Source organism: Nelumbo nucifera, chromosome 7 (assembly GCF_055504915.1).
Source record: "Nelumbo nucifera cultivar China Antique chromosome 7, China Antique-T2T, whole genome shotgun sequence".
In the NCBI taxonomy this organism is placed as follows: domain Eukaryota; kingdom Viridiplantae; phylum Streptophyta; class Magnoliopsida; order Proteales; family Nelumbonaceae; genus Nelumbo; species Nelumbo nucifera.
The window spans coordinates 51220105-51292193 of NC_142655.1; the positions used below are offsets into that span (position 1 = coordinate 51220105).

Genomic DNA, 72089 nt, shown 5'->3' on the forward strand with positions numbered 1-72089 from the left:
ATCCATCTGGGAAGCAGAGCAAGAAGGAGTCGACAACCATGAGCGGCTAAGCTTTTCTTTTTTGATTCAAGGGGGATTTTTTATTCAATTGTGTCATGGTGAGGTTCTATGTTTAATTTAAATTATTGCTTTTAATTCAAGTATTCGTTGATTCTTGTGCATGTTCTTATGGATGTTAATGTTAATTAGTTAGACAAATTAATTAATGTTGATCTTCCTACTGCAATCCATGGTTCGATGATCCGTAATTGTCACGAATAGTGGTACAAGTAGCAATTAGGTTATTATCTGTTTGGGTCAATTGTTCGTGACAGCCTTTGACCAATGTATTGACATGTTTTAATCTAAGGGGAATCAACGGAACAAGATTCGATAATTGCAACTATCTCAATTATTGTTATTTTGGTTTAATTGTTTTCACAAAGGTTATTGCTATCATTAATTGATATGGAACGCTATCGTACCCAGTTAGTTAATGATAAGTGTTGATCGAATGCTGGGTTTGGTAAGCTAATTCAGGAAAACACGAGGTTTATTATGGCTATCCTAATAAATCCTAAGGTTAAATGCTTGAATTGAAAGACTGTTGAAGTTTACCTATGATCGATGACCAATTGACTCAATCCGAACCCTTGGATCAGAATTCGGCAAGACTGAATTTTCCTTGTTAATTGTTATTTGTTATTTTGCGTTAATTGTTATTTTAGAAATTTAATCATTCGAATTTCCCACTCTTTAAAATTTCGCATTCGGCTGAGAAATTACTAGCTCCCTATGGGATTTGACCTGGTACCACTGTTACTACAAATTTATTGTAAGGTGGGACTAGAATTAATTTTGAGGGCTTCGAGAACCCGTCAAGGAGCGACTTATAATCCACTCTCTTGGAGTTCGCCCATGACGAGGAGGCGACTGGGTCTTATAGTCCTGAGGTCCTTTGTTAGATCGGCATTTTGGCCCTTAGGTTGGGGGAGTGATAGTCCACTCTCCTGGAGTTCGTCCATGCCAAAGAGGCAACTGTGTCTTATAGTGCCGAGGTCTTTTGTTAGCTCGGCGTTTTAGCCTTTAGGTTGGGGGAGTGACTTATAGTCCACTCAGCTCGGTAATTATAGGTAATATTGCCTTAGGTTGACAATATTCCATGCCTGAGGTATATGCTTCCCTTCTAGGGTCTCAAGCTCATACATTCCTTCCCCAAGCACCTGCTTAACTCGGTAGGGTCCATCCCAATTTGGCCCGAGTTTACCAACACCGGGCTCAGGTACCATGACTTTACGAAGAACCAGGTCTCCGATGCGGAGGTTCCACTTCTTGACCCTGGCGTTATAGTACTGAGCAACTCTCTGCCGGTAGGCCGTGGTCCTAATGTATGCGAGGTGCCGTACCTCGTCAAGTAGGTCGAGGTTGGTGCGTAGCTTGTCTTCGTTTGATTCATCAACGTACACTTCCAGACGTAGCGTGGGAACCTCGATCTCGGCTGGGATGACTGCCTTGGTGCTATAAGTGAGGTTGAAGGGGGTCTCGCCTGTTGCGGTCTTCACCATGGTTCGATAAGCCCATAGTACATTGGGCAGTTCATCTATCCACAGTCCCTTAGCTCGGTCTAGGAGTACCTTCAGTCTGTGGAGAATGGCTCTGTTTGTGACCTCCGCTTGGCCATTCGCTTGAGGGTGCGCCACTGAGGTAAAATTTTGTTGTATTCCCACATCTTTGCACCAGTTCTAGAATTTAATGTCCTCGAACTGTTTGCCATTGTCAGAGATGAGTATTCGGGGTAGTCCAAAACGACAAACTATATTCTTCCAGAAGAAGTTCTACACATTCCGCGTTGTGATCCTTGTGAGAGGTTCCACCTCCACCCACTTAGTGAAATAATCAACTGCTACCACTAAGAACCTCCTCTGTCCTGTCGCTGGTGGAAATGGTCCGAGTATATCGATCCTCCATTGTGCGAAGGGCCATGGGCCGGTGAGGTACTTTAGGTCGACAGTGGGTTGGTGGTGGATGTTGGCGTGCTTCTAACATTTGTCACACTTTCTGACGAAATCAATCGCATATGCCTTCAACGTTGGCCAATAATATCCCTATCGTAGCGCTTTCTGGGCGAGGTCCCTACCCCCCAAGTATCCGCCGCACAAGCCCTCATGAGTGTCGTGGAGCATGAGCTCAGCTTCAGAAGGTCGCAAGCAGCACAGATAAGGGAGTGTGTAGGATCTTCGGTACAGCCATTCGTTTATTATGACATATTTGGCTGCCTGACGCTCTACCCTTCTGGCAGAATTACGATCTGCAGGGAGGGTCTCGTGTAGCAGATAGCTCCCGAGCGGATCAATCCAGCTCTGCTCTGCTTGTACGACAGGAGCGACCTCCTTTGTCCCCCCCCCAAAGAATGCTAGGCCGAGGTAGGTTCTCTATATACACGGTTCTTATGGCGTTGCCGCTTGTGCTGGCCAATCGGGACAGGGCATCGGCCTCAGCGTTCTCGGATCTCGGGATGTGTTTGATAAAGTATGACTGGAAGTTGAGCAGAGCCTCTCTGACTTTGGCTAAATAGGCGACCATGGTTGGCTCGTGAGCATCGTATTCGCCGGTGACCTGGTTGACCACGAGCTGGGAGTCACTGTAGATAACGATGTGTTTGGCTTTAGCTTCATTTGTTAGGGCCAGCCTGGCTATCAATGCCTCGTACTCCGCTTCATTGTTGAACGCAGCGAACTCGAAGCGTAGCGCATACTCCAATTTCACACCGCTTGGTCCGTACATAACGATTTCGGCTCCGCTGCCCTGCTGATTTGACGAGCCATCCACATGGAGGATCCAGGGCCCCTCATCCCAGGTCGGGTTCTGTCTAACCAGGAGAGAGGCCGTGCTAGTTGGAGCCTCACTGTGCTCGGGCTCGGCCAACTCAGGGACCTCGGTGCTGAAAGTGCATTCTGCGACGAAATCGGCTAAGGCTTGGACCTTGATAGCAGTTCGCGGCTTATACTGGATGTCATACTCGCGGAGTTCGATGACCCACTTTGTCAATCTATCAGATACCTCGGGCTTGAGCAAGACATGCCTCAGAGGCTTATTGGTGAGGACGACGATCGTATGAGCTTGGAAATACGGTCGAAGTTTCCGAGCTGCAACAACTATCGCGTATGCCAACTTTTCAATCTCTGGATACCTCGTCTCTGCTTCTTGAAACACTTTGCTAAGATAGTAGATGGGTCGTTGGACTTGATCTACCTCTTTTATTAGTACCGAGCTGACTACCTCGTCACACGCGGAGAGGTACAGCTCCAAAATGTCTCCCTCCTCGGGTCGGGTCAACACCGGGACGCTAGCGAGGTACCTTTTGAGCTCGTCAAAGGTGAGTTGACACTCTTCGGTCCATTCGAAGCCCTTGCTTCTTTTAATTACCTTAAAGAAAGATAGACAACGATCTTTCGATTTGGACATGAAGTGGCTCAGAGCGGCTATGCGGCCGTTCAACCTCTGAACCTCCTTCAATTTCTGGGGTGGTCTAAATATCTAAGATGGCCTTAATTTTGTCAGGGTTGGCCTCAATGCCACGCCGGTTAATGATGTAACCTAAGAATTTACTCGATGTGACATCGAAAACGCACTTGTTCGGGTTTAATTTCATATTAAACTTGCGCAAAATTTCAAAAACTGAGTGCAAATCTTTTATTAAATCATTTGAAAATTGGGTTTTGACGACCATGTCGTCTACATAACACTCTACTTTTTTGCCGATCAACGGCTCAAACAGTCGATTTACAAGTCTCTGAAATGTTGCTCCGACATTTTTCAGTCCGAAGGGCAAGACCTTGTAGCAGTACAGGCCGAGATCGGTTATGAAGGCTGTTTTTTCTTCATTAGCAATGTCCATTCTGATCTGGTTGTAGCTCGAATAGGTGTCCAAGAAGCTCAACAACTCATGCCCTGAGGTCGCATCCACCAAACGGTCGATCTTGGGGAGTGGGAAACAGTCTTTTGGGCGAGCTCGGTTCAGGTTGGTATAACCGACGCACATGCGCCATTTACCGTTAGGCTTTTTTACCGGAACGGGGTTGGCTACCCAGCTCGGGTAATGGACTTCCCTGATAAAATTGGCTGCGAGGAGCTTCTCGACCTCCTCATCAACTGCTCTCCAACGCTCCAGGGCTAGGTTGCGTTTCTTCTGTCTAACGGGCCTAACTACAGGATTAATGTTCAATTTGTAAGTGATGATTTTAGGGTCTATGTCGGGCATCTCGGCCGCAGACCATGCAAAAATATCTAAATTTTGAAGTAAGAAACTTACCAGTTGAGATCGTAGAGTCTCCTCAACCAAAGCGCCGATCTGGAGAGTTCGAGCTGAATCCTCTGTCGAAGTGGAGAAGATCGGTTCCTCTGTCTTTGGCCACTTCGGGGGATTCCGCTCTTCTCTTTCGATCTCACGAGCCGAGGTCCTTGCCGCGGTCGAGGTGCAGCCAGCGACGATTGATCCACCGGTGATCATTTGGATCGTTCCCCGAACTAGCCTTTCTTCGGGTGGCTGCCTCTGCAGTTGGTCACCTTGCCTGTTGCTGGACTCAGGAGCATCTCTACCTTGCTCCCCCTGCCGCCCTGTTTTATTATCATTTTGTACAAAATTTCTTAAATATCTACGACGGGTGAGTTCTTCTATCTCATTGCGGAGGTTTTTACTACTTTCGATACTATGACCATGATCTCTATGGAAATGACAATACAAATTCTTTTTCTAGTGTTCGGGTCTCCTCTCATCAGAGGTGGCCACTTCACGTAGGTCATGTCCTTGATTGCCATGAGGATCTCAACTCGCTTCGCGTTCAATGGCGTGTAGTTCGGCCTTTCGGCTGGAGAAGCTCGGAAAGACTGATCTGGCCTTCCTCCCCGAGCTGGTTCTTTCTTCTTGTTGTCCCCGTGGGTCGAGGACTCACCTTCTCTTTTCCTGTTCTCAGGCGGGTTCTCGCTCTTCTGGTTCATCTCCTCCTCCGTTCCGATGAATTGGTCCGCAAGCTTGAGGAATTCAGTTACATCCTTAGGTCTATTGACAAGCACATGCCACTTGAACTCCTTGTGCGTTATGCCTCTCTTGGTTGTTGTGAGCCTCACCACGGGGTTCAGGTCAGGTATCTGTAGGCATGCATCATTGAATCTCTTGATGTAGCTGCGGATGGACTCCCCTTCCCTCTAGACTATGCCGAGGAGGCTTTCTTGGGTCCTCGGGCATCTCTTGTTGGAGACAAAGTGCGAAGTAAAGATATGTATGAACTGCACCCAGCTTTTGATTGACCTGGGCGTGAGGTTCCTATACCATGTGCGAGCTACTCCCTTAAACGTAGTAGAGAGAACTACGCACATGCAGGACTCACTTGCTCCGGCTAGGTGCATCTGTGATTGAAAAGCATCTACATGATCATTCAAGTCGAATGATCCATCGTACTTGTCTAGGGGAGGTACCTTGAAATCTTTCGGCATTAGGACGGCGAGGAGTTCGGGAGCCAGGGGAGATGGCACAGAGAGGAGCGGAGTGGCTTTTGCTGCTCCCGAGCTCGCTTCTTCTTTTAGTTTGGGCAGGATCTTGGCTGTAGCTCGGCGAATTCTGCAACGTCTCCGTTACTTTTTTGTTGGTTCTGCGTTGGTGTTGTTGGCCTTTGTGTTGTCAGGCACCGTTCTCGCGGGGAGTGGCTCGGACTGCTGGTAATGGCTACGGATGGAGGGACCTTGCTTGGAGTCTGCGGCCAAGACCTCGAACCGATTTTCCACAAGCGGGATTTCAAACTCCGAGAACCGAGGTGATGCGGGTCTAGCAGGCTGAAGGTGTCCCGACCTATTCACATGTTGTGAGGCGGGAGGAGTGGCATGTTTCGCCCTCCCGCGGGATGAGACCCGACTCCCAAGAGGGTTCTAGATTTGGGAGGTTTGTCCTCAACGAAGGGGGTGTTCATTCTAGCGGCAAGGCTTGGCTGGTTGTGCGACTGGATGCCGAGGTGAAACCGACTGCTAGTTTTGAGGTGCTGATAGACTTGGTGCAACACTTGCTGCTGATACAACTGAAACTGTTGATAGACTTGGTGCAACACTTGCTGCTGATACAACTGAAACCGACTGCTGTTGGTACTGGTGCTGATAGACTTGGTGCAACACTTGCTGCTGATACAACTGAAACTGTTGAAACTGATGCATTTGAGCCTGCATTGCTCGCATGCAGTGCACCAGGTCTTCAAGCTGGTTTTGGCCGGTCACCGGAGGAACAATGGAGGGTTCGGCGAAAGTTGCTCCTATCGTGGAGGGGAGTGGAGCGTTCACAGGTGCCATTATCTGAGGCACGTTCAGAGTAGGAACTCCATCCGTAAAGAGGGGGACGGGAGCTCTCCCGGCGGGAATACTTCGATGCTTAAGTTAGTAGAGGGAAGAGAGAGTTGCAGAGCAAAAATGAAAGGGCTAGAGTGTAGATCACGCAAGTTACCTTTGCTCTTGGGGATCGGAGCTCTTATATACTGATGTCCTGACAAATCAGGTATAACCGCCTTTGATTCTCTACCGCAACCGTTACTTGCCAGGGCTGAGCTGGTGGGCATAGGTAACCGTTGCAGAGTACAGCCCTGCCAGACAAGGGACACCTCTCAGGGTTGGCAGGCATGACGCCGCCTGGTGAGAGACGTGGGCGCAGTCTGCAGATTTGGCAGGTACGGTTGTTAGGCAGGAGATCTTCTTGTGATATGCCAAGCTGCTCTGCCCCGAGCTACCCTGTGCCGAGGTGCTTCTACCCGAGGTGGCCTACTTGAGTTTGGATAGGGGCGGGTTTATTCTTAGGAGGTTGCCGAGCTCTACCCGAAGTGCCTTCAGCTCGGGAGATTCCCGTCTTGGGAGAATCTTAGCTCGGGGCGCTTCCTACCTGGAAGAATCTTTGCTTGGGGTAATCGGAGTGTCATCTTGTAGCGACCTGCCACGTTGAATCTTGGCGGACTGGTCACGCTGAGTTGTCACTTATGTTGAGTCACGTCCACACGTCCTCTTATGATGAGGTCGGGCCAAATCACCCTCCATCAACTACGAACTTAATGAGCTAAAAGATAGAGTTGGAGGCTTACTTTTCATATGTGACATTGACAATGATTTTCCAGTAGTTGCAACAAGTTGAAATGGTGTTTAGACGAGCTCTCAAGCTATTGGAATGCTTCCATTCGATCTTTAATATCAAGGAGATTCTAAGTCTACCAAAGGGCTAAAGGGTTCTTGAAAATTTGAAATCTGAAACACATTGGGAAGATTTGAAGTTTAAGGCTCAAAGATTTAACAAAACCTCTATAGTAGCTAGAAATGCTTCTAGGCTCCCCCCCCCCCCCCCCTTTTTTTGGGCTCAATTTAGGTCTCTATTTATAAAGAAAGAGAAGGAAACCCAAGTCTGAAACTTGCCTAATCACAAGCCTTAGGCTTCAAGAAATCCTAAACATGCAAGAAGGCCTAAGAAACTAAATCTAATAGGGTTTTTGGAGGATTTTCGAGGGTCTAATCAATCAATACAAGATTTTTATGAATTTTCCTAGGGTTTCTCATACTTGGGCCATGTTTGGGAGTGCTTAAAAATAAGTGCTTATTTTGGCAAGGACCAAACCAATAAGCACTTATTGGTGTTTGGAAAATAAGCCCGAAATAAGTGGTTATTTTAAAAATATGGGCTTGTTAAGCCCAAATTTCTAGCTTTTTTTAAGTGCTCATTCAATAAGCACTTATTCAAATTTTTCTCCCAAAATTGTCCCCGATAAATTTTTAAAATACCAATTATATCCTTTTACAAAAGTAATTTTACAAGGGCACTTTTATAAAAGTAATTTTATAAAAAATACTTTTCGAAAGCACATTTATGAAAGTACTTTTATAAAAGTACTTTTAGAAATACTTTTACGAAAGCACTTTTATAAAGGTACTTTTACATGAAAGCACTTTTATAAAAGTACTTTTATGAAATTACTTTTACAAAATCACTTTTATGAAAGTACTTTTACGAAAGAACTTTTATGAAAGTACTTTTACAAAAGCACTTTTATGAAAGCACTTTTATGAAAGTACTCTTATAAAAGTACTTTTATAAAAACGCTTTTATGAGCGTACTTTTACAAAAGCACTTTTACATAAGTACTTTTATAAAAGCACTTTTACAAAAGCACATAAAAGTATTTTTACAGAAATACTTTATCAAAATACTTTTATGAAAGCACTTTTATAAAATCACTTCTATCAAAGTACTTTTATTCATTCACTTTGGATTGGATATTTTGAAAATCTGAAAGAAAATGAAGGACAAAAGAGTCACAATTGCTTGTTTAAGTGCTTATTAGAGAAAAAGGACCACCAAACCCCAATATAAAATAAGTGCTTATAAATGCAAATAAGTGCTTATTCAATTTAACATAAGCACTCCCAAACATGGCCTTAATGGTGTTACTTTTGAGCCTATGTCATGTTCAAATTTGACCTCTCAGTGGCAAAAACGTAAATTTGAAATGGCCATAATGGCCTTTATGTCACTTCTTATGCCCAAGAATGATTCCTTTGGGGTTTTTGAGTTCTTTTAGTCTATTTGGCTTATCCTAATTAGTCTAAACTGGCATTTGATATCGCTTTTAAGAGGTTTGAAGTCTGAAAACATTTCTTTTCAGACTCCAGAAGCGTTTGGGTATGCATCTTAAAATTGATCTGAAATTGAGTTTCAAATCTGAAATGTTTAAATCGTGGGCCATCACTGAACGCGCTCAAACACGTTTCAGATGTGTTTGAAAATCTTAAACACCCCTCATAATATTGAAATGGACATCCCTTTTTAAACCCAATTTTTTTTATTCTCCTAACCATCGGTGACGTAGGGACAAGACTCAAAGTGAGATGGCGATGGAGAACTCGAAGAAACACTATATTCATTGGCCACCACTGCCGTTATTCTCAATCGGCCAACGGCAATCCTGTTCAATTTCTCAGCAGTGGCGTTCTCAGTCATCAGTCCTGTTCGATTTCCCTCTCCCTCCATCCCGCTTTCTCGCGTTTTCTCTCCCCTGACTTCCCGTCGACCGCCACTGTCGTTGTTCTCAGTCAACTAGCAACGGTCCTGTTCTCTCTCTCTCTCTCTTCTAGCCAGCTGCCACTATCGTTGTTCTCAGTCGGCCGGAGGTGGTGCTGTTCGAGGTAGGCAGTAATGAAGATCTGAAACCCCCGATCCAGGATAAATCCATTGACAACGTTTGTTTAAAGGAAACCCTCGATCCAGGTAGTAATGAAGATCTGAAACCTAGCTCCAACAACAACTCCTATGCTCTTTTCCGGTGGGGAGTCAGATAACACCGGGGAGTTGACGGAGATTTGAACGGCTTGGGTTCTGAGTCTAGCTCGGTGGTTGTGTCTATGGAGTTCATGAGAGAGAGAAGAAAGTAGTAGGGAAGGTTTCAAGAGTGGTAGAGAGAAGTTGAATTTTAACTTATAAATTTATTTATAATAATTATCAAATTATAAATTTATTAAATATCAATGTTTTTATTTTTTTATAATTTTTATTTGTATTAATTATTAATTATTTTAATTTTACAAAATTTTAAATATTTAATAGTTTTAATTTAATAATTTAATAATTTGATAATTATTAAATATTTTTTTCATTGTTTCTTGGACTTTATTACTATTTTCATTATTATTTTAACTCTTAATAATTTATTTTTAATATAAATTTTTATAATTTTTCAATTTTATTCTAATTTTAATAAATTATTTTTTATTTTTTATAATTTACTTATATTTTTTATATTATTTTGAATTTAATAATTTATTTATATGAAATAATGAAAATTGAACTCAAAATTTCCACATAATCTGTTTTAGGGGTAAAATAGTAATTTAGAAATTTTTAGATGTTGAAAGGTTGATAAAACACAAACTACTTTATCTATTCAACCATCTAAAAAGTAGAAAAGCATTCATGCCTCTTTTCAGATTTCACACACTTTTAATATTTTTTCAACTTTTCAAACTTCAAATTTCAAATTTATCAAACACCACCTAAGTGTTTTAAAATGTCAAATATAGGGATGACATCAACCTCTACCTTCTTAAAAGTCTAAAGTTAAGACAGATGAAGGGGCGATTTAATATAGTGTGTCGAAACATAATACATATAGTTTAATGGTCAAATGGGTGAATTATGTCATGAAATTTCATGTACTAGGGTTTTTTCGGGTCTTTGATCATAGTGGTAAGGTTCTATTAGTAAAATGAGGTTTGGGTAATGGAAATCTATGGCCGATAATCTCTAATCAATAAAATTTGTTAAAATATATTCTTGGCTTGATGGTGGGTAAAATAAAGGAATCTTAGGATGAAATTTGGTGGATAAACATTTTTAAATGTTATGAATCCGATTAGAAAAATTGGATCTTTAATCATAAAAGTAAATTAAAATATTTTGTTTGAATCAAGGTTCTAACTTATGGATCATTAACCAAACAACCAATGAGAAAGTTTAAAATGGAATCTTACTTATTTTGGAAGGAAATGAAGGAATTTAAGGCTAAAACCGGATAATTATATTAAGGATTTTAGAGTTAATGAGAGGGGTATGGGTGCTTAGGTTATAATTTCTTGTGTGATTTAATTATAAGTACCAAATTAGAATCTTTATTAATTGGATGGTTAAACAAGAGAATATTGAATTGAAATTTAGCATGTGGACATGGATTAAGATGAGAAATCGAATTAAAGGTTTGGACCTAAGAAAATATTTGTTGAACTTAGTTGTCTTGTTTTATTCATCCAAGGCCATCGAAATGAAATCTTGACATTTTTTATAGTTGATCATCGTAGGTTTGCAATGGGATTTGGGGATTAATTGTATCTTAATATCCTTAAAGCAATGGATGTATCGGATTTGATTTCGTGTGGAGTCAAGGTTCTAATAATGCGTAGATCAAAACCATTGAAGAGAAAGTTGGTGTGATAAACAATAAATCTTTGGAATTTGGTCATGAAATACAATGTGTAATTAAGTTATAGTTTCCCAAGTTTAGTGATCGTATATGATTGGGGAACTAAAACCTATGTAATGTCTAATGTTGATCTTAATATTCTCATTAATTTTAAGTTTATTTGTGTAGTTTGGGAAGGTGTTTAATTCACAAAAGGGACTTTGGGCTTTAACAAGTTTCAAGTTGGTCTGGTTATGTTTTCAAGTTTTGGAGGTCTAAATGGAAGACATAAAGAAATAGGGTGAAGGGACCAAACAAAAATTAAGTGTTGATACTCATTATACTTAAATAATAAGCAAATGAATAACATAAATAGACATAAAAATTTCCAATTATTTAATTAAAACAAAATAAACAAACTATCAATTGTCCTTCACATAATACTCAAAACATTATTAAATTCAACACATAATAGATAAGTTCATATTGCCTTACAATAACAAAGACACCATCCAACACATAATGCTTAATGCCATACCCTACTTGTAAAATCCCAAAACCTGTCCCTAACCCAAAATCTATTTAAAAAAAAAAAAAACCATTCTAAAGTATACTTTTACCAAATGATTTGACCGAAACCTGCTTGTTAAAAGCACTTACACTGTTACACAGAAGGCATTAATTACCCCTAACCTTTGGTGAGAGAGATTTGAGAGAAACATGTGAGAGAGCTTTTGAAATGTAAAATGGTCTCAAAAAGTAACATGAAGTGATGAAGGCAATATGGGGTTTCAAAAATGTATAAACCCACAAATAACAACCACATGGAAATATCCCATGTAGTTCTGACAAAATGGTAATTGCAGGGGCAAAGGGAATCAAAAAGTGCATGGTGTCTTTGTCGCAAAACAGAATCCAGGGGTCAAAGTCTCACAACCTCCTAAATACAGGGCGTGTCCGTACTCTGTAATTTACCTAGAATAAAGTAAAGCAACGAGATTTTTCAACCTCTGATCAGTGAAGATGGCAAATATTAGCAGAGAGACCAGTTTTCTAATTCTGCAAAAAAGAACCCAACTCAAAGCTACTCCTAGGGCTCTACACTTCTACCAATAATAGAAGAGGAAAAAAAGGCATAGACAGTTTTAACTAAAAAAACAGCATCAGCATATGGAAGAGCATTAAATTTTGAAATTGGAACTCAAAACGGTGCCCGATCATAAAGATAATAGCATCCATTACACAGTTAATGGCTAAACAACCTACAATGCATACCAAAAATTACATTCAGACAATCAGACCCAAATCCTTGAATCAGGATCATGAAACTTCTTATCCAAATACAGTCAAGATCGGTCTGCAGTGCAGCATTACATCAACAAGGATGTCATTGTCATGTATGACAACACAAATTGTGTAATACAGATGAGTACAAGACAAATAGGAATAAAAAAGAAAAGATAAAATAATTGCTCAATTAATAGTTAATTCATTGAAAAATTTACTTATGATACAACAACGTTCCCCAGAGGAGCTGCTTCTGTTAATAATCTGGCTCAATAAATGCAGTTCACCAATAATCCCCACAAGAACATGACCCATCAACAAAGTGGTGGAATCTATTTCGATCCCTCACAACAATCTTACGACCTGTGATCTTTGAAATCAACTTGGTTGCAGTGTGGCAGTCTGTACAAACTCTGAGGTTCTTCACAATCTTAATCGCGGTACCTGGTTGGGTACTGATAAGCCCAAAAGCAATTGCAAGCTTCTCACTGTGAACTCCAAGTGCATGTTCTTTCTCCGAGTCTCCAATATTATGCAACACTGTATCTGTCTGTGGAGTATATCCATGGGCCTTGAGCCATCCATTCATCTCCTCCAACATTGCATAAATATCTTTGCATTTTGGGTGTTTCAAGTCACCTGAGAGAAATTCATGTACCTTGTTGTTCACTTCAATCGAGCTACACCCTGGCTCCTTCTGCACACCACTATCTTTCATCATGGTCCTCACCTTTGCCACTCCTTTCCAATTACCCACTGCAGCATAGATGTTAGAGAGTAGAACAAAAGTTCCTGAGTCTGCAAGACCACTAGAAACAAGGAATTCAGCTATATTCTCCCCTAATGTGACATTTCCATGGAGCCTACAAGCACTAAGCAATGAACTCCAAAGAACATGATCGGGCTCAATTGCCATGGTTTTAACAAGTTCAAATGCTTCAACCAATTGCCCAGCACGCCCTAGAAGATCAACCATGCACCCATAATGCTCAATTTTGGGTTCAATTCCATATTGCTCTTTCATGGAATGGAATAAAGTCCACCCCTCAGTAACCAAACCTGCACGACTACAAGCATTTAGAACGCCGATGAATGTAATATCTGTTGGGCTGAACCCCATCGCACACATTTTAGAAAACAATACCAATGCACTTTGGCTGAAACCATGCATCGCATACCCCATGATCATTGAATTCCAAGCCACAACATCCTTATTGATCATTCCGTCAAACACCACACGAGCATCATCTAGGCTCCCACATTTGCAATACATGTCAACCAGTGCAGTACCAATATGAACATTGACTTGAATCCCATTATTCTTGATGTAAGAATGCAACCACCTACCCAGTTCTAGTGCTCCAAGCTGTGCGCAAGCAGAGAGTACAGAGATCATTGTCACCTCATTAGGCCTCACTTTTACAGACAACATCTGTCTAAAGAGATCCAAAGACTCATTTGGTCGCCCATGCTGAGTATACCCATCGATCATCACGTTCCAGCAAACTACGTCCCTCTTCTCCATCCCGTCAAATAACACTCGAGCCTCACCAAGATCCCCATGCTTTGCGTAGCAAGTAATCATAGCAGTAATAGAAACCACACTCTTCTCCCGCATTGTATTGAATAGTTGGCATGCCGAAACAACATCCCCGCCCCGTGCATACACATCCAAGAGCGCCGTTCTGACATAGACATCAGAATCCAACCCAAATTTGAGGACTTGGGAGTGGAGAGCTTTTCCCAGTTCAGGAGGGCAGGCCTTCAGGATGGACGAGAAGGTGAAAGCATTGGGTTCAACCCCATTGGAAAGCATTTGAAAATAGAGAACCACGGCCTCTTGGTGGCGGCCATGGAGGGCATAACCATGGATGATTGCAGTCCATGAGAACACATTCGGATTGTGGGTGCGATCAAAGAGGGAGCGAGAGTAGTCGAGACGACCAAGAGAGGAAAAAGAGCGCTGGAGCTTGAAATTCAAAATGGGGTGCTGCTCCAATCCGTGTCGGAGAATGGCCGCGTGGATTTGGAGAAGCTGGTTTACGCTTTTGGCCTTGTCAATCAGAAGCGCAGCTCGATCGGCGGAGAGAAGATGGTGGGTGCCGTGGTGGGCAGTAGACGGAAGTGGGAGAGATGGATTGTGAATAGTGGTCGACGTGGTGAAATGGGTAGTTGAAGCCATGTCGCGTTAACTGTTTTTCAAAACTTTCGCGCCATTGCACGTTGAGAGTTGATGCAGCCAAGCAAAGATTCTCTGGCTCTGGCTCTCATCTGTTTTCTCCAGTTCTCCTTCAACAAGGGGAATCATGACAGCCACAGCCTACAGAATTTAACCAAAGTGGATTTGGTTGAATTCCAAATCTGCCCTTAAATCCAAGATCCCAATTCCCAAACAAACAACGAATTTCAAACTCTTTCCTTTTTCAATCGGTAACCATGAAATTCCAATTATACCCTTTAAACAGACTACTCTTCCCCACCCGCTAGGGTTTTGGAGGTTTTTTACGCCATTCCCTTGCCTCCATGAACACCTGCGAATCCTTCCTACCAGACGAAACCGCCATGAGTGGAAGCAGAGGGCAACCCGGAGATCCATCTCTCTTCTCCTTCGCCATCGCCAAGGTCGCGGTGGCTCAAATCTGCGTATCGATTGGGTTCACCGGCGCCCAACATTCGGCCCTCGAAGTCCTCTCCGACGTCGCAACCAGGTACCTCCGGGCCCTAGCGAAATCCGCCTCGTCGAACGCCAGCTCCTGCGGCAGAACCGAGTGCAACCTCTTCGATGCCATCCACGCGATCGAGTACATGAATTCGCCACAAGGCTTTCAGGGCGCTTCTGCAACCGATAGACCCCTGTTAAGTTCCAGAACCATGCGAGACATCATGAACTTCGTCGGCTCCGTCGATGAAATCCCCTTCGCCCAGCCGATCCCCCGTTCGAAAAGATTAGTTATTTCGCGATGTTCCGTCAAACCCAGACGGAATCTCGAGCGGGAGCTGCGGGACCAGCCCCCGTTGCCTCACATCCCGCCATGGCTGCCCCCGTTTCCTGATCCGAGCACGTATAAGGAAGGTGGAACCAGTGGGGTACGTAGAGGAGGGAGAAGCTGGGGAGATGAGGAAGAGGAGGATGGGAGCGTCCATGGCTCTGCTTCTGCTGCATGCGAGAAGGGGAATTGGGAGGAAGAGGAGGAGGAGGAGAAGAAGAGAGTGTTGCCGGTTGAGAGGGGAACTGTGGGATTCAAGCTGGGGCTAGGGTTTAGAGGTCTGGAAGTGGGATTGAGGAATGGAGTCTGCAGAGGAGGAAAAAGGGTTTCTTGGCATACCAGTCATAATAACAATAATAGCGATGACGAAAATGGCGATGAGAAAAGCTTCAACAGAAGAAGTAGAAGAAGATAGTCTCTGTTTTTGTTATACATTTGTTTCCATTTGTTAAGTGTTTCTGAGAATAAAAACTATAAATTTTTGATCGATCTTCGCGGTATGAAGAATGAATGTCGTCCTGTTTTTCTTCTAGTTTCTGGTTAAAAGGAGATGTAACTAAAAAACCAACTTAATTATCTTCCAGTAGAGATGGTAGCAACGTCGACCTCTGAAGGTAGGGGTTATGGGATCGATTCCCATACCTCATTCTCGGTTACTCGGAACTCGGTATCGCAATTTATCAAAGTCTGAACTCTGAAGTCAAACCGTGCGTGGCCCAGGCGGTTGCGCCCCACAACGTCCCACAGTACATCTCCGCCGTTTATTAGGAATATCTTTCGATTGGTCTTTGCCAAAGTTAATCTGGCTAGGGTGAAATCAAATCTTCTTTTTTTTTTTTTTTGATCAACTATTGAAGTGTTGAATGGGGTTTTCCTTTTTCGAGTTTGAATTCAGTCTTTTCACTCCTATCGACCTGCCCTCTTAACTCAGGTTGTCCCATCTCCTCTCCCGAAAAATCCGACGCCGATGATCATTCCGGCAGATACACCAGAACTCTCCATCCCTCTCATTTCATATATTCTCAAATATTTTTTTTCAGTTTTTTAACTTTTTTATACAATAGAAAAACGCAGAAGGGAAGAATCGCCGGAAGATATTCTCTAATATGTTCTCTCTTCCTCCTGCAATACTCCGCTCTAAATTCACTGATTTGAGTTTAACCATGGAATGCCTCCGGCTGGGCTGATACGCAGTGAAGGGATAAGAGCAAATTTCATGGTTATTTAAGGAATGAAGATGGCGTTAATTAAAACTATAACAATTGTGTGGGTTAGACGAGCACAATCGTTTTTGTGACCAGAGGGTTGATTCTCTCAAAAAAATAAAAAATAAAAAAGATTAGAGGGTTGAAGCTGAAGACCTCATAAACAAGTTCAGAACTTGATTTTGAGCCATGATGTGTTTTTGTACTTTAAAGGGAAATCAAGAGTAGTTGGAGGTTGAGTTGCGTAAATTAATTCAGTTTGGCTTCCATCAAGGAAAATGATGAATCCTTTTCCTATAGTCGTTAATTTAAAGATAGAAAGCAGTCGGTTTGTGCATAATCAAGACAAAGAGCCTTCTGGGAATAACATATAAAGACATTATTGACATTGTTTCAAGCCTTTATCTTAACCAGAGCCAGCACCTGTATCTTCGCGATTCTTTCCTTCTGCGTTTATTCAATTGCAAAAAAGAAGAAATTAAAAAGAAAAAACTGAAAAAAACATATTTGAGAATATCTGAGATGAGAGAGATGGGGAGTACGTACCTCCGACGTATCTACCGAAACGATCGTCAGTGTTGGATTTCTCGGAAAGATCCGACGAGGGAGGAGATAGGGTGGTCTGGGTTTCAGAGGGCAGGTCAATAGGAGTGAGAGACTGAGATTGAAACTTGAAAGAGAAAAACTCACTTTTTTGGGCGAAATGGGAGTTAACGGCCGTCTCATTTAACTCTGCACGAGACTGAAATGCATGCGTGTGAGAGGACACGCGGCCTCTTCTGATAGTGTGGGACGATTTTGGGGGCCAAATCGGTGGGGCGCAGATTCGAATCCAGTTGGGAGTTTCTGGTACCCCTCAAAGATGAGAATGCAACACTTAGGGCATCTTCGTTTGCACTAAAGCTTGACGTCTAAATGTCTGAAATCTGAAGGTTGAGTTATGAAATCTAAAACTTGAATGTTGTTCTGAAATAATGTTTAAAATATAAAGTTTGACATCTAAGGTTTGGCATCTTCTGCAATAAAGTTTAAAATATAAAGAATGTTGTTCAATGCTGAGTTCTGAAAAATGACAATTGATCATTTTAACTTTGGATATGACCAAATGTGTTTAATTATTTAACAAATTAATTGATGATTAATAAAACAAATATAAAATAATTTATTAATAATATTGATAAATAATTAAATATTTTTAAAGAATTGAATAATTATTAATTAATTAATAATTATTTAAAATAAATAATTACATAATTATTAATTATGTAACTAATTATTCATAATCTTTATTCATTATCTAATTCATAATAATAATAATAAATCATTAATTAATTACATAAATTAGTAATTTACAATTATGTATTTCATAATTCATTATAATTTAATTAAAATAATGAATAATAAAATAAATACTACTAGTTAATAAATATTAAATAGGTAAATAAATAATACATAGATAATTAATAAATAATTTTAATTTCTAAATTATAGGGTTTTCAAATTGTAATATACATAAATGGAGAACGATTTCAGGCATAATTTTTTGAAAACAAAAAATGGAATCATCAAAAAAGAAATGGTGGATTAGCCATTAAGGCTACAGTGAAAAAATGGAACCAAATGCTCTGGTTCCCTCTAAAAATGCATGAACGCTTTTCAGCATTCAACATTAAGAGGCAACAAACAAGCCCTTACACCACTGATTTGGAACATTTTGTGTAGGCCCCCTTATGGTTGATCTGCAAAAGCATGGTTTTCAAAACCGGACCAGACCGAACAGTCGGACTGGAAAATTAGGAACCAAATTGGTTCCATTATTCCCCAAAATCAGATTCTTGCCAAAAACCTTTGATGTCGGTCAGTAAACCACTGACCCGGGCAGTTAACCATTCGAACGGTTTTGACCGTTTTTTATTTTCCCGAGAACCGGACCCCTGACTGGTTCGTTCTCCAAGTCGGTTTTAAAAACCTTGTGCAAAAGGATATGAATTTGTATGATTATATATTTGGGAGTTTCTTTTTCACAGGTCACACAACAAGGAGAGCCTGGATCTCCTGCAAGCAAAAACTCTGCTTACATAACATTTCCGACCGCATATTGAGAATATCCCTATATATGTGTATTAAATTCATGGTGAAAAGTCCCAATGTAGCTGAATTTTCATGCTTTCAGAGTATGTTCAGAGTTTTTGTTTGCATCCATCACAACGGGGCAACCCATCCCTCATACCCTTGAGTCTTGACCCCCAACCCTGGTGGCAACAGGATCCCATATCCTTCAAGTTGGGATCTACCGACCATGTTTTTTTTTTTTGGATGGGTTATTGACCACTTGTTTTTTATTATCCTAAAAGTACATAGAGCCTTGGGAAATAATTACATTGACAGTTACAAGTGTGAACTACGTTGATAGTTTATAATATAAAGTGTACATTTTTAAAACAGGTCGAAAAATGAAAAAAGAATTAAAAATATGAATATGCAACTTAATTCTTTATAAACCAAAACAATTCTTGTTGATATTCATAAATATATAAATTATAAACATTAATAATACATATTTAGTGGAATTGTAGCACCCTTCTTTTATGAATTGTTGCCTTATAACCTTTAAGACTTGGGTTCAAATCTCATTTGTAATTTTTATACTATAAAAGATGGTTAGTCACATGTACAGAAGACCATTAATTTCACTCATAAAATCTTATTTGTTACAAATTGAGAGGTTAGAAGGGCTACAGGTAGACCATAAATAGCATGGGTAAAAATAGAAATAAATGATTTGTGTGTCAATAATTTAATAATGAATATGGCATTAATCATAAGAGAATGGATGGTGAAACAGGATTCATGTAGCTGAGCGGTAAAATTGGGATAAGACCTGATGATGAATCTTTTTTTTCTTTTTTCTGGTAAGCATACCGTAAGAATCGTGAGTTGCAGAATTAATGAGCTGGATAATGTATAAATTTGAATTTGAATGAAAAGAATTTAATAATTGTGAGTGAGAGGAAGAAATAAATTTTGGCCATTGTGCCCGCATGTCAATAACTTGAAAACCCTACTTTAAAAAAAAAATTAAAAAAATATAAAAAAAAAAGAAAACGATGCATATTGACCGGTAACTGATACTTCAAGCCTTGCACCATTGTCTCTTTTCCTCTTGGATTTTAATTTTGTCTCTCTTTTTTCTTAGGGAGGTTGATATTAAAGCTATGTTTGGTTTGAAAGAAAAGATAGAGAAAAGAGGAGAAATGTAAAAAAACCTTTATAAACCTTGTATAAATTTCCCTACCTTTCCCTATTTCTTCCTTCAAATCAAACACAGCCTAAAGGAAATTGGTTAGAAAGGTACAAAATTGAGTACAACTAAATAGCACCTCAATCGCATATTGAATAAATCCTAGTGAATTTATAACAATCATGTTCCACTGTTCAAATGTATTACCCAACATCATCAAGGACAGGCTTGGGTTGGGTGTGGTACTACAAGGGCTTATAAACCGATTAGGGCATCTGGCTTGCCATGTCACTGGATCCAAAATTCTGAACCAATAAGGAGCCTCGAAAGATTATTGGCTGGAACATGGTTGACCCGTTGAGGTTGTGTACTTGGTATTTCCACTTAACACATGGAATAGAAGTACTGTAGTAATAATACTTGTAAAAAAAAATAATTTCTGGGGTGGACTGAACAGTAAAAACCCCTAAAAATAAAGCAACTGCAAGAGATCCCTTCGACGAGGAGAAACCCAACGTGAATCTTCCTGCCTGAGCATTCTTGTTCCATTCAGAGGCTTGCATTGATAAAGTTACTAAGAGCATCTTTTCTATCCATCCAGAAGAAGATAATGGATAGATAGGTTCAAGAATTACTTATTATACATTATTCCCCCATGATGGCCACCACAAAAACAGAACCACCTGTAGCACAATTTCATTTCATTTTAATTAACATCTCAACAGTACTATCTCATATTGCATAGAGTCGCTCTAGTCTCAACAAATATATTTTCAATGTATTCAATTATCTGATACAACATATCTACTTCCTAGTTTTTTTTCTAAATACACAATCATGACTCACATCTTTTCTGTGCAGTATATGCACGCGGAGGCTTTGGTACTATGACGACCACAAACCATGCTTTCCATGTATTCAATGAAGAGATCACTTCCCACAGTTGAACCCATGACAGACAGACAAAACTATGATAAGAATCAAGGCAATCAAAATCCCCAACACAATCAGCTTGATCTTCATATTTTGCAGCCACATCTTCCTACGCATCTTAGTTCCTGTGTTACGGAAGTCCTGAGCCTGTAACATGGTTTTATTTCCACAACAAGATCAGGACATAATTGAAATATGAATTTTGTCGGACTCAACATCCCAGCTCTAACGATTAGTTCAAACCAAAACAAGAAAATAATATAAAAAAGAACATGTCTTGAGTACAAGTGCCAATGAGAAAAGCATCTACCTGGTTATGGAGATTCTCAGTCTTATCCACCAGAAGCTCTATCTTCTCCCCACGATCAAGAACCTGAATCATGAAATGAACACTTACGTATTAAGTCGCATGTATTTTGTAGAAATAAAATTAAGGAAAAAATAAAGAAAATAAAAATATTAATAATAAATAAAAAGAAAACAGAGGCTTATAATTTGGTTTGTCTTTAGAGAACCCAAATATAATATGGTAGCCTGTCATCTGTTAACATGTTATTCAGCACCAAAAGCTTTGATGTCTTGAAAACTTCTTACTGTATGAACTTGTAAACAACTTTAATGGTTGCTCATATGAGCATTGAAGTTGAGATCACTTTCTTAATAATCTTTCTATGTTTTATAAAGATAAGAATATTGAAACCACTCGTTGAATTCAATTTACTATTCTTCATTACCACATGCATTCTACTTGGCATCCATGGGAAACCCACAGACCACAGTAGCACTTAGGTAAGAAACAAGTTAAAGAAAGAACGACAAACTTGGTAAAGGCAGTAGCCATTGTAAAAGTAATAACCAATTAATAGACATACACATGGCAATCAAGGAGTGAGAACTGAATGAATGTTGGAAATGATGTTAGTGCTCCCTTTATTAAGATTATTAAATCTGACTTGCAAATTCCTCAGCTTAACTAAGAAAGTGAGTCTTCCGGTTAGTTCCTTGCATTCAAAAAAATTCATTCTTCCACAAAGTTGTGACTAGCCCTGATGTCTCATCCCCCCCTCCCCTCAAAGAAGGTGCCATAAACCAACTAATTCCTCAGTTTAACTAAGAAAGAATCTTTCAATTAGTTCCTTGCATTCAAAAAATTCATTCTTCCACAAGTTGTGACTAGCCCTGATGTCTCACCCCCCACAAAGAAAACCAACTAATACTCCTAGATGACCATATGCTCTTCTTACCTGACTATTATTGAGCTCTATTGAGACCTCCCAACTTAGACTTTGAATCAGTACAAACTCAGGTTTTGCAACTCTCAAAGTCTCCTTTACTTTCTTATCTTTCTTATCTTTACTTTCTTATCACGTCTATCTCCTGTTCCCCTCCTTCCATGAATTCCTCCATTGCAATCTGCATCACACTTTTGTAAATCCAGCTCACTTTTTTTCCTACTGCAGCTCACTCTCAAATAGGGGTGATCATGGGCTGGGCAGACAAATTAGAGTTTCTATTTTTGAGTTTAAAAATCTATGTAAACACACAAGAAATAATTACCTAAAGTCTTTTTTGGTACTTTCCACTGTTGTACAGACTCTGGTTGTACAAAGGCTTTTTTCATGGGTATATATAAAATATATGTTAAATTGTTAACGTGTTTAAAATATTATATAAATATATATTATATGCATCATATGTAATATTTATAAATAATTCAATATATAACATACATACACACATACATACATACATACTCCAGGCCCAGGACAGGCTTGAAGTGATCTGCTCCTGCATCATTTTTCCTAGCATGCACCTTAACCTCTGGCAATCTTTTTGACTCTTCTGTCTATCCCCTTTGTGATCTCTACCTAACTCCTTATTACCAGACTGACCGTTCAGGTTAGGGTTTAAAGTGTCACCCTCTCGGCCTCTCCTCCCTACTACCTTTTCTTCCTTCCTGTGTTCTCTCTTTTTCCCCTCTTTCATCACAACCTTTTCTAGTCAAAGTATGGGGTAGACCTGTGCCCCTAGAAATTAGTGCTTTTGCTAGGAGGTTGCTCTGAAAAAAAAAAAAACAACACTTGTGATACTCTTAAAGAGAGATCAAATTGGTACTTATCCTCTCATATATGCCTTCTTTGTATTGTAAGTGGAGAGACTACTTACCATTTACTAATCTCTTGATCATTTATTTCTTATATTTGGAGTGGTTTTTCTCTGTGGCTGCAGGTGGACACCTCCGACAGATGTTGCTAGTTTGTTTAACCAAGCAACATATTTTGCTTGATCATGTGGCAATGCACTAGGGCAGTGGTTTTCTGAACAATTTAAGAAGTAAAGGATCTTCAATGGGTAAAATTGCAGTATAGAAGCAGTTATTGAGAGCATCAATGGAAGCGGTGCATTGTTCAAAGACCACAGACATATTTTCCCTGTTTTACATGGATGGCATGACATTATTAAAGGATGGTTAAAGGTTGTTGATTTATCAACTAGCAGAGTTATGGCTCAAATGCAATGAGAACCAACTAGTAGAATTGATTTATAGTAAAATTTTATTTTACTATAAAAAATAGTTAATTTTGATGGAAGCTGCATTGGAAATCTGGGACCCTCTAGAATAGTGGAGTTTTGAAGATGAAAATGGCACTATATTATATTAACAACATATTTAGGCCCAATGCTTATGGGGACTCCCTAAGAGCCGAGTTTTGATAGTACTAATTCTGTTGAGGCTTATCAGCTCCTGAAACCATGCGATTGATTGCAAAAGTCAAAACAATCCACAACCCTGAAGTAGAATTGACATAAATAGTAACTCCAAATTCTTATACAAGAATCAGATCATAGTCAAGCTAAATATTTGATAATTAAAAAATGGAACCTAAAACAACAAGAATAGAGAAAGCTATATTAGACATTTAAATCCTTTTTTACCAAACCAGTACTCTTAAAGAAATAAGCACAACAAATAGAAGAAAGAAGAATAAAACAGGAGGGAGGGAGAGAGGGGGAGAGAGGAGAAGAAGAAGAAGAAGAAGAAGAAGAAGAAGAAGAAGAGATGAGAGGGTGCAGATGCAGATAGTACCACTTACCAAAGTGCTTCAAGCATTCAGCAATTAAAGCTTCTAAAACTCTCAGCATGATTATTTGTCTCTTAATTGCATACCTCACTTTAGGCATTCAAAATGTCTTTGTTTTTGTTACTTTTAGAAGTTAATAGACTATTACCAGGATACAAACAACAATAAGAGGCTACAATTAGACTAGGACAATGGTGTAATACACATAAGAATATATACAAATAAAAAAATGAAACTAAGAAAAAAGCACACCCTTATGTGGCCTTGCACCTCAAGCCAAGTGAGTGCATTCTAAAAGTGGCCTATCTTGGTTCAAGTGAGGTGCAAACCTCAAGATGCACCTTACTTGTGCATGTGTATGTACATTACATATTTATACTAACATCCTAAAGTATAATAAGTTATTTACAATATGTATATGATTAACATCAACTTACACTTATGCACAAACATGTAGAAATACACACATATTATGCATTTTATTTATATAAAGATGTCTTTTTCTGATTATAGATATGCATGCTTATGTGTAAAATCTGTGTATATGCATTTTTTATAGATAATGGTAATTTTGTTAATTAAAAACAAAAGAGAACACAATACATCATACAATTCCCCGCAAAGAAGCAAAAGGTGTGACCTCTAAACTACATCATAAAGCTTACAAGTGAGCCCAAAAGAGCTGATTTCAATGTACACATTGTTTGGCTAGAAAATCTGCCAGCCCATTTGCTGGTCTTCTTTCCCATTGAACTGTAACTGAGATATTTGATATTAGCCACTTAAATCTTCTCAAGGACCCCCCTTAAGGCCAGGCTGCCATCTCCAGCTATTTTAGCCATCCAATAACCAATTTGGAGTCACCTTCAATCAATAAATGCTCCACTGCCATCTCTTTTGAAATTTCTATTCCTTGTAGTACAGCTTGGACTTTTGCATTAACTGAATCTCCTCCAATTCCTGATGGTCCCGGGTTACCCAAGCAGCTGCCATCAAAAATTAATTTAATAACACCTGCATCAGGAGACTTCCATTCCACCAAAGGCTTGTTTCTGACTTCAGAACTTTTTGGCTACTTGCTCCCAATTCCTCCTTATATCGTCGAATGAATAGGGTGAGAACAGGTACATGTATTTTAGCCAACATATGGCCCTATTCTGGCATTTCGTTCCTCCCAAATAGTCTACCCCAAAGCAGCTCTAGCACACCTCCACAAGACTCTTCCTCTTCTCTTTGACCACCTAAAAGTTGTAGGGTCTAAGAGACTACAAATCTGCTCCGGTTCTGTCCACCTGCACCCAAAAAGATCAAAAAGACTAGGTCTTCCTTTTTGCAAAACATCCAAGGTGTTTATTTTCCAAGAGAGACTTCCCAACAGAGGGCTCCCACTTTTGGAGGGACAGGTTTGGACCAAACCTCCTTGTTATGAAAAGGCCGAGGCAAAGAAAAGGTACACAAGGAGGCAAAGAAGGAAGCACAAGAAAAGGAGCCCAGGGACAAAGGCTTCCAAATGCGAGCATCTAGGGAGGAAGGGTTCAAGCAAATAGGATCAAGAGTATTTAAGGAGCAAAGCAACCTGGTCAAGCTCAAAATCACTTAATCTCTTCTAAAATCCAAATTCCAATTGAGGCCAGAGGAATTGGAAAAGGACACAAACCTTTGAATTGACTCATTTTTAAAACATGAAAGGGAATACAAGAAGAGGAAAAGATCCTTGAGGGTGAAGTCACCAATCCAAACAACCTCCCAGAACAAAACCCTATCTCTAGTACAAGCATCATACCTGATCAGGTTCAAGAAAACAGGTTGAATACTATGAATAGCCTTCCATGGAGAATTCAGTGTAGCCTACCGAGATACACTAGCATCCCAACCATTATCTGCATCACCATGCACACTTCTTACAACTTTGTGCCAAAGTTTTTCCCTTTCTAGAGGTCATCTCCACAGCCATTTGCCTAGCAAAACTGTATTCTTCTTCCTTAAATTGCCTAAGCCCAAGCCCCCCTACCCCTTCCTCCTACACACTATTTCCCACCTAACCACATGACCCTTCCTCCCTTCCCCAACCTCCCACAAGAAATCCCTCATAATTTTCTCCACCTTCAAAATCACCCTAAAGACCGAGAGAAAGTAAGTTGGCAAGTTTGTTATAGTAGCTTTTATTAAGGTGATACGACCCCCGGGGGAGATGTAGTTTCTCTTCTAAACTGCTAACTTCTTTGTGCATTTTTCTATAATTGGACTCCAAAAGGCAAACCCAAGAACTTCAAAGGCCAGCTAGAGGTAAGGCAGACTAAGGACTTTGCCATCTCATTCATCTCCACCAACTCCAAATCCACCCCCACTACACAACTCTTTTCGAAATTAATCATCAACTTTGACACACATTCAAACAAGAATACTCATTTCAAATTCCTAGCCTTTAGTGGGTCTCTAGACTCAGAAAAAATGATTGTATCATCCGCAAATTGCAAATGTGTTGCCACAGTACCCTCTCTGCCTACCCTCCAGCCTCTAAACATATATAGACCATCAGCTCTCGAGATGAGTCTGCTAAACACATTAGCTATCAGAGTGAAAAGGAAGGGAGAAAGGGGGTCCCCCTGTCTCAAACCTCTAAAAGCTGGAAAGAAGTCCCAAACCACTCCATTAACTATAACTGAATAATGGGGAGTTTTTAAACACGCCTCGATCCAGCAACACCACTTCTCTCCAAAACCATAGTTTCTCAAGGACTCCAACAAAAAAAACACCTATCAACCATATCATATGTTTTCTCCAAATCCAATTTACAGATGAAACCTTTCTCTCCCCTTCTCTTGAGGTCCTCTACACATTCATTTGCTATCAAAATTTGATCTATAATCTGTCTTCCTTGAATGAAGGCCCCTTGAGATTGTCTTATCAAATTGGGTAGGGCTAGCTTTAACCTTAAGAGCAATACTTTGGCCATAATCTTATAAATGCTAGTCACTAGCCTAATGAATCTTAAGTCTTTCAATTAGACGGCATCTCCTTTTTTAGGTATCAAGGCCAAGAAAGTGGAGTTGATCTCTGGACTAAAACAATGGTCCTCCACAAACTCCACAAAGACTACCCACAAGTCTAACTTGATAATATCCCAAGAATCCTAATAGAAATCCATAGTGAAGTTGTTGGGTCCAAATGCTATAGATCTATCCATTGAGAACACAGCCCCCCTTATTTCTTCTAGGTTGAAATCCTTTTCCAACAAGCTTGCCAACTCAGGGTCCAATCTAGGCCACTCTAAGCCTCACATCCTCCCATCTTTTGTAGACTGCCCTGAAATGATTCATGAAAACTAACCATTGATCTCTAACTTTTCCACAAAGTTCTTTCTCCTCTTTTTGTTAGCCAATGCATGGAAGAATATAGGTGGTAACAATCCTCACCGTGAGCTCTACAGAGGACACACCAATTAGGAGAAATACAGAGGAAAGGTCTTCTCTTTTGTAGGTTATCTAAAATGTTTACTTTCCCATGGAATACTTCCCAACAAAACGCCATAATTTTTTGGGGAATTGGCTTGTACCAAATTTCTTTTGACGGAAAGTGTTGGTTGTGGCGATGGCCATTGGAAAGAGAGAGGTTGTGGCATGAAGTGGTGGGAAGCATTCATGGGAGGTCAGAGAATGGATGGGATGCTGGTGTATCAAGGAAAGCTAACCTAGCAGCACCTTGGAAGGCCATTCACAACACCCTTACTCAATTCCTCAATTTTATCAGGTTTGAAGTTTATTCTGGCAACACTGTTCATTTTTGGGAGGATATTTGGGTAGGAGACACACCTTTAAAGGATTTGTTCCCTTCGCTATTTTCTGTTTCTTTGTACAAAAAAGAGGTGGTTTCAAAATTTGTCGCACCTTTGGGAACACCCTTAGATCCTACTTGGGAATTTGGGTTTCGTAGAGGACTTAGGGATGATGAAATTGAATCTCTTTCTGTCTTGCTTGGTTGTCTTAATCAGGTTTGTTTGGATCCCTCCAAGCCAGATAAGAGGGCATGGACTCCTAGACCCATTGGAACCTTCACTTGTGCTTCTTTCTTCAAGTCCATCTCTCAACTTTCTTCATTGTTTTCAGCCCCTACCTCCTTCCTTATCAGCTCCTCAAAGGATTCACAAACCAAATCCCAGATTTTTTCACCTTGTTCCCTACATTCAGCCTCCTCACCCCTTTAGTCCCTTCCTCCACTCCCATAACTGTAACCTGCTGGGTTGAGGCAGACAATGGTTGAGGCTGGATAATATATGTTGTATTCACAGAAAGCTCATTAGTATTCTTAAATTCAAGGACTAACACACCTGGAGATGGGGGTTTTGCTGAAGGACTACCGCACAAGGTTTTTGTCTTGAAACTAGACCCGCAAATAACAATTTCCATAGGTTAGGTATTAAACTGAGGCTAAAGGAACATTTAAGTTTAAGCAGTAGACACTCCTCTACTGGTTACACCCCCACTTTGCACTGAAGGGCAGTTTGATACCATTATTGTAGCATCCCGCATCTATTGAGACCTCGAGATAACTTCATGTTCCCTCAGGCATCACCCAAGTTGAATGAGATCTCTTCTTCCTTACCCACCTCCAATGCCGCTTCAGAGGAAAGGAATACGGTGGGAAATGATATTGAAGTTTTCTACTTAAAATTCAACAGACAAACGCAGCCAGAAAACATAAGTATGCAGTGTAAATGTGGATCCAATACACTTTGGGCAATCCCCAAATCATAGTGTCAACTAACAAATAACTTCAATTGAGGTAGTTTTCACTCAAATTTACAGGAAATATCATACTGAAATTCAGAAGAAATATCCATATAAATAGTAGAACCACTAGCCAAGAAAATATAGCAGCACCACAGTATGAAGTTAAAGAATAGAATTACCTGGGCCATATTGAACACAGATCCCATACCAAATCCATTTCATCCATGCCAAAGCATTCATCCCAGAAATAACAAATAATAAGGAACCATACCTCTTTTTTTTTTTGAAAAAGGTAATGTAATGTATAATAAATCACAAGGATTAGAAACACGAACACCAGTGTACAATGAGATTCAGTACATCAAACTATAGGGTATAAAGGAGAACTGAAAAAAGTCTAAACAAAACAGAATGGTAAACTCTCCATGTAAATTCTGCTAGCATAGGGCCAATCCCTAATCAAGCCAAAAGAAGAGTAAATTACAGCCTCAAATGAAATCTTTCTAATGGTAAAAAATCAAAGCATTTCTTTCAAGCCATGCACCCCAAATGATGGCCAGAGGGATCAGAAGTCACGGCCCAAGCCAAACTGCCTCTCTTGCTCATGTTAACATGCCACCCACCTAATACCATACACCACCTATGGCCTACCCAAGCCCAAACCTCTGATATGGCAAGATATCAACTTAATGAAACTCAACTCATTATTTAGTCTTCTTACTAGAGTTTCTACACAACCACTGACCACACACTCCTCCCTCATTCAGTATGTGGACTAGTCACAGGAGGCCAAACTGCCTTTCTTGCTCATGCTGACATGCCACCCACCAAATACCACACACCACCTACCCAAGCCCAAACCTCTGGCATTGCAAGATCATTATTTAGTCTTCTTACTAGAGTTTCTACACAACCACTGACCGCACACTACTACTCCCTCATCCAGTATGTGGACTAGTGGCCAAACTGCCTCTCTTGCTCATGTTAACATGCCACCCACTTAATACCATACACCACCTACCCAAGCCCAAACCTCTGATATTGCAAGATATCAACTTAATGAAACTCAACTCATTATTTAGTATTCTTACTAGAGTTTCTATACAACCACTGACCGCACACTCCTTCATTCAGTATGTGGACTAGTTTCAGGAGGCCAAACTGCTTCTCTCGCTCATGTTAACATGCCACCCACCGAATACCATACACCACCTACCCAAGCCCAAACCTCTGATATTGCAAGATATCAATTTAATGAAACTCAACTCATTATTTAGTCTTCTTACTAGAGTTTCTACACAAACACTGAACGAACACTCCTCCCTCATTCAGTATGTGGACTAGTCTCAGGAGCCCCTTCTCCTGCCTCCCATTCTTCGTTTCCTCCTCAATTAAGACCCTATGTTCAATTGCCACCAGCAATGCTTTGGTCTCTTCCTCAAGACCCCTGAATGAGACCCTCTAAAATCTAGCCAAAAGTTTTTAGGGGACCCAGGAAGATACTTTATTGTCCTCAACATACCTCAGATTTACCATTCAATTCGCAGCACCCTAGTCAATACACTCCACGCACCAATGCTCAGAAATAATAACTGCTAATGGAGTTCTGTTCGCAATAGGGATCCCGTTCGCTTGCACTTCAGTGGTTGCCAATCAGCATTACTCTAACAAATGGGGATTATTGTTCATTTGGACCTCAATAGTCTCCTTCCTCCCAAAGACAAATAAGTGCTAGAATCTACTCCACTGACTGCAAGTCTGCAACGCAAGCACAACCTCAAATGTCGCAGAAGTGGCTTCCTTGCTTACGATTATGCTTCTATCACTTCTTCCATCCACCTTGTGACACTCAGTCCATCCTTCACTGCTATCAACCCCAACAATACTTAATCTACTCCACTGACTGCAAGTCTGCAACGCGAGCACAACCTCAAATGTCGCAGAAGTGGCTTCCTTGCCTACGATTATGCTTCTATCACTTCTTCCATCCACCTTGTGACACTCAGTCCATCCTTCACTGCTATCAACCCCAACAATACTTAACGCCTTAGAGCTTTCTCCTGCAAAGTGTTGTCTTCTTCATCCTATAGATCTAAGAAAGTACAAAGGAAGAGGATAAGTCATCTTCCCAAATGACCTCCTTGCCTTTGCCCTTGTAAACATAAGTGGGCTTTATGGGTCCCTAGTTTGAGTGCAATATTTGAATGGGCCCAAGTAAGCTGACCCAATGGGGAAACAAGGTTGGGTATTTGCCTGACTGACCTCACCCCGGGTCTGTTCACAACCCAGCCCACCTTCTTCTGGTCTTCAACCTCTATCCACCACCCAATCCACTAACATATCAATTAGTGACACATTATACTTTATCAAATTTAAATCTTAAAATGAACTCAGAACATCCAAGCATCTTGGAGCATCTTTGTCACTTCCAATAGCCATTAGATTGCCCCAAGATTGATGGCTCAGATCAGAGTTGCTGCTCCTACCTCTTCTTTATCCAGTTTCATCAAATCATCCCACAAGGCACGCTCTAGGAAGTTAATGCTAACTTCCACACCTTTACATTACAGAAAGATCAAAGATTTGTTTGCATTTACCTTGCAGTCTTCACTCACCAACTTCTGGACTGGTTTTTAACATAGGGGTTAGGAGACACTAACCTGGTTACAAGGAAACTCTTTCCTAAATCACCAACAAGCCTTGCCTCCTCCCTCCGTACTAGTCAGCACCTTGTCAATGTCTACCAAGGCTTTCACCTCTGGCCACTGAACATATGTTTGAACTTGTTTTGTTGACTTTCCCTTTTCTGAATAAATATGAGGATGATTACAAACTTTTCCTTTGATAATACAACTACAACCTTGACAAAATCGTATACAAATAAATATCAAGGACCCAACAAAGTGGATGTTCTCATATACATGAACAATTATTAATTCATGTCAAGGGGGAAAAAACTAGTTGACATGAGTGGCTCTCACAATCAATAGGGTAAACCACTCATGCAAAGAAGATTGCCTTTTTAACTATAGGCATTAATTATACAATCTCCAGCATCCAAAGTAATCTGAGAACATGTAAATATTTTACGCAGTTTAATCCACACGTACCTTTTCAATGTTCTCCATCATAACACCCTTTACTTCTGAAACCTGAGCCTTCACCTTTGCAAGTTTACTTATCTCTTCAGGATGATCAATACAGTACTGCATATGTTCCTTCAATTTTGACCTGTAGTATAGAAGGATCCATAGTCAGATGTCAAAACAAGTTAAGCATGTACCTAATCTTCTTCTAAGGTTGCATAGCCTGATGGGAATACCCAAACTCCTTGTTAAGGCTGTTAGCAGGAGCAGTGGCAGCCTTTCCACCACCATATCTTGATACAAAGTCATCCTTGATACGCTCCAGAAAAGCCATGGGGACCTGCCTACCAACCGTCTCATCCGCAACTACACAATATGCTGTGATACCCAGAAGATATCAGTTATCAGTACAAGGACTTCTGAAAAATAGTGCTATTGCCATATATGTAACCACCTCTAATTTGCAATGTCATGAGAAAAACTGAGTAAGAAAATTTTCAACACAAGAATATAAAAAGAACAATATATATAGTAAAAATAATATATACAATCACATGTACCCAAGAGGAAAAAACAGCTAAGCCACAAAGCCCACAATGTGGTGTATTTAACCATGTTGGCATCAACCAGACTAAATGAATCATATTTGCAAAAGGAAAATGTGATTTCCAAGAGTCTCAAGGGGACTCTCTTTGTCACTTGCTTTTCATTAAAGGAATACAAGAATTTTTTTTAAGACTAACAGAAGAGCAGAGAGGAATAATGCTGAGAACTAGGAAACACAATTCTGGATTGGATCTTGGTTCTACCTGATTTTATTAATATTCACAATGACCCATTAAGAACAGATTTTTGGGTTACATTGGAGTTGTATCCCCCATAGCCATAACCCCCCAACCCCGGTGACAGCAGAATTTGATCCCAGGCCTCTGCTACAACTAGTCAGCAAACATACCAACTGAGCTACCAGCCATTGTCAGTTGGTTGATTAAGGAAGAGCTTAGGAGTGTCTGGGGCTAAATTTAAAAAACGAGAATGAGGTTTATTTGGAAAGGCAGCTGAGGTGGAAAAAGAGAGTACAGAGGTAGATTTAGTTGGTACTGTTTTGTCGACAGCAAAGAAGAAGATGTTAGCAAACGATTCTTGCTCAGGTAAGATTGACATTGAACCTATGACATCAAAGTCACAAACTCGGTTCAGGAGAAATCTACTAAGGTCATTGAAGCTGAGGAAAATGAAAGTGAGGTTATGCAGAGGAGTCTTTTCTTCACAAGAGAAAGGGTTGTACCAGCCCTATAATGGCCCTTTTCTTTTTCTTCCAGTAATAAAGATTGGGAGACTTGAGAAGAATGGTTTGATCATTTCAGGCAAGAAAAAAGTTTAGAAATTGTTACAGGTTCGTAAGGGGTGGAACAAGATTACTCTCAGGTAGGTTGCAGTGGAGAGGCAGGATTTGCTTTTCCTGTCTCAGATTAAGATAGAGACAGTGTTGGATGACCAAGACACTAGAAGCAAAGTCAGAAGGAAGAAGACCAGTGGGATTTCTGAGTCCAGTGATGGTGAGTTAACGGCCTCTTTTTTGAGATCAGATAAATCATTGGAAGATTTTCGAAGTGTACAAAATGGCAAGGTTGATATAGAACAAGAGATAAGTTTTTTCAGAAGTTATAGTGGAGAAATCAGGATACAGATACAAATCGGTAGGAAGAAAAAGGATACAGAAAAGGAAGACTTGGTGAAACAGAATAAGCCCAGCTCAAAAGCCACAATGAAATTGAAAGGCACCATTGATGGGCAACTGGTTCACATACTAAAGCTTTTTCCAGGTTAAAAGATGGCATCATTGGTGCATATCCAAGTGGTAAATTCAGGATGGTTTATAAAAGGAAGATATTACAAAACCCGTCTGTATAAAGAAGAAGCTGGTGAGACTCTCTTGACCAATCTTCAGATTGTTGGGATAAGGGATCTAGCTATTCTTCTCTTGTTGAACGCTGTGGCTTTTGAAGGTGATCTTCTGGGGGAAGAGGATGATTCAGAAGAAGTTGATAAAGGAGAAGAGGACGGTGGAACTTGATACAGTCAGAAGAGTTAAAAAAAAGGTGGTTCTGGATAAGATAGTGGAAACTGGAGCTCAAGTTTGTAAAACACTGGGTTTATATGTTTTAGGAGGGGAAGATGCTACAAGAAAATTATTTTGGGATTTAGAACTGAAGTACCCAATGAGTAATGGAAGTCCTACTTCAGATTGGTAAATCGATGACAGTTTTGTGACTTTTGTCTTAGGGCTGTGTTTTTTGGGTGGGTTGGAAGCACTTTTGGTCTGTTGAGGGTCATGGGCTGTGGAAGCAAGTTTTTTTTTTATGAATGATAATAAATTTATTAATTCAGAAGCAGATTTAGAGTGAATTCATACAACATCCCAGGGAGAGGTGTGAGCTGCAGCCCCTCCTTGAATCTTACAAGTAAACTAGGAAAGAAAAGCAAAAATCACAACTGAGCCCAAAACAATTCTTCCCTATTTACCCCTTGCTTAGCTAACACATCTGACAAAGTATTTGTTGATCTCCCCACCCACTGTACAGTGACCAACATATTCCTTGTCAACCAACTAAATTTCTTCATTTCATTCTTGTAACGCCACAGCCTCTTCAAGATTTTTCAACCAACCCACCACCACTTTCGAATCCCCCTCGATTGTTAGGTGTTGTACTCCCAGCTGGTTTGCAAATTGCACCCCTTGTACAGCAACTAAAAGTTCTGCCCTGATGGAGTCCCCAATTCCCAAGGGACAGAGTAGAGCAACAAAATTTCTCCCTTCTCATTTCTAAAAGCACCCCCCATTCCGGATAATCCTGGATTACTCATGCTACTTCCATCAAAGTTCAACTTCAGTGAGCCTTCGGATGGAGGAGACCAGCTTGTAATTGATTTGTCCTTTAGGGATGAACACCTCGCTACTACTGACCATTAAAGGAGAATTGATGAAAGATTTCCAAGGTCTTCAGCCAAGGTGTTGCCCTATTTAACACGCAGTCTTTCAATTCCTGACTGCTCCTTTCTTCCCAGAGAGTCCAAATCGAGGCAGCACGAGCACATCTCCACATAATTCTCCCTATTTTTGTAGGCCAATAAAAGGTAGAATGGTTGAAGAGCATGTGAACTTCTGCTGGTAGACTCCAACTACTCCCAAACAACGAAAGTAGCCAAGCCCAAAGGTCAAGAGAAAAGGGACAAGATATTAATAGGTGGTAACAATCCTCACTGTGAACTCTACAAAGGATACACCAATTAGGAGAAATACAAAGGAAAGGTCTTCTCTTTTGTAGGTTATCTCGAGTGTTTACTTTCCCATGGAATAATTCCCAACAAAACGCCATAATTTTTTGGGGAACTGGCCTGCACAAAATTTCTTTTGACGGAAAGGGTTGGTGAGTAGAAAGTTGAGAGATGGACTTGAAGAAAGAAGCACAAGTGAAGGTTCCATTGGGTCTAGGAGTCCATACCCTCTTATCTGGCTTGGAGGAATCCAAACAAACCTGATTAAGACAACCAAGCAAGACAGAAAGAGATTCAATTTCATCATCCCTAAGTCCTCTACGAAACCTAAAATCCCAAGTAGGATCTAAGGGTGTTCCCAAAGGTGAGACAAATTTTGACACCACCTCTTTTTTGTACAAAGAAACAAAAAATAGCAAAGGGAACAGATCCTTTAAAAGTGTGTCTCCTACTCAAATATCCTCCCAAAAATGAACAGTGTTGCCAGAACAAACTTCATACTTGATAAAATTGAGGAATTGAGGAAGGGTGGTGTGAATGACCTTCCAAGGTGCTGCTAGGTTAGCTTGCATTGATACACCAGCATCCCATCAATTCTCTGAGCTCCCATGAATGCTTCCCACCACCTCATGCCACAATCTCCCTCTTTCCAATGGCCATCGCCACAACCATTTCCCTAACAGAGCTTGATTTTTTCTAGTTACCCTCCCAAGTCCCAAACCCCACACTTCTTTACTTCTGCACACAATTTCCCAATTAACCAAGTGATCATTTTTTTCTTGTCTCGGCTCCCATAAGAAATCTCTCATCAACATCTCCAGTTTCCTAGCTTCCCTAACCGGTATCCTAGATATAGACAAAAAATAGGTAGGTAAGTTAGCCAAGGTAGCTCTTATTAGGGTAATTCTCCCTCCTAAAGAGACATAATTCCTCTTCCATGAGGCTAATATCTTCTCAAACTTTTCTATCACTGGGGTCCAAAATCTACTCTCCCTAGGATTTGCCCCTAAAGGAAGCCCTAAGTATGACATAGGCCAAGTAGAGGTGGAACACTCAAGACACTCCGCAATACCCTCAACCTCCCCTACCTCCAAATTTATACCCGCTATGCAGCTCTTTTCCAAATTTATTCTCAAATTAGAAATACTTTCAAATCCTTTGATTAGCTCATTTAGGTTTGCTACCTTTTTCGCTAAAACCTCCTTCACAAAAGATCATTAGGTCATCTGCAAACTGAAGGTGGGTGGCGGGGACTTGGTGTCTCCCTATTCTCCAACCCCTAATGGCATCTTCACTGTCAGCCTTAGTAATGATCCTACTAATCACATCAGCTACTAAGGTAAAAAGGAAGGGTGAGAGTGGACCCCCTTGCCTGACACCCCTGCAAGCTGGAAAAAAGTCCCTCACCATACCATTTACCAGAATAGAGTAGTGACAAGTATTGATACACCCAAAAATCCAACTACACCACTTGTCCCCAAATCCACAGTTTTGCATAACCTCTAATAGAAACTCCCAATCCACCAAATCATAGTCCTTTTCAAGATCCAATTTACAAATGAAACCTCTCTTCCTAGAATAAAAGCCCCCTGGGTTTCACTAATGATAGAAGGGAGGACTGTTTTGATCCTCAACGAGAGCACTTTAGCCAGAATTTTATAGATGCTTGTCACCAGACTAATAGGCCTATAATCTTTTGGGTGGTTGGTATCATTCTTCTTAGGTATCAAGGCCAAAAAGGTGGCATTAATTCCAGGGCTTATAATGTGATTGTTTGCAAATTCCTTAAAGACTTCAACTAAATCCTCTTTCAACACCTCCCAACAGTCTTGATAAAAACCCATTGTAAAGCCATCTGGACATGGAGCCTTGGATCTATCCATTAGAAAGACAGCTTTCTTAATCTCTTCTTCCTCGAAATCCCTTTCCAGCCACCTTGCCACTCCGTCATCAATTCTTGGCCATTCCACTCCTTCCACAACTGCTCTCTCACTCAAAGGTCTTTTATAAATCGATTTGAAGTGGTCCACAAATTTTCTGGCTATGTCATCCTGGTTGGTAATCACCTCCTCTCCTATCTCTAGCTTGGTCACAAGATTCTTTCTTCGTCTCCCATTTGCCAAATCATGGAAAAATCTAGTGCTCCCATCGCCTTCCTTAATCCACTTGTGTCTAGATTTTTGTCTCCAACTGATTTCTTCCCTCAGTAACACCTCTTCCAAATCCTTTTTCAATTGTCTCCTTAACACTCTGTCCTCCTCGCTCAACCCATTTTGAGATTCCTTTACATCCAAGTTTTCTATTCGAGAGATTAGGCACAATTTTTGCTCCACAATTCTACCAAAATGATCTCTATTCCACTCTTTTATTTTGGCTCTCAACCTTTTTAAATTCTTATGAAACTTGATCCCCTTCCATCTTACCCCTCTCTCCTCCTCACCCCACCATTCCTTCACTTTTTTTCACAAAATCTAGATGGGTAAGCCACATATTTTTGAATCTAAAAGGTTTGGGTCCTATAGGAAAAAACTCGGTACCGATCTGGATAGGACAGTGATCGGAGGTGACCCCGGGTATAACGCTCTAGCAACCAAGTTTTCTAAACTATTCTCCCAGGCAAGGTCAAATAAGAACTGTCCAACTTCGAACACAAAGGGGTTTCCTGAAGGTTGGACCATGTGTAACTGGCTTACAACAGAGGTATTTCCTTCAATTCACATTCTTCAATAAAACCATTAAATTTCCTCATGCTTGTTGTAATTACCTGTTGGGGATTACTGATTTCATCAGAGAATCTAATGACATTAAAATCCCCACCCAGGCACTATCCCATAGCCCCTTGATTGCATATAGTTCCTCCCACATCTCATTCCTCTCTCTATAGGAATTAGGGCCATAAACATTGGTTAAGACCCATACACACCCATCCTCTACATTCTTACACTTGATGGAAAATGAGAATCTACCTATCAATTCTTCCACAACTTCCACCACATCCTCCCTCCATAGTGTTACAATCCCCCCTAAGGCTCCCCAAGAAGGAGACGAGCTCCAACCTAAACCTCTAGACCTCCAAAAACTCCTCACCCATCTCCCATCTAATTCCATCATTTTGGATTCTTGTAACAGCACAATATCGAGTTTTTCCCTTCGGAGTAGGTCTTTAATCACCCTTCTCTTTCTTTCACTCCCTAACCCTCTTACATTCCAGCTAATAATTTTCATCGAGACAAAATAGCAAAAAACACATGAAAAGGCCATAATCTCCTCATTTTAGGCCCTTCCTCCTATCCCCTCCACCACTAAATTCTAAATCTCCCTCAATGTCTGAGATTAGCCTTTCCACTTCAGATCTTTTTTTCTTCTTTGTTCCTTTTCACCCCCCCCCTTCCTAATACAACAATCATCCTCTTTCTTTTCTCCATCCTTTCCAACCAATGTCTGAGGAAGAATTTTACCCTACTCACACTTATTTTAGTTACAACATCTCTCTAAGAATCCTTCCTTTTTTTAGTTCCTCCATCATTGTATAGATCAACTCCCAAATTCTGTCTGCCTCCCCCTTACTACTTCCTTCCATCACCCTCTCTCCTCCTTCCACTGTCACCCTCTCTCTTTCATCAGAACCTCCAAGATGGGAAGTCGGAATATCTGTTACAGGCATAGAACACAAGTCAGTACCTAAAAAAGAATTGACACCCATACCTGGTAGAACAGGGGTAGGACTAGAATCACTGGAATAGAGTTGCTGACAGGCGACAAATGGTTTTAAGGCCTTTCCCCTTTTTGGACAAAGTTGTGAAGTAGACATAGTGAAAGAATCACTTCCTGACGACCTACCCACTCAGAAATCCTTTCTCTGTGTTTCCGACACTGGAATACCCACATCCATCCTCACGACCGATTTTTGTCCCTCTCCACCAATATCCTGTAATTCATTAGACTCAGGGTCAGCTCCCTCAACCAAGGGAAGAGGAGTTTTCATAGCTTTAAGACCATTTTCTTCGCCATTTCTAGTCTTCCCGCCACCTGCCTCTTCAATCTCTTCCTCTAAAAACAACAACTCTGTATGCGAACTTTCGATTTCAAGTAAATCGTTGTTGCTTTTCGAAGACAGACTTCCCAAACTTATAGTTTCGTCTCTATCAGAATCGTCACTGTTGTTTTGTTCACTCAACCAATCTTCAAACCCCGTTCTGTTCAAATCACTAGGCTTCAAGTATCTCAGGTTGCGCCTATCTAGTGAGAGACGGTTCACTAGGTTGAATGGGACCCACTGTAGAGAGCCTCGAGACTGAGAGTCTTGAGATTTTGCGCATGAACTGTTCGGCCGAAAGGAGGGATTCGGAGTAGAAGAAGATAGACGCTTAATCTCATCTATCAGCTCATCCCTCCTCCCAGTCACGTACTTACTTAAAGGGTCCCTTGGCCCATCTATCTTGTAATGGGTCTTGGGCTCAAAACTTGTAATATAAGAACCCAGCTTTAAAACCTTTACTTAAGTTGCCTTCTCCGGCCCACCAGAAAAGGGATCCCCTCGACTGGGCCCATTTTCTAAGTCTTTTCCTCCCACGTGACCTCTTAACAAATCACGCCCCCCTGTTTTAATGGTCGAACTAGCAACCCTCCCTGTCTAAGGTTGCTGGTTCAGCCCTCTCCCTTTAGACATTGTTATATTTTTGTCTATTTCCCCTGACACCACCTGCGCAAAAGATCTGCCATTTGTCATAGCCTTTTCTTGCTTTCTACAGGTTTGACCTTTCATCTGCCCCAAAGCTTTTTGGCTTCCCAAAATTTGTTGGCCCTTTTTAGTAAAACATTCCTTCCCATTTGAATTAACCAATCTCACAAGTCCACGTAATGCTTCTTCCTCCTCCCCTCCTACCATACGAGCCTCCTTCAACAGCCCTACTTCAATGGAGGATACTAGCCACACAGAGACAAAACTCCCATCTGTTTGTACCTCTACTTTCGTGGAATGTCTTCTGGCTTCACACCACTTAGCAGGATTGCTACTGAATAAAGATCACCCCAGAAAGCTCCTTTCAAGATTCCTCCACACAATACTGCAATAGACTCTGCTACTTCTTGTTTCCACAGATGAAATGGCAAGCCTATTACACGCACTACAAATAAATCCTTGGAGTTGGATGTTGGATTCCATTTAAAGACTGTGAATGATCCGAAATCAGCCTAAATATTAATAGTTGATATTTCCAATTCATTCTCCACTGGATCTAGGAGGGCTTTACAGTTATCGAAGGGGGTTACTATGAAGACACTCTTCAACTTCAACCTAATTGTAGTAAGTCAGCTACCCTCCTCCAATCATTAACCTTTCCTTGGCTTGTATCACAAACTTACTATCCCACTCTTCTCTCTCTAGACCTCCCACCATTTTGCATTGGCCTTTTGTTTTTGCCATGACCACTGGCCCTTGTTTATGGAGGCTTTTTTATCACAATCCTCCCACCAATCAGCTACCCTCCTTGGCTTGTATCACAATCCTCCCTTATGGAGGCTTTTTTATCATTTGCTACTCTTGGAGCTAAAAACTCTTTGAGCAACCAATCAGCTTCCCCCCATCCTTGGCTCCGTTTTCTTGCTGGTAGACACACCAATTGCCTTCGTCCCTTACCAAAAAATTCAGCCAAAGCTATGAAGAAGCCTTTTCTATTCCTCTTACATTCAACAACATATCTTCTCCCTTCTAATGTACTAAAATCCTGCCAGTTTATCTGCTTACCTTTTGAACAGGCTCCAGCTATGAACTCTCTTAGCCACTCGATCACTTCTAATCCTTCCAACAATATTGTACCCTTTTTCGCTTCCCTTACCTTCAGGCTTACCTACCCCTTGATTCTCATCTCTTTGAACAGGAAATTTTTTGCTTCTATCTTCAAGGATCTCCTCCACTGACCTGCCTGCACGAACTCCATTCCCTTTTTCCACAACATTACAAACCTGTGTCACTGTATCCTAAGCATACCTTCTCATGCAATGGAGAATTGCTTACTATCTCCCAACTCTCATTGGCCAAGTGCAACATTTCAATTTCCCCACTATTATAAGCAATCTTTCAATCACGTCAAAGTCCAACTGTGGAAGCAAGTCGTGGAGTTGGATTCTAAGCGCTAAAGGATTATGCTATTTTTGTTTTTTCTCTGGGGCTGGGAGTTGCTTGGTCTTTCAGTTTTGCTTGTCTTTTGTTTTGGGTGATATCTTGTCACCCCCTTTTGTACTTGTTTCTTCTTCAATAAATTTCCTTTTATTAAATATGGAATAGAGACCTACAGCAATCAACTTTGTCGAGCTCAACTTTGGTGTGAGTTACATTAGTAGTCAGGTTGTGGCGGGGTTGGGAGGGGTTTTCAGTGACTCGGAAGGAAAGATCTTAGCATTGTATTCAGGGCCATTAATAGATGGTAATGCATTGAAAGCAAAGATCAGTGGATTACTCCATGGGCTAAAATTTGCAAAGCAATTCAGCTTCCACAACTTGGAGGTGGAAGGGGACTCACAGGTGGTCATTTCATGAACAAGAGGTAGCTTCCAAGTCCCATCGGTCTACAGACATACATTTTGGGAAGTAGAAAGCATATCATGGGAGCTGAATGTTGTCTTTAAATGGGTGAGAAGATCAGAAAATGGGATGGCAGATGTATTAGCCAATCAAGGGACAGCGAGGCACCAAATGTTCTGGGAAAAATTATAAATTATAAATTATAAAAAGTGTCTCTAAGGTGGAAATTCCACCTATTGTAATACTTGAAATTGATATTAATAAAATCATTTCTTACTGATCAAAAAATATGCTTGTGAAATGGCAAGTGTGAAAACACAGGTTTGAGTCTGAGAGACACCACTTTGTGGTGTGCAAAAAATGCTAAAGGCTGGGACCCTATCCAGTCTTACCCCTCCCAAGACCACAGATAGTTGGGACCAACATTGGGTAGTGGCCTTGGCTGAATTTAATGATTGTTTATTAGAAGTACAGATGCAGGAACTAAAATGGACTAGTGAATCCATGATATGGTTCGATACACAAAACGGAGACAAGACGGTAAGTACCAAATCAGACAAAATTTTAGTTAAATCATTGTCTAACTTTTAAGTTGCAATAATCTGGTTACTGAGTGATTATCAAAAAAAAAAAAAGGATGCTGAATTCTTATGCCCAATATTTTAAAGGCGCAAGGCACGGGGCGAGACGCATGCCTTTTTTAGGCAAGGTGCACAATTTTTAAAAAAAAAGGCTAAAAATCAAAAAAATTTATAAAACATAATATTAATAAAAATATAAACTTAAGCTTTAAAATAAATGTTTTAAAAAAACCTATTATCTAAAATTAAAATACATAAACATAATATTTAAAGCATATTCAAATGAGAATTTAAAAATGAAATCAAACATATAAAACATTTTCAAGCATATATAACCCACAAACCACAACCTCTTTTTTTCTCAATTACATCAAGTAGCTAATGTGACATATTACATTCCTAATTCTACAAGCCGCCTTTGTGCCACGCCCCTCGAGGCAAGCCCAAACAAGTCCACGTTAGGGTCTTAAGTTCTTAGTTTTCACACAAAAAATAATACCAAAGCTTTGAGAACCCCCTATTTGGTAATGTTGTCCATTCATTTGTCCTAATAAAATATCTTCTTAAAAGCAATTAAAACTATAAAATCGTTATTTTTTGTGTGAAAACTAAGAATTTAAGACCCTAACATGGACTTGTTTAGGCTGACCTCAAGGGATGTGGCACGGGGATACATGGGCGAATCCCCCGGCCCAGCCACTAGACTCAAAAAAAAAAGGAAAAAGTGCCAAATTTTCAAAAGGCGCACGCCTGGGGGCTAAGGCGCAAGGCGCACCCGGCGTGCACCTTTTGAATGGGCTGCGCCTAGGACCTGGGCGAGGCGCCTACTCATGAGGTGGTTCAAATAGAAAATTCATCCTCCATCAACTCTTCCAAAGATTGATATGAAGTAAAGCTTTGACTTCATATAGTGGGGCTCCAATAAATTGATGTTTATCAAGATTGGATTCCCTTCATGATTTCTATAGTGGTTATGTGCGTTTTAACTACTTTTGTCCTAATAAGAAAGAAGTGTTGCACATACATGGACATGGGAACATATCAAAAAGTTTGATTTGACAAGATAAAAACAGGACTATCAGCATATCTATCAAAAGATATTGAAGTAATACACATTTTTTTGAATTTCAATATTATAAAATATACACCTATGGTAAAAAGTCCAGAAGTACATCTTTTTTTTATCAGCAGTCCAGAAGTACATCTGTTACTTAATAATGTTTTATAGGAAAATGGCACCCAACATCAGTTGTTCATTTATCTCAAATAACAAGGAGAAAAGAATATGTTTACCTAGAAGTGAGGAAATCCATGCACTATCAAATCCAAGACCTGTATGGCATGGACACTTCATCCATCCATTTTGGAAAGTCCTTGTAACAACTACTGGACTCTATTATAAGTAGGAGTGCAACTCATGTTTGCTCGAGTTACCATTTTACACTGCTTCTGGCTCGGGCCTTCAGGCTAGGTCCACTAAAATTTTGACAAAAGCCTAACCCAAGCCCACCCAAGTTGCACCCCTAATTACAAGATTTTTGGTTGTTACAACTGGTAACCTAGCTGGTTCCTTTCCAAGTTCTTGCGAAATCCATCAATTTCCTAATGGGCCAATCTCATCATATCATTCTTGCTAAAGAATGGAAGTTTTTACATGCATAATTAAAGAAAAGGGGGTGCAACTAGGGTGGGGTTGGGTTAGAGATTTGCTAAAATTTCAATAGGCACAGGCCCGATGTTGTTTAAATTCTTCAAATCGGGAACCAGTCTACCAGTCTTGCAACCTATTACAGTTCATGCATGGAACATTATTCTGATTCTCAAGTGCAAAAGAAATAACCACACCCACCTTGCCCTTGCAGATGATCTTCTGCCAAGAAAACCATCAGTTGTTCTTCTCATCCTTGTGTAGGGTACTTTTAATTGCTCTTTCCCTATTTCTATTTAAAGGCTGTTTTAAGGAAACACAGTGCAAATCGAACACTGAAATTCTAAGGGAAACTGATTGGATCTTAGGGAGTTAGGCAATAACTACACACCATAAATTGTTGCCTATGTTGGTTTTGGTGCTACTATATCAGACCAAAAACCTCTTAGAATATGCATCTGGATTCTTTCACTTGAGGTAATTATAAAAACAAAGGTGAAAAGCGCTTCTGAGGAAACAAATCAACTAGTAGACTTGGTTGCATCCCTCCGAGTCATAACCAAAATTACGGGATCTTGTTAATCAGCATGCCCAATACACCGTTTACCAGAGCATATACCATTTTCTCTTTGATCTACCTCAACTGAATACCAAAAACAATCCAAAACGATCAAATCCTAACAAATCATGCTAATACTCCTAAGAGTTCACTCAATCCAGAGAGATCAACCACAAGAACAAAAAGATTAACTAAACCACAAGAGAAACATCTAGAAAGTCCAGATCGGAGATCAAGAACACTCACTGTAACCGTCCTCGACGAGGTAATTGAAAGTATGACCATCACAGTTGTAAGTGAACTTGTTGTTGCTCGCCGGCAGCTTCTGAAGGCATTGCAAAGCGATGGAATTAAAATTCCCAGTGAATTCAGTAAATTCTGCAAGAACTACAGTGCCGCGGGCGACGAAGGCGTAGATCAGAGACTTCTGACCACCCATTTTCTAGTGTTCGAACAGATTCTATCCTTCTCCCACTCTCTCCTGTTCTCTCCCCCTCTCTGTAAATCTAATCGAAGAACAGAAAGGAGATGAGAGGTTTTTAGGGTTTAAAGATGGAGACAGGAAGCTTTATCACAACTTCACAGGAAATGATGGAAAGTGGTTTGCGTCTCGGCTCATGCGCGAGTTAAATTTGTTTCACTTTTTTAAAAAAATAAAATGACCACAATACCCAAGGTCGGTGCACTCAATTGCCAAAATTGCCACGGGATGACTCGAACACGCTTCGACGGTTTCGTGGTCTACCGGGCCATCGGCTCTGGTTGAACCGTTGGTCCTGAACGCGAAACTTCCGAGTTTGTCTGGATCGGCGAGAGTTGAGAAAGGCAACGGAGAACACCAAGGCCAGGGGAAAAGGACAAAATAGCAAAATCCTAAATTTTAATTACCAAAATTTCCCTGACTTATTGTCCTTTTGATAAGTTTATTGACGAAAATGGATTTCAGTGGGCGGTGACAGCTGCTCAAGATTCGTTTATGCTCCTCCGTCCAGATGGACGAAAACGAAGGGTTGATCAATGATCAATTTTCCCCGGGCCGACCGGGGCCCGCATCAAGCCCAAAGATGATGCGGGTTGGGCCCGAGCCCTAAAATTCTAGGCACAGCAGCCAAGCCAGCGCGGTTCCAGCTTGGAAGTTTAGGCCCCAATTGGTTCGCGGGAATAAGGGTGTGGAATCCGAATAGGAATGAACTATTTCAATTCCAACTGTTTGGTTGAGCGGAATCAGAATTCCATACCCATTTGGAATTGCATCCCCCATTTAAGAGAATGTTCATTCCTTGCCCCTCCCTTGGGAATGGAATCCTATTCCTGGTGATTCTAATTCACATTCCCATTCCTGTACCATACAGATTATGGGATGGACCATTCCGATTTCGATTCTAATTCCAATTCCAACTGTAAACCGAACAAATCTTAATACAAATTATAGTATATTTATTTTTTTGCTACATAAATTATAGCATATTTATAAATTATATTATATGTAAATTGATAATATAATATATATATATATATGTATGTATGTATGTATGTATGTATGTATGTATGTATGCAAGGACAGAGCTAGGATTTTTTATTGAAGGGGGCCAAAACCTAGAAAACATGGATAAGGGGGCCAAAAGTTAGGAAACATGAATAAATGGGCTAAAATACAAGTGAAACTTAAATAAATTTAAAGAAAATTTTGAAGGCATAGGGGGGGGCATGGCTCCCCTCCGCCACCCCTGACTCCACCCCTGTATGTATGTATGTATGTATGTATGTATGTATATGTATGTATGTGTGTATCTATACTACATATATATTATATATTAAAATAAGGTTGTTCACATCAGCAACCCTTTCCTTAGTTCATTACTTCAACAAAGCAATTCTAAAGGGGAACTTATTCCCTTTCAGAGTCTTAGAGATTGTCAATCAAGATGACAATCTCCTTTTTTTTTTTAATTAGAACCCCACCAATTTACAGTTTTACACTCCTGATTTATAAAGATTTCTATATTACCTCTAATTCCCCTTTTTTCTCTCCACTTTCCCATAAAAAATACTTTTAAAAACTTATCTAAACGCATTCAATGTCCTCCCATTCAAGAAAGGACACATGTCCACACACCCTATCAAATTATATTAACATGTAAATTTAAATTAATAGAGCTATTTATTTTAATTAATTAAAACCAACATAAGAATAAAAAATACTTTACAATTCTCCATTGACCTACCTTTTCCTTTATATAGCATGGTTTTTCCGTCTCTATTCTACTCATGGGTGGACCAAGTATTTTGGTGGGGGTCTTTGCCCCCTAAACCTTTTATTAAAACCATTATTTATATGTGGTTATTAAGTGGAAGTTGGATCAAAACCTAATAGAGTAGATCTTTGCCCCCCCACCCCACAACTAAAATGTAAAGTATTATTCTTTAACACTCCTCAAACTCTTAAAATTAAAATATATGTATGTTTTCTTTAAAAAGAATTATAATAGACCCAAACCTTCTCAGGCCATTTTCCCTCAAACCCTATCTCCCTATCTCATTTTCTTGTTTAACTTTACCCGCCCACCCTCCCCCCCCCCTCCCAAAAAGAAAACCCTTATTCTTCTCTCATTTTATCATGAGGAAGCAAATGTTAAACTTTGTATGGGTTTAGACTTTTTTCTTTCTTTTTTATTCTTTATGAGTTTAAACTTAAACATAAGGAGAATAATTCACAATAAAGATCAGGTGGAAAAAATAAAGATAGAAATAAGATGTTAACACTTAGGCCTAAAAATTACATCTCCTAGTTTTCTATTTTGATTTTTTGAATCATATACATTGATTATTATATAGTTTGTTTGGAATAGGTTACATAGTGATTTCTATTTATCTGAGAAATTAAAGGTTACCAACTTCGTCATTTTGTATAAATTAAAAGGCCACCAAGCACAACACCAAGGTATCTCCATCCTTAGTTACAGTATATCAACTTTGGAGCACAAATAACCAAAAAGAATTAATATATTAAAGATTAAAAATAAACCATCATTATGACGGGAGAAGATAACAATGTTGTGAGCGATTTAGGTCGAGGGGATAAAGAAGGGTTTTGACCTTCCAGTGATGAAAACAAAACAGATAATAAGGCTATGTTTGGTTTGAAGGAAAAAATAGGGAAAAGAAAGAAAAAGTAGTACAAAAATAATTGAAGCATCATTTATTTGGGTTTTTTTTCTTTTTCATATTTTGGTTCTAATTGTTTAAAGGAAACAACTCCATTAACTTTACATTAGACGAAAAATCAACATGACCTGTGGACAGGTGTCTTTCCTTGAATGGGAAGACACATTGGTACAAAATTGATGGAAAGAGGATCTGAATACGAATTTATTTTAATAAAATTAGATTAATAAGTAAATTACATAAATTAATCAATTACTTATCTATCTATATATATTAAAATTGGCCCTATCATGTCAACAGCCCTCTTCTTGCTTCAAACTCTCATCCCTAATTTTATGTTTTTTTGAATTTTTTATTTTTTAATTCCACATAGTTATCCATTAAACCAATAAGAAAACCATATATGCTTAATGATGGAGGTAGATTTGGCCTGACCCCTTGGCTGTGCGACACGTGGAAGAAATCGGGTGTGACCTGGCAGGAGCGCCAACTCGACACAGCGACATAGCAACAGCCACATCCCAAGAAGAGGCCCGAGCTTCCCGAGCTCCCGAAGGAAGCCCCGAGCTCCCCAAAAGGAACCCACACTTCCTGGGAGGTGAAACCCGGGCTCTCCCTATAAATCTCGAGGCTAGCAAGGAAACCCGCGAGGGGCAAAGCCCGGACTAGCCCACCTCGGGTCAGTCCGAGCCACACCCCGCCACCTCGAGACAGTCTGGGCCGTACTCTCATCCGAACTCAAGACCACCTCGGCTCCAGGTCGCACGACTGAATAACCGTACCTGACAGAGGTTCGTACTCTGAGGCAACGCACCTGATTGGTTAGAGTCTGACAGATGATAGTCACACTCCAACGACCACCTGCTACCGCCATCTCAGTTATTGCAGAGACGGCCCTGACAGAGAGGATAGTGGCGGTTATGTCTGCCCCCCACAGAGGCAGTTACACCTGATCTGGCAGAAGCTTGGGAGTGAGTGCACCAGGTGGTTATAAAAGGCCTTCTTCCTCCAAAGAAAAGGTAAGTAATTTTTTGTGCCTTCTGGTCTCAGAATCTCTCATTCTCCCTTGCCTTCTCAAGAGTACTAACTTGAGCATCGGAGCATTCCCACCGGGTTCCTCCCCGGGAATCTCTTATTTCCTCATTGTTTCAGGCATCTCTAGCTCCATCAGAGGCAAGGTTACCGATAGCTAAGACCGACCGGATCGTGCATCATCATTTGGCACCGTCTGTGGGAAACGCTTCAAAAAGCCTCCCCCAACCTTTAACTCTCTTCCAAAGACAGCATTCATGGCTTCCTCCGGCAGTGGTAGACGTAATGCCAACCTGAATGTTGTAGGGGAACACCCTCAACCCGCCACTGTATGCATCGAGCAGTTCACTGTCCCCCTCTCGGCGGACAGGATCCCTAGCCTAAATGTGCCACGAACAGTGGTGCCTGTGAGTGTTCCCCTTCCCCCCTCTATTGAGACAGCCTTCGCCGAACCAACCGTTGTCCCTCTGGCGACCAGCCAGAACCAACTTGATGACTTGATGCAATGCATGCGGGCCATGCAAGCCCAAATGCAACAATTTCAGCAACACCAACTCCACCAGCAGCAAGTATTTTTATGGTCACACCATCTGGCAGCGCACTGTGGCGCAGTCATAGGCAGCAGCGCGCACAGCAACAGGCACCGCCTGGCAGCACGCACCGCCCGGTAGCGCGCAGCACGCACCGCCTGGCAGCACGCACCGCACGGCAGCAGCACCGCGAGATGCGCGCACCGCCCGACAGTAGCCGTAGGGCAAGGCCCATATGACAACTCATCAGGCTGGGCCCACACTTATCTTACCACATCATCTCTACCGCCAACTCGCCGCCAGCTTACCGTATCCCTATCTTATTCCTTATCCCTTATCACTTATCTTATCTTATCCTTATCTTTATCTTATCTTAAGTAAGAGTTGTGTTACCATTAGGAGTAGGTAATTAGGAGTTTGAGTTCAAGTTGGAGTTTGAGTTTAATTAGGAAATTCCTTCTATAATCTCCTATTTAAGGAGCTACGAATTGAAATAAAGGCATTCAGTTTTCCAGTCAAAAAAAGAGTGAGGAGAGTTCAGGTGGTCTCTTGGACAAATCACCCCAAGGGAGAGCTCGGGTGGTCTCTTGGACAAATCACCCATTCAGTTTCCGCAATAGGGTCTGCATGCAAGGGAAGGCGCAAGGGAAAGCAGGGCTTCTCACCATGGACCAACCCGTGACAAGATCCTACGCGCGGGACCATAACATTTTGGTATCAAAGCCAAACGTCACGGGCGATATGGAGCAGCTATCATCCAAGGTCAACGAACTTGAACATAGGCTAGCAGAAACCAGCATGGAGGTTCGTGAAGTCAAGGAAGATGTCCGGGAGTTGCGACGCCACCTGGAAGCATTCCTCTCCAACAAAGAAAGGAGTCCTAAGGGAATCACCAACACAAACAGTCACCATCCAGACTGGGCAGAGGCATCCAGCGAACAGCAGATCGCTGCCCCTACAGCCGCAGTTATTACCAAGGATCAGCGCTCAGAGGTTGAAACTGTAAGGTCTCCTCCTTTGGCTGAGGACAATGTCACGAACATTATATTGGTACCTGCAGAATGCGCTCCTTTATCGAAGACAGGTGGGTTGGGTGATGTTGCTGGGGTTTTACCGAAGGCTTTGGCTTAGCGTGGACATAGAGTTACGGTTGTGGCACCACGATATGATAACTATGCAGAAGTCCAAGAAACAGGGGTGCGCAAGAGATATAAGGTGGATGGGCAGGATAGGGAGGTAACTTTCTTTCAAGCTTATATTAATGGCATGGATTTTGTGTTCAGGGACAACCCTATGTTTCGCAATATGGAGGAAAATATATATGGGGGAGGCCGAAGGGATATTTTAAAACGAATGGTTCTCTTCGGTAACACTGCTCTTGAGGTTCTCTTCTGTAAGTATACTCGGTGCGTTCCTGTGATCCACAACATAGCACACCGGGGCTGTGGTCTAGTATGCGATTTTTGTTGTGTGGATCTTCCACAAAACTACTTCAAACTATATGACCCAGGAGGTGGGGAACACTTCAATGTCCTTGCGGCTGGCCTGAGTGCAGCAGATCGTGTAGTCACTATAAGCCATGGTTACGCCTGGGAGCTGGAAACTAAAGAAGGGGGCTGGGGTCTGCATCAAATAATCTAGCTTTATGCACTGAGCTACGGGGCAACCCCTGTTGTTGGTGGACTGAGAGATAGTGTGCAGTCATTGATCCATTGGCAAAGTTCCAAGCCCCGTATCCGGAATTCGAGCTCGAGGACAAGCTCGTTGTCCAGGAGGGGTGTATTGTTATGGTCATACCATCCGGCAGTGCACTGCAGCGCAATCAAAGGCAGTAGCACACACAGCAGCAGGCACCGCCTGGCAGCATGCACCGCATGGCAACAGCACCGCGAGACGCGCGCACCGCCCGACAGTAGCAGTAGGGCAGGGCCCACATGACAGCTCATCAGGCTGGGCCCACACTTATCTTACCGCATCAGCTCTGCCGCCAACTCGCCGCCAGCTTACCTTATCCCTTATCCCTTATCTTATCCTATCCTTATCTTTATCTTATCTTAAGTAAGAGTTGTGTTACCGTTAGGAGTAGGTAATTAGGAGTTTGAGTTCAAGTTGGAGTTTGAGTTAATTAGGAAATTCCTTCTGTAATCTCCTATTTAAGGAGCTACGAATTGAATTAAAGGCATTCAGTTTTCCAATCAAGAAAATAGTGAAGAGAGTTCGGGTGGTCTCTTAGACAAATCACCCCAAGGGAGAGTTCGGGTGGTCTCTTGGACAAATCACCCATTCAGTTTCCGCAATAGGGTCTGCACACAAGGGAAGGCGCAAGGAAAAGCAGGGCTTCTCACCATGGACCAACCCGTGAGGAGATCCTACGCGCGGGACAATAACAGTATTACACCACATCTCTCAGTACCACTACCAACAGCAGTTCCCCCAACTGCCTCAGAACCAGCCACGGCTCCCACCTCGGCACCCTGTTGTCAAGCAAGTCAAGCCCTCTCCTTAGGGCGGGCACCTTCACCGAGGGGAAGCTTCTCAGGCTCAGAACCCCTCCAGAAGCCAAGCCTCATACCTTGGCAGGAGGGAAAGACTAACTACCCCCACTTCGCAGCTCGCCGGTGGATCGGGAGCCTCCCAGCCAATCAAGTCAGCACCACCTTGGCACTCCAAGTTCGGGCTCCCACTCACGGAAAACCGGTTCGGCGTCCTGGCCGCAGACTACCACCAGCAGTTCGGGCCCATTGAGCTCGGCAACACCAAAGCAAGCAGCGTCAATACCGGACCTTCCAAGCAGCAGCGGAGGCGCCGACAAAGTCACCAAACTACCACCCGCGTCTTGCCCGAGCTCCGAGGTAAAGAAGAAGCAAGCTCGGACGAGGTAAAAGTTGCTCCTATTCTTTCAGTCCCTTCCCCCCTGTCATCAGAACTCCTCGTTGTTCCCATGCCCAAAGATTTCAAGCTCCCCCCGCTAGACAAATATGACGGTTCCTTTGACCCAAGTGATCATGTTGATGCTTTCCAGTCCTAGATTTACCTGGCGAGGGCCAACGAGTCCTGCATGTGTATGGCCTTCACTACCACCTTCAGGGGAGTGGCCCGCACCTGGTATAGGAACCTGGCCCCCGGGTCGATAAGGAGCTGCACCCCGTTTGTGCAAGTCTTCACCGCACACTTTGTCACCAGCAAGCGGTGCCCCCAAACTGAGGAGAGCCTCCTCGGGATAGTCCAGAAGGAAGGGGAGTCCATTCGATGCTATATCAAGTGGTTCAATGACGCGTGCTTACAGATATCACGCCTAGACTCCGCAATACAGCTCGCGGCAGCCAAGAGGGGTGTGGCGCACAAGGAATTCAAATGGCACATGGTGGTCAACCAGCCCGCGACCATAGCTGAATTCCTCAAGCTCGCGGACAGGTTCATAAGAACGAAGGAAGAGATCTACCAAAGAACTAAGGGAGGGCGAAAAAAGGAAGAGGGAGGGCGAACCTCCCAACCAGGATGACAGAAGGAAGAAAGACTTAGCTTGGGGGGCGAAGCCAAGTCATCCGTTCCGAGCTTCCATGGCAGATCGGGCAGACTACGCGCCCTTGAACGCGAGGCGGGCTGAGATCCTGATGACAACCAAGGACACCCCGTACGTGAAGTGGCCACCTCGTCTGAAAGGGAACCCGAATAAAAGGAATAAAAATTTGTACTGTAACTTTCACAGAGACCGTGGTCATAACACCGAACATTGTAAGAATCTCCGCGATGAGATAGAGGAACTTATCCATCGTGGATACCTAAGAAATTTTGTACAGAATAATGGTAACAATAATAATAAGGCAGGTCGGCAGGGGGAGCACAGCAGGGATACCCCAGAGCCCAGCAACCGGCCAGCAAAACAATCACAGAAGCAGCCCCCGAAGGAAAGGCCAGTTCGGGGAACGATCCATGTGATCATTGGAGGATTGATTGTAGCAGGTTGCACCTCGGCAGTAGCTTGGGCATCAACTTGTGAGGCCGCTAGAGAAGAACAGAATCCCCCGAAGCGGCCGAGGACGGAAGACCCCATATTCTTCACCGAGGACGATGCACGCAGGATTCACTACCCCCACGATGACGCACTCGTCATGTAAAGATACTTCGAAGTTCGATGCGTACTCGTCGATTCCGGCAGTTCGGCAGACATCCTTTTTAAGGCGGCCTTCGACAAACTCCAGTTCCGAGAGAGTGACTTGAAGCCCGCGAATACCCCGCTGGTCGGCTTTAGCGGAGAGGAGGTCAGACCCCTGGGAAAGGTTACAGTACCTGTGGAAGTTGGCACGTGGCTTAGCACGGTAAGACTCAAGCACGACTTCTTGGTGGTTGCGACCCCTCCCCATACTATGCCATAGTAGGTCGGCCGATCACCCACGCTTTAAAGGTTGTGGTGTCCACTTACTATTTAGCCATGAAATACCCCACGGACTTTGGCATTGAGGTAGTGTAGGGCGATCAGCTTGAGTCCCGCAAGTGCTACGTCGCCGCCCTCAAGGGAAAGGCCAAGGTGACAAGCGACCTCGAGTTGGAGCGACCCATGGAATAGAACGAGGAGCGAGTTGCGCCCACGGAGGAGACTGTTCCCATCCCTGTCTCGGTAGAGGACCCAGCCAGATCACTTCAGGCTGGCGCATCCCTGGAGGAGCCCTTGCGATCCGAACTGGTACGCTTCTTACTCAATAACTTAGATGTTTTCGCTTGGTCCACGGTAGAAATGTCCGGCATAGACCCTAACCTTATAATTCACAAACTCAATATTGACCTTGTAGTTAGGCCCATTAGACAGAAGAAACACAACCTAGCCCCAGAACGATGGAGGGCGATCGATGAGGAGGTTGAGAATCTCTTCGCAGCAGACTTCATAAGGGAAGTTCTTTACCCGAGCTGGGTAGCCAACCCCGTTCTAGTAAAAAAGGCAAACGGCAAGTGGCACATGTGCGTCAACTACACCGACCTGAACCGAGCTTGCCCGAAAGATTACTTCCCCCTCCCCAGGATCGACCGCCTTGTAGACACGACCTCGGGGCACGAGTTGCTAAGCTTCCTGGATGCCTACTCGGGCTACAACCAAATCAGGATGGACCCAACCGACGAGGAAAAAACCGCCTTCATAACCGAGTTTGGCCTGTACTGCTACAAGGTTATGCCCTTCGGACTGAAAAACGCTAGGGCAACCTTCCAAAGGCTTGTAAATAAGCATTTTCAACCCTTAATTGACACTAAGATAGAATGTTATGTAGACGATATGCTCGTCAAGACACAATTTTCGCATGAATTAATACAAGATTTGCATTCTGTCTTTCAAATTTTGTGCCAATTTAGCATGAAACTAAACTCAAACAAGTGTGTCCTCGGTGTCACCTCGGGTAAATTCCTAGGATACGTCATCAACCAGCGCGGTATTGAGGCCAACCCAAACAAAATAAAGGCCATCTTAGATATGAGACCACCCCAAAAAGTAAAAGAGATTGGAGGTTGAACGGCAGGATAGCCGCTCTGAGTCGTTTTATGTCCAAATCGGCAGACCGCTGCCTGCCTTTCTTTAAGGCAATGAAAAGCAAAGGGTTCGAATGGAACCCAGGTTGCCAGCTCACGTTTGACGAGCTCAAAAGGTACCTCGTCGGTATCCCAGTTTTGACCCGGCCCGAAAAAGGCGATGTCCTAGAGCTATATCTCTCAGCAAGTGACGAAGTGATCAGCTCGGTACTAATAAAGGTAGTAGATCAGGTCTAGCAACCCATCTACTATGTTAGTAAAGTATTGCGGGGAGCAGAGACTAGATAACCGGAGATAGAAAAAGTAGCCTACGCATTGGTCATTGCAGCCCGCAAGCTCCGCCCATACTTCCAAGCCCATACCATTATCGTCCTCACCGACAAACCCCTGAGACAAGTATTACTCAGACCCGAGGTCTCTAGTCGATTGACGAAGTGGGCCATCGAGCTCAGTGAGTACGACCTCTAGTTCAAGCCGCAAACCGCTATCAAGTCCCAAGCCTTGGCGGATTTTGTTGCGGAATGCACATTCAGCTCCAAAGTCCCTAGCCGGGTTGAGCACGAAGCCCCTAGTCCGGGTGAGATCGGTGCTCCCAGGCCGGTTGAGTCCGAGTACCGTGAGGTCGCACCCAGTTCGGTATCTCTCTTGGTTAGGCCAAGCGCGAACTGGGATGAAGAGCCTTGGATCTTTCACGTAGATGGCTCCTCAAATCATCAGGGTAGTGGAGCCGGAGTAGTTCTTCACGGACCAAGTGGCACAAAACTGGAGTACGCACTACGCTTCAAGTTCGCGACATCCAACAATGAGCCAGAATACGAGGCATTGATAGCTGGGCTAGCCCTAGCTCAAGAGGTAAGAGCAAAACACATCGTCATCTGCAGCGATTCCCAGCTCGTGGTCAATCAGGTTACAAGCGAATACGAAGCCCGCGAACAAACTTTGATCGCCTATTTGGCCAAAGTAAAGGAGGCTCTGCTTAACTTCCAGTCACACTTCATCAGGTAAATCTCGAGGTCAGAGAATGTTGAGGCCAATGCCCTGTCCCGGTTAGCCAGCACCAGTGGCAACATAATGAGGACCATGTACATAGAGGACTTACCTCGGCCTACCATTTCGGGGGGGGGGGGGCAGAGGAGGTTGTTCCTGTCGCCCAAGCAGAGCTGAGCTGGATCAATCCGCTCGCGAGCTTCCTGCTACATGGAACCCTCCCCGTAGACCGCAATGCCACCAGAAGGGTAGAGCGCCAGGCAGTCTGTAAACTCCCCACGCCGGGTCAAGACCCCGGGCATGAGGAGTGGGGGGCAATTGATGGAGGTAGATTTGGCCCGACCCCTTGGCTGTGCGACACGTGGAAGAAACCGGGTGTGACCTGGTAGGAGCGCTAGCTCGACATAGCGACATAATAACAACCACATCCCAAGAAGAGGCCTGAGCTTCCCGAGCTCCCCAAGAAGAGGCCCGAGCTTCCCGAGCTCCCCAAAAGGAACCCACACTTCCTGGGAGGTGAAACCCGAGCTCTCCCTATAAATCCCGAGGATAGCAAGGAAACCCGTGAGCGGCAAAGCCCTAACTAGCCCACCTCAGGTCAGTCCAAGCCACACCCGCCACCTCGGGACGGTCTGGGCCGTACTCTCATCCGAACTCAACACCACCTCGTGCACCACTCCGGCACCTCGACTCCAGGTCGCATGACTGAAAAACCGTACCTGACAGAGGTCCGTACTATGAGGCAGCGTGCCTGACTGATTAGAATCTGACAGATGATAGTCACACTCCAACGACCACCTGCTACCGCCATCTCAGTTGTTGTAGAGACGACCCTGATAGAGAGGATAGTGGCGGTTATGTCTGTGCCCCACAGAGGCGGTTACACCTGATCTGGCAGAAGCTTGGGAGTGAGTGCACCAGGTGGTTTTAAAAGGCCTTCTTCCTCCAAAGAAAAGGTAAGTAATTTTTTGTGCCTTCTGGTCTCAGAATCTCTCATTCTCCCTTGCCTTCTCAAGAGTACTAACTTGAGCATCGGAGCATTCCCACCGGGTTCCTCCCCAGGAATCTCTTATTTCCCCCTTTTTTCAGGCATCTCCAGCTCCGTTCGAGGCAAGGTTACCGACCGGATCGTGCATCATCACTTAACTATTTATAACAACCATAAAGAAGAGGGATTTGCTTTTCTAATGTTTAGTTAAGTGACACCACTTTCCCCCACTTCCTCCTAAATTGTCTCTAATTCCTATTTATCTCCTAAATTATCCCTTTTTCTTATTTATCTCTTAAGTTATCTTTAATTTAGTAAATAGATTCTCTCCTAAACTGTCTTTAATTCCTATTTATCCTCTCCCCCACATTTTATCTATATCTATCTAAAGAATGTTTCAATTAAAAAAAAATCAGAACTATTTAAATGTTATAACGAAATTATATACTAAATTTAAAAAAAATTATTCAAAACACAAAAAAGTTAATAGATATAATAATATTCATATTATTAATAATTCAATATTTTTACAAAATCATCATGAAAGTATGTAGTAACAATATAAATTATAATTTTACGAATTATTCAATTTAAATGTTATTCAAATAATAAAAATTTAACATAAAAAATAAAACATTATTTAAATATTTCAATATCTAAAAATCTTAAATAAAAAACATTAAAAATAGCTAAATAATATAACAAAATATTTAATATTACGTAATAACTAATAACATTAAAATAAATAAAATTCAAATAATGAAAATTTTAAATATTTTACATATTATTTAAATATTTAACATGAAAAAAATTTAAATAGTTAAAATAACAAAATTATGTAATAAATTTAAAAAAATCTTAAAAGTAGAAAAATAAGTATAATAGAATTCATAATATTCATATTAATAATAATTTAATATTTTACAAAATTAATAACGAATTTTGTAATAATAGTACAATTATAATTTTATGGATTATTTAATTCAATAAATAATTAATATTTTAAGAATTTAAATAACAATATTGTTTTAATAAGTAAATAATATTGTAAATAACTAATTTCACTTCAATAAATTAATATTTATAGAAAATAACTATCAATAAAATTATATTTATTAGTAATAATTTTACAACAATAGTGTATATTCATTATATATTTATATTTTCTATAATTAATATTTATTTTATTTTCAGTAATTATTTATTGTTTTTCATAAATATGCTTTCAATAATTGTTTACAAATGTATTTTTTATTTTTTTTATTTAATATACAATTGTCAATAATTATTGGAGATTAAACTACTATTATTTAACTATTCAAATTTAATTTATTGTATTTTTTTATAAATTTTTTTTAGTAATTATATATTTTTTATAATTTATAGATTAATACTTATTAGAGATTTATTTAAGATTACACTATTTATTCACTTATTTAGTATATTTTCATTATTTATTATATTTTTATTATATATCTATTATATTTTCATTATAAACTTATTTTCAATGATTGTGTACATTTGCTATAAATTTTCAATAATTATTGGAGATTAAACTATTGTTATTTATTAGAGATTGGACTATAAATTAATTTAGTTGAAATTAGAAGTGTTCAATGATTGGTTCAGTTCAGTTGCATGTTGTTTCGCCAACGAAATCGCTCTGGTCAAGTCCACAGTTTGTCACTCGAAACCGATTGACCATTAGCGAAAACCCACCAACTCAGGTTGTATCGGTTTGGGTCTATTTTCGGTTTAGTTTGTTTGTTTAAAAGATTTAAACTTAAAAAATTAACTTTAAATTTCATAAATTACAATATTGGTATTATTAAAAAATAAATTACAAAAATTAAATCTATGATATAAAATATTTTAGACTAACAAATATGGGAATTTCCTACTTTCCCGTATTGAAAAATTAAATTTAAAATATAAAATATTAATATGTATTTATTAAACCAAAACTGATCCTGAAAGACTAGAAAACCGACCAACTCGGACTGAGTTTGATCGGATTGTTTATTAAAAAGTTCAAATATAAAACAATTATATACTCTTATGTATTTCTATTGTTTAACTTTCGCTTAACAAAGCACGGGTCCCTGTCACCATGCTTCTCCTTGCTCCATTATCCCAACCATGCATTCTCTTTGACTTTCTCTCCTCTCTCCTTCCCACGACTTCCATTAAGTCTTGTCACCCAACTACCTAAAAACATTCCTATAATCTCTCTCCTAAGGTATCTCATTTAAACCAATAGGAAAGTAATAAATGACTATGGGAAATGGAAAACTATAATTTGAACAAATAATTAAGATAAATTAGTATAATATTGGAAAAAAGGAAATTATTGGTTAGTTTATATTAGAAATTTACCATGTGATTAATACTCAATAAATCCTTTTGATCATTTCTATCATCAAGTTGAATATTGGGTTGATGGGGACAATGTTTTCAAAATTGGATCAAACTAAATGGTTAAACTGAAAAAATTGGGAACCGGACACTGTTTCACCTCAAAACCACTTTTGGTCCACAAACCATTTATTTGGTTAGCGAACCACTGACCTGGGCGGTCGAACCATCAACATGGACAACAGTTTTTTGCCTTTTTTTGTTTTTCTATTTTTTTTTATTTTTTATTGTTAGAGCGGGTCATCCATTCGACCCCAGAACGGGTCCCTATTGGTCCAAATTTAAAAACCTTGGACGAGGAGTGGGTACCTTGCCTTGAGCTTGGCTTGGTGTGTGGTATGGCCTGGCCCAAGGCCTGATCCACTGACCAACCTAACCCATGGCACGGCACGGGCCTGTGCAGGCTCGAGCCGTGGGCCATGCTGAACCAACCCCTCAAATTATCCTAGAAGAGGGAGGCACGGCCCAGGACACCTCGTGGGCCAGCACGACACGAGTCGCACTTTGTGCGGGCCACATGTGGGTCGTGTCGTGCCGACCTATCACGACCCAATTTACACTCTACTTGAACCCGCCCAATACTGGGGACGGGGTAGGGAACTTCGAGGATTCTCCATCCTTGATGAGGAGTAGGGTGCCTTGCCTCTGAGCTCGTCCGACATTGAGGAGTGGTTACCTTGCCTTCAACCCACGTGACACTGGGGACAGGGTAGGGATGGGGTAGAGTGTCTTGACAATGGGGCAGGGAAAGGGATGGGGTGCCCTGTCCTGAACCCACTCTGTTGTCATTCCTATATAATTGTTAAATACTAGTGGAATTAATAAAAATGTTAGCTTTTATAATTATTTGTATTTATTTTAAAATTAATCAAAATTTCATTTAAAAATAATAAAAGGAATAAAAATTATTAAAATTACTACAATTTATTAATAAAACTAAATTTATTAAAAAATATTTGTTCATATTCAATTAACAATAATATTTTTTATAAATCAACATTAAATAAAAAATAAATTATTAAATCCTTCAGATTTTCCTGTACATCGCATGGGTCCCTGCTAGTATATATATTAAAATTGGTCTGCCCATGTCAGCATCCTCTCCTTTGAGAGAAGATAATTATCTATTTTCTCTATTTTTTGCATTTTTTCTTATTTTCTTTCAAATTTTTTATTTTTTTAATTCTATGTCATTTTTGAAAAACCAATGAGATGCATGTGAGCGTTGAAAAACTGGCTCACTTGCCACTTGGGCTGAAATGGAGTCGCTGCCCATCAAATTGGAAAATGGAGGTGATGGGACCTCTAAGAATGATTTTTAAGACAATTTTGGCTCAATAGTGACTCCTGCAACCCAAGGCACCGGTTCAACCAATTTGGGTAGGTCTTGGAGGGGAGAGGGAAGGGATTAGGCATCCCTCTCCCAGGTCCAAAAGTGGGGCCCAACATGAGATTTCTAGAATAAGAAAGCAAAACGTAGGGATAGAAAACCTAACTAATCTGAATCAATCATAAGCAAACCATGTTAGAGGGAATAAACCAAAAGACCTGAAAAACATAGCTAAATCAATACTAGAGAAATCATAGATTAACTATTATTCTGTCTACTGAAATTAATTGGAAGCAAGTCCTTCATCCGAGTATGGAATAAAGTAAAAGACAACTAAAACAACGCTGTATCAAAATAGAAACCAGCAATACAAGAAGAATAAAATAGAAAAAATGGACTTGGAAAGGATAATCGACATGAAGGTGGGAAAAATAAAAATAGTCATGTGAATGACTTGCTACTTGATAATCTTCTTTGCATGATATGAAAGCTGCCGAAGAGAATGCACAACTAGAAGCTATCTAAATAAATGAAAAAATAAATAAATAACAGATCAATTAAACTTGCTATTAAGCAGTCGAGAAAATGCATCAGAAAGGAATTGGTTAAGCATGCAGCAAAATAATGGTGAAAATGTAACGATAAGCAGATAATAGAGATTTGGTAAATGCACCAGAAAAATAAAAGAAGATAAAAGAAAATAAAAGAAAACAAAGAAAAGGGAAAGACAAACACAGAAGCGGAGTAGCCATCTAACACTGAGATTTATACCTAATACAATATCAAAGAAGATCCGAAACAACAAGAAGACAGAATAACAAAATTAAAATTAATAGGGAATGAATAGCTAACAAAAACTATCGGAACAGATGAGATGAGAAATTATCAGAAATTTAAAAAAAAAAGACTATCAGGAACAAGGAATTAACAGAGGAATCTAACTAAATTAGAGCTAATAGAGAATCGACTTCTCTCTTCCCTCATTCTTCGATCATGCATAAATAAGAAGACAACATGAGAAAACAGAAGAGTTAGGGAACTGAGATGGGTTGGAGGAAGATTACCTACTCGCATTTGCTCCCAAAACGTGGTTGGTTAATGACATAGCTGAATGCCTTGGTAGGGATGGAGCGGGATCTACTTCTGGGCTTCAGCGAAGCCCAAGTTGTTTGACCAAGTTGGAGTCGTGCTGCACAAGTGCTCTGTTCGAACGACACTTGCTCTGTTGGGGTCTGATGGGTGATGCCAAAGAAGAGGAAAGAACGGAAGACCGAGAGCGGAGGGGGAAGAAGGGGGATGTCGAACAAAAAACGCAAGAGGAAGAGGGTTTTCTTCCTTACTCTGCCGCTGGTTCCAGTGGAGAAGACAACGAACAGTCCCTCCCTCCTTAGCTTATTCGATTAGGGCCAAAATGAGTGAATCGGCCCTAGAGATTGAACCAGATTCTTAGGTCAATGATGGGTGGTTCTGGGTCAAGAATGGAGGGTTGAGATGGGTCTGATTGTAAATGGGGGTTCTCTGTATGAGGGCTAGTGAGATTAGCTGAAACAAAACCTTTTTAGATGAAGAAGCAAACGGGGGTAGTTTTGAATGAAATTTCATGAGGTGGGGTTTTTGGACATCCTGAGTCGATTGGTGGGGTCAGATTGGCCTAACTGGGCTTGGATTAGACAAATCTGGAGAAGGTTTGATTACGTTAATCTAGGGCTTTGAAATTAAATCTTTGTGCGATGGAGGGGCGAACAAAGGCAGTTTTGGGTGAAATTTCATGGGGTAGGATTTTTGGGTAGTTTGAGGCGACTTGTGAGGTTAGATTAAGCCAACTGGTCCTGGATCGAGCAGGTTTGGAATCTGATCACTCTGGAGCCTCGAAATGGAATCTTTATGTGATCAAGGGTAAATGAAGGTGTTTTGGGATGGAATTTCATATGTAAGTTTTTTTTTTGGTATTCTAGGGTGATTGGAAATGTTTGATTTGTTTAGATGTGCTCAGATCAAGTGGATATGGGTTGTGGGTGTGAGAATGGTCGAAATGAAATCTTTGTTTGATGGACGGGTGAACGAAAGAATCTTGAGTTCAAATTTCATGGGTTGGTGTTTTAGGATGTTCCAGGTCTGATGATTGTGTCAGATCTAATGTTTGAGGTGTAAGTGAGTGTCAACTAGGGTCATCGGATAGGTATTGGGCTAGTTTTACGATGGATCTGAGGGCTTTCGGGGTGAAATTTGGGTTATCTAGGTTTTTGGGTGTTTCGGAGAGGTTGGAAGGGTCTGATTGGGAATTTATGGGGATTGGAGGCTCAGGCGGTGGACCAAGCAAAAACCGGAAGTTAACAGCTGCCCATCTTTGTTGTGAGGTAGGAGACTACGAAACAACAAAGACTAAAAAGAAGCACATATATATTTTTGTGAAGGGCAGAGTTGGAAGAGGGGGGAGACGAGGAAGGAGGGGTGAGACAAAAAGGAGTTCCCGTACAACATCATTTCATTATGTTCAAGCCATTTTATTCTTGGCAAAGTGACCACTCCTACGTATCAAGAACCTTCGGAATTAGGGTTCATTTGCCGTAAAAGGAAACAATAAAAAACAAATAATAACATGAAAACTACTTATTTTGGAAAAAAGATCCCTCCTAAGTATCAGAGACCTTGGGGAATCAGTGTACATTTGCTATAAAGGAAGGCACCAAAAGCCATTAACAACACAACATCGAAAGTAATTCACGAGCAGAATATTTAAGCTTATCGCAAAGCGCAATCACAACACAAGTACATATTCTTTAGAAAGCATTTTAAAAACCTTGGTAAAACATTTCAGAAACTTGACAGAGGTCCTGTGGTTGATATAGCGTAATTGCTTTTTCAATAGGCGAGAGACATCTTTACATGTAAGAGTAGTCTACACTTGAAAACCCGACAAACCACTCGAAAAATTCAATGAGAGTACGAAGTGTTGTGCTTTCAAGTGCATAGCAGTGTCCTATATGATTAACGCACGATTAATATGATATTTTGAGTTATTATTTTCCTTTGCGCTTCTCAGGGGACAATAGAGAATTTCAACATATTAACACAATCATCAATGATTATAAGATTGCTGGACATGCTGCTATATGCCTAGAAATGTAGGAGAACCTGTCATCAAGATTTTTGTTGCCAAGGTTTTTCTTCTCTTCTTATTCTCTCTTTTTTTTTCTTATTTTTTTATGTTGTGTTGTAAAACATGTTGTACCATGGCTCAAATAATAATGTGCTGAAAATGGAAAACATCAAGATTTATGATATGTGATGATGCGAAACAATGTTAACCTCTTCGCTACAAGGGGTTTTGATGTCATGAGAGATTTTAATGCCACGAGGGACTTCGGCGCCATGAAGGGCTTTAGATGCCATGACGAACTTTAATGCCACAAGAGACTCTGATACTAATATGATTCAAATGAGATTCAGATAACTTCTATGTACGTGAAGCTGTGAAACATTGATACTCTACCACGAGGGACTTTAGTGCCATGGAGGTCTTTAGTGTCGTAACAAACTTTATTGCCGTAAGGGACTTTGACATTGATATAATTCAAATGAATGACTTTAACAAATCTAATGCACGATAAGCCGCGATGCAATTATCAAATGTCATGCTATGCCATGATGCAATTATCTACAAAAATTTGATATTCTACCACAAGTGACTTTGGTGCCATGAAGGAACTTTAATGCCCTAATGGACTTATGTGCCACAAGGGACTTTGAAACAGATTTAACTCAGATGAATGATTTTAACAAATGATTTTCAAATTTGATGTGCAATAAGTCGGGATGCAATTAGCAGATGTCATGCTATGCCATGATGCAATTATCCACAAAACTTTGATATTTTTCCACGAGGGACTTTGGTGCTATGGACTTTAATGCTGTAACGAACTTTGGTGCCACAAGGAACTTTGATGACACAAGGGACTTTCAAAAAAATTTATCTCAGATAATGATTTTAACAAACGATTTTCAAATTTGATGTGCGATAAGCCACGATGCAATTATCAAATGTCATGTTATGCCATGATGCAATTATCTACAAAAGTTCAATTTTTTGCCACGAGGGACTTTGGTACCATGAAGGACTTTAATGTCGTAATGGACTTTGGTACCATGAGGGACTTTGATGCCACAAGGGACTTTGAAATAGATTTAATGATCAAACATTGGTTTTTATGCTATAGTGCAGGAGATGATATGACAGCCTGAAATCAGGATGATTTTAAGAAGTATGGTATGACTATTTGGAAAACGTAATTCATCATGTAATGATTGACTTTCAATTGGAATTTTTAATCGATTAATCAATTGAGAAAAAAAAACGCATTCTTTTTCTTGTTAACACATTGAGGTGTGATTCAAAATCCAAATATAGTAGAGATGATATACAAAATGCCACGTTCATATGATTCAAAGCAATGAATTCTCAAAGATAGTTAAATTGGGGAATTTTTCCAGGCTTGGATAAGAGACAAAGTAGCCATTTCTGCCTCGGCATGGAATGATCAACACATTTCAAATTTGAAAGACAAACATTGTATGTGCAACAATCATTGATCAAAGATTCACATTAAGAAACACATATCGGAAGAGTGGCTGCCCTAGTTTGGACCCATTAAGAAGGATGATTCACAAATGAGATAACTACTCAATTTTGCACAAAGAGGATTATGACTCTTTAGAGTGGGTGCTGATCGCAAGTTTCAAAAGAGGAATGAAGTTGAAATTGCTCAAACTGGGCTGATTGACCCTCTTACTGCACTTCAAATGATTGATCACTTCACCCTCTTTGGTATTCAACTCTTGATGAAGAGATTTTTCTTTGGACTATTTTACCCTAATTCTATAGGATCACCAGACTTTACTCTTTCTCTTCTTTTTTTTTCTCTCTTTTTCTTTTTCTTTTCTTTTTTTCTTTATTTTTGCTAGCACACTTAGCTCTATATAGTGCTAGTTACCAATTTATCAAGGATCGAGGAGGACTTCCGATTAGGACAAAATGTGGCTTAGGACAAGGGTTTTGAAACAATGGATAAAAGGCTCTAGAAACTTAAACTATGATGGGTATCAGATGCTTGAATCCATATTACGGGATTTACTCAAGATTATGCTCTCGCTCTCATTTTTCTTCAATTAAATACTCTTGCAATAAAAAAATGAGACGAATTGCTCTTCATGTCTTTAAATACTATGGGTCATGCACCTAAGTGATCAAGGAGGGCTTTATTATAGGATGAAATGCAAATGGGTAAGATTAAAATAAAAATCGAGAATGGATGTCACTACAGAACAATATCTCAGTGGTTTGGTCATCGCATCTACCCTTGTTTGTCTTTCTTGTTCTTCTCTTCATTCTTGGCAGCAATTGGTTGCCCAAGTTCTCCTTTGATGCCTCTTTTTTTTTTTTTTTTTTTTTTTTACTTTTCTCCAAAATTTCTTCTTTTTTTCTTTTTCTTTCAAAAAAACTTGTTATGCTTCACACAATTAAACATATGACATCCGCCTCATTGGAGGATTTATTTGAAGGAATGGTTCCTAAAAAGGCTCAAAGGGATAACTAGCGAAATGAATAATAGGGAGGGTTTAACGAAAAGGGATAAGGCAATTGGCCAAAAGAGGGCCTCCCATCATTTCTCCATCCAATGCATAAACAATAGGAAAGAATTACATGTCGAGCACAACTTAAGTTCAACTAACTCCGGGGTATTTTTGTCATTTGACCCTTTCAAGATAACGATTCTCTCTCTCTCTCTCTCTCTCTTTTTCTTCTCTTTTTTCTTTTCTTTTTTTTTTTTAATTCTCTTTCTCTTTCCCTTTCTCTATCTCATTTTTTTTATTTTTCTCTAGCCCTTTAGAAAGAAACATTTTGGGAATTTACTCGGTTTAACAAATAAGACAGTCCAATGAATTCAGCTCAACGGGCTAACTAGTGATATAATCAATGATCGGGACATTTAGGGAATAAACGGTTGATAATGGCCTCCAGTCCTTTCCTAAATTTATCGGCAAAGTACTAGGTAAATACGATGCCTTCATTCTATGTTGGCTCGGGAAACAAATTAGATAGAGTGCATATCCCATCGGAAAGACTTCAACCTTATGACTGCCCCATTTTGAGCTATCAGTGATGGATTTATTTATGGATGCGCATGGGTATGGATACTACTACTTCGATTGATAGGATTACCCTCTCTCCTTAGGCATCTCTAGCGATGAATCTTGGACTAATAATCCTTTTCCACAAAGTTATGTCTTTGAGGCCTATCTTGAGTCTGCATGCAATCTTCTTCGGGGAAGTAACCACTCTATCTCTTTCCCATGCTGGAAAGTCCCCTTATTAAAACCCATTGTTTTATTCAAAATGGAAGTCCGAACAATGAAATGAAACGACTAAACAAAACTTCCCATTAATATGCAATATGAGTTGCACAATGATGTAGTTCCTTTTCAAACTATCGAAAAAGAAAGGAATAACTGAAAAGAAGGTCCTGACGCAGCAAAACAAAAATCAGAGATGTCTTTTAATGAATCAGCTTCATAGGCATTAGCGGTGCTATATCTGGCGTTTCTGCTGAGATCGAATACACCCAGTCAATGAGATCTTGAATAGCAAACTTCAACTTCCAACAATGATCAGTTATGTGTCTTGGATCTCAGTGATAGCCACAATGGATGTTTTCATCATAATTTTTTGGCTTGGGTTCTGGGGGTTGTCTCCACTTCAATGGCCGGAGATATCATTTGGAGATAAGGAAAGGCAACAATTCAACATGAGTGAATGGCAAGGGAGTGAGGATCTTTTTCTCCTTCTTTTGGGATGGTGGGCCATTTGGAGTCAGTCAGGCTGGAGTAGGGGATAACGTATATGGTACTACCTGGGAAGATAACGTATTTATCAGAGTTATCTGAGGCGGGATCGAGATGACAAGAGGTTTTTTAGTTAGTGTACCAGATGAACATCCATGAGTTGGTGGTTGATGGGATGGGGATACTGGTTGAGGTGGTGGTCCACAAACTATGGGAGCGGGTACAGATGCCACGAGGGCCGGCAGGTACAAGGGTACACCATGTGGGGGTATGTGTGATGGGTTTGCCCTAGCTTGAGATAACAGGCGATTCATCTTAGAATCCAAGGCCTCCATCATTTTCTTGAGCTCTTCAAACTCTTGGCGGGTTACAAACCGATGATTAGCAGGAGTAGACATCTTCCTGAACAAAACACCATGCCAGAGAAGCTGAAACTATTGTGCAAAATGAAAAATGGATGGAAAAGGAGATGATGAAAAGATGATTTCATGATGAAACCTTCGTTAAATACAATCGTTAAAAATCATTAGCAGCATGTCTAGAACCTTAACCTCATTCGGTTCTTTCTGTCTTATATTCCCCCCCTTTTTTTACTTTTCATCCCAAGGAGCATCGAACCTCGAAGAATGGATGCCACACGCATGAGATGTGAAGGGAAACCATATGTATGTGTGTGTGCCATCGGTGGAGTGAATGAAATCCGAGAAAACATGTTGTGAATGACATGGCCAAGGTAGGGTAGGGCATATTAAGGGTGAAATCTAGTGTTGCTCAGTAGGTATGAAGAAGTCTAGGATCGAAAGGTCAGATCAAAGGAAATATGATTAATTGCCACTTCATTTGATTAAGAGATCTCATTTTTATTTTATTATCCTTCTCGCACCCAAGCACCACTTCCTAGGCTGCCTATGTACCCCTCGTGAGGGATCAGACCGAGCACAGTTCGGGTTATTTACATTTAAAATATAGTCAAGATGAAAAAGAGCACAAAAAACAAAAGACCAAAGTGTGCGGTATGTCGCTAAGGCTGAAAGATTCCACTGTCGATAAGATTCTGGATTGCAAGCTAGAGAGGAACACACTGGTCGGTAAGATGTCCAGGCATCTGATGATAATCAAGGAATTTATTCAATCTGAAGCCTTGAGGGAGTGGCTTTGGAGTGTAGACTGCTCCTACATCTAGTTTTGGCTGAAGTGGAACCAAATATCCCATTCATACCAGTCGAGGAAGTAATTGAGAAAGTGGCATCGAGAGCGGAGTAAGCTTTCTCTTAACCCGTCTATCTAATTGGGAGGGAGAAGCAGGACGCTTATGACTTGAAGGTCTGATTTGCTGATAAGCAGCTTGTACTCCATTCACCTCTTGAGATGGTTGTGGGCCTATAACCAGATCACGACGTCCTGACCGAAAATGACGTTCAATTCTCTTCCCGACAGTGACTATGCCCTTAAAATACTTAAAATCCTAATACCTCATAAATGTGGAAAAGGGTGGCTCTAAAGTTCTTAGAAACAATTCAATCATTTCTTCCAAAGGAATGGGAGTCTTCAACTGAGCAGCAACGAATCTCCATCGGTGCCCATATTCTGCAAAACTTTCTTCAAGTGGCTTTCGCATGCTTTCTAATGTCTCTCTTGTTGGAGCCAGATCTACGCCATAATCAAACCGCTCTACAAAAGATGTAGCCACCTGATTCCAAGTTTTCGTCTTATCCACCTCAAGTGATGAAAAACATGCCAGTGCTTCACTCTCCAAATTCCGTTGGAAAAGCTGAACTAGTATTCTCTCATTTGGCCCGAATTGAAACATCTCTCCACAGTATCTGCTCAAATGCACCCTAAGACAACTTCTTCCATCTTACTTCTCAAATTCTGGGATTTTAACACATTTTGGCAATTCTAATCCCAAGTATATGCACAATTCATTGAAATCTGGCGGAGGAGGGGACTGAATGTGCTTTAATTTCTATAGATCTTGCTTTAACTTGGTTACATCATCATAGATGCGAACTATGCTTGCTGAATACTGGTGTTGATCACCTGTCTCAATGTATGGTTCCTTGGGATTCCCGGATCTCGACCACATGATGTACACCGAATCCAATGTCCAAACCTTATTGGAACTAGATGCCATGATCCTGAGGAAATTCTCTAATTCAGAAACCTTATAGGCAATTCGTTTTTTTTATTTTATTTTTGTATTTTGTATTTTTTTTTGTTTTATTTGCTCTTTTTTTCGGTTTTTATTATTAAAAATTGGACAACTAAAGGGAGTGAGAAAACTAGTAAAGGCTATGTAGTGGGAGGTCTTGTCTCCCTAAAGGGAGGATATGCAGAATGTTGAATGTATGTGAAAATATGCAATGCCAACAAAACATCGAGAAAACCACAGTAAAACCGGCCTGCCCCTAGTTCAGAACCAAATGAGGTGAACATCAGGACAGATAAAGAAATATACATGAAGCTAAGAGCAGGCTGGCCACCTATGGAGAGGGTATACTGCTATGAGATGGCTATCTAATTAAAGAGTCCTAGGGTATTAATGGAAAGATGGGTGTTAAGGAGCTGAGTGTGATGGACATTGGTAAAGAAAAGCAATTTAGGATGGTGGCTTAGGATTGCTCTATGGTTGAAAAGGCTGCTAATGCCTCTATAGTCAACTAGACTGAAAGAACACAAAATGCAATACGATGCAAAAACAAAGTGGAACTCTATCATGAAAACAAGAAATTGGGAAAATATTTTCAAAACAAACCAAAACTAAGAAGAAACCTTGATTCAAATCAAAACACTTGTATTTAGCCATTTACTTGGATTACTACAAGTTTGAGAGAAAAACTCGGATTATTCTTTTCAATTTCTACTTTAAGAAAGAATGCAATCAGTCATTAACAACTAGCACACATGTTTCACCAAAGCATACACAAGAACATTTTGTTATTTTACTTGACCTATTTACATTACCCTTCTTTGTTATTTATTTTTTTATTTTTATTTTATTTTTTGTTTTGCTTGCCACTCTTTTTTTTTTCTTCTTTTCTTTTTTTTTGATTTTATATATATATATATATATATATATATATATATATTCTCTTATTGGTTATATCTTACATTTTTTACCCTTTTTTTGAAACATTATATGAAATTTTTTCTTGATATTTATTCCAATTTGTTTGAAAATTATTATTGTTCTCTTATTCATTATTTTCTTTCTTTGTGTCCTTATCCTTCTCTTTTTCTCTCATTTTTTATTGATTTTTTTTTACTTTTATTTGCTATTTATTTTCTTTTTTATACTTTTTTTATTTTGTTTTATATCTTATTATTGTATATATATCTTTTTTTTGTTTTTTATTCTTCTTCTTTGTTTTTTTGTTTGTTTCTTTTTTTTCTTTTTCTTTTTCTTTTTTTTTTTTGCATTATCTTTTGATTTTGGATTACATTTCCCTTGGATTCCCGCCCCCCATTTTTAGCTTGAAACTCATGCATGCAATGATTGCGAATAGATTTAAAGAAAAGAAACAATAACACTATGTATTTACAAAGAAGGGCGAAAAGCCAATGAAAAGAACAACGGACGAGAAAACTACAACCCGGTCTGCATCTCTTGTTGATTCTAACCTTTTCTCCATGATATGCCTTCTTCAATTAGGCTCCACATTTTGATGATCTGTTCCTTCGACTTCTGACTCCTTTCTTTTCCGAGATTGATGCTCAAAAAATGCACACGAATTCAGATCTTCCAAAGTGCATCGCAAGGTAAATCTTGAGATGGTCCCCTTAGAGGGAGACCTCACCAGTGTGGGGAGTTCGGGGTATGACAACGATGGATCCATAGGCTGCCGCAACCACTGATAGTATGTAGACTCACAAGAAGGTTGTTGGGCTTGCACCAGTGTTAACCACTCCATCCTGCTCGACATCCAATGACTTTTAAAGGGCTTTTGCATGCTAGCATTTGATCTTGTAAAGTGGATAAGATCTGCCTCCTCCACATTGTCGATGTTGGGAATCATCTACTTGAAGCCAAACTGCCTCAATACTCTCACTGGAACATAGGGAGTAGATCCATAGGCTCCAGCCACAACAATACTCTGCCTATACTCCGCAGTCAATCGGGGTTGGGTTGATCCTTCTTGAAGCCGAGTGTCTAACTTTCTCCGAAACTTGTTGGAGAGCGGTATGGTATTGCTGTTCCATGGAAAGCTAAACCGGGGGTATACAGTTGTAATATTTGTAAAGATCCTTGGAATGGCAATCTCTTCTCAGTCTGGAGCAATGATAACCCCCTCAGTATTTCTGCTAGTATCATGGGAACTAAAGTAGTGCGCGTACAACTCTTGGAGTTTCGCCGAGTGGGTATATGCTCTCGGTCCCAAGGAAACAACAAATGCCCGACAATGGCCATGAACAGCGCATTCTTCTTCTGTCCTATTTCTTCATTGGCTGGACTATATTGGGTAGTGCTTCGTTTGAGCAGATAGGGGAGTGGGACCAAGTGATTGTCCGATACTTACAATTGATGGGTTTTGCACTGAAGATACTTTGACAGATCAGTTCGATACCCTTGTTTGTAAATTGGTATCAAGATGTCGTCTTCAAGGTACACATGCATAGCAAATAAGCTATTTCTTCCAGGGTCACACATAATTGGTTATAGCCAAAACAAAAAGAAAAACACATTCTCAACATCCCAACATCTAAATGCAGCTCTCAACAACGGCCAATGCAACACAACCCAGGCCAGGTGTATAACATTTCCCTACGTGATAGTGCCGATTAAGTCCAAGATATCCTGAGCTTGTCCTCGAATTCGGTTAGCTAATTCCGGGTGACACCCTTCGTATTCATACATTTCAGGATCCATATGATTTCTGAAGGACAATAGCAAAATTTGTCATTGCATGGACAAGTCGAGCACTTAGCATATTTCAATCTCTTATTATCACATGTATAGGATCCTCTTAGTACACTTAGTCCCTCTTTTATTTCTCCTTTTGTTTTCTTTTCTTCTTCTTTGTCATTTGTTGTTTTTTTTCTTCAATTTCTTCAAGCACCATATGAGATTTTCTCTTGACATTAATTCCAATTTGTTTGAAAATTATTGTTGTCCTCTCATATTCATTATTTTTTTTTTGTTTTTGTTTTTCTTCTTTTTTTTTACTTATTTTAAAATTTGTTTTTTGTTTTCTTTTCTTCA

The 72089-nt window shown here is 40.5% G+C and overlaps 2 protein-coding genes across 2 annotated transcripts; both read right to left on the bottom strand.

The window, feature by feature from the left end:
* Nucleotides 1–12163: 12163 nt before the first annotated feature.
* LOC104586512 (Tetratricopeptide repeat (TPR)-like superfamily protein) lies at nt 12164–17121 on the bottom strand. The gene is made up of 2 exons (XM_088890920.1): nt 16969–17121; nt 12164–16869 (listed from the first exon to the last, which is right to left on the bottom strand). Exon 2 carries the CDS (start codon nt 14410–14412, stop codon nt 12514–12516), a length of 1899 nt encoding a protein of 632 aa, XP_088747046.1. The 5' UTR covers nt 14413–16869; nt 16969–17121; the 3' UTR covers nt 12164–12513.
* Nucleotides 17122–20333: 3212 nt separating this feature from the next.
* LOC104586511 (vesicle-associated membrane protein 721-like) lies at nt 20334–44697 on the bottom strand. Its single transcript, XM_010243772.2, has 5 exons — nt 44332–44697; nt 31732–31873; nt 31520–31640; nt 20907–20969; nt 20334–20743 (listed from the first exon to the last, which is right to left on the bottom strand). Exons 1-5 carry the CDS (start codon nt 44522–44524, stop codon nt 20594–20596), a joined length of 669 nt encoding a protein of 222 aa, XP_010242074.1. The 5' UTR covers nt 44525–44697; the 3' UTR covers nt 20334–20593.
* Nucleotides 44698–72089: the final 27392 nt, after the last annotated feature.

Excerpts from the sequence above, each read along its gene's own strand:
- LOC104586512 (XM_088890920.1), bottom strand. The coding sequence starts at position 14,412 with ATGGCTTCAACTACCCATTTCACCACGTCGACCACTATTCACAATCCA.
- LOC104586511 (XM_010243772.2), bottom strand. The coding sequence starts at position 44,524 with ATGGGTGGTCAGAAGTCTCTGATCTACGCCTTCGTCGCCCGCGGCACT. Across the intron at positions 31,874-44,331 it reads CCTCGTCGAGGACGGTTACA|CATATTGTGTAGTTGCGGAT; the intron begins GTGAGTGTTCTT and ends TGGGTATCACAG. Across the intron at positions 31,641-31,731 it reads AGCCTTAACAAGGAGTTTGG|GTCAAAATTGAAGGAACATA; the intron begins GTATTCCCATCA and ends TCTATACTACAG.